General features: G+C 34.7%; 3 protein-coding genes, 1 non-coding gene and 4 pseudogenes across 4 annotated transcripts; 6 read left to right on the forward strand and 2 right to left on the reverse strand.

The window, feature by feature from the left end:
- The window catches only part of LOC120604840 (olfactory receptor 6C2-like), an 18,668-nt pseudogene extending 15,788 nt beyond the window's left edge, over window positions 1-2,880 (forward strand).
- A 944-nt stretch (window positions 2,881-3,824) lies between these two features.
- LOC120604809 (olfactory receptor 6C2-like) lies at window positions 3,825-4,760 on the forward strand. The gene has a single exon (XM_039865567.1). It carries the CDS (start codon window positions 3,825-3,827, stop codon window positions 4,758-4,760), a length of 936 nt encoding a protein of 311 aa, XP_039721501.1.
- Window positions 4,761-9,358: 4,598 nt separating this feature from the next.
- LOC120604810 (olfactory receptor 6C2-like) lies at window positions 9,359-10,267 on the forward strand (annotated as a pseudogene).
- A 1,317-nt stretch (window positions 10,268-11,584) lies between these two features.
- On the forward strand, window positions 11,585-11,691 carry LOC120605156 (U6 spliceosomal RNA). The gene has a single exon (XR_005653531.1). It is a non-coding gene; the product is annotated as a U6 spliceosomal RNA (small nuclear RNA).
- Window positions 11,692-14,020: 2,329 nt separating this feature from the next.
- Window positions 14,021-14,139, forward strand: LOC120605198 (uncharacterized; annotated as a pseudogene).
- Window positions 14,140-18,320: 4,181 nt separating this feature from the next.
- On the reverse strand, window positions 18,321-19,259 carry LOC120604841 (olfactory receptor 6C2-like). The gene has a single exon (XM_039865580.1). The coding sequence runs from the start codon at window positions 19,257-19,259 to the stop codon at window positions 18,321-18,323; it is 939 nt and encodes a 312-aa protein (XP_039721514.1).
- Window positions 19,260-39,054: 19,795 nt separating this feature from the next.
- LOC120605171 (uncharacterized) lies at window positions 39,055-39,172 on the reverse strand (annotated as a pseudogene).
- Window positions 39,173-43,418: 4,246 nt separating this feature from the next.
- Window positions 43,419-44,357, forward strand: LOC120604811 (olfactory receptor 6C2-like). Its single transcript, XM_039865568.1, has one exon. It carries the CDS (start codon window positions 43,419-43,421, stop codon window positions 44,355-44,357), a length of 939 nt encoding a protein of 312 aa, XP_039721502.1.
- The last annotated feature ends 7,257 nt before the right edge of the window (window positions 44,358-51,614 follow it).

Here is a 51,614-nt window from a genome sequence, read left to right on the forward strand (position 1 = left end):
CTTAGTTTAAAAATCTTCTCAGGGTGTTGGAGATGAAAAAACTCAGAGTTCTAGGCCTTCCCAGATCAGCAGTCAGGGTAAGTGGAGTCATAAGCTGAGAGCAAAGTAAATTCCACACGATGTTTTCTAAGAGATCCTCTTTCTCAGATGAGCCCATAGGTTGTTAAAGAACCAGCTGAAGCTATCATTAACTCTCAGAAGAGTAAGTACAATAGTCATTTCATCCACTTTCATCTTGGATAAATCTATAGGTTGATTTTCTCTGAGAAGCTGATTGCATGTGATCTACCAAAATCATATGTAATTAATATCTGAATTATTGTTTAAAGATCTACAAGTTTTTCTGAGTTGTAATTTTGAATGCTACTTTTTACAATTTACATGAAGATAATGTGAATTTATATACAGTGAGAAGTTATCTCTGCCACACCCTCACTTTCCTCTTTAAGAGAAAAAAAAAGTATATCTACATTAAAATCACCCAATTTTGTCAATATCATAATGCTGTTATGATATTGTTATGATATATAACATAATATAAATTATCATTATACTTTTTAAAATATAAAAATCTTTGAAAGATGCAAACTATTTTCTTAAACGTTGCCTCTTGAAAACTAGCATTAATGAATGGAATAAATAGAGAATATTTGGAATAAGTGCTACCACCCTGAGGGTCCAGGAAAGAGCATGTTACCATGTAAAGCTCTAGGAGCCACTGGGTTGAGTAATAATGGATTAAGGAAGTTAGGAAGGCTGAACAGAGTATCCTTCCCTTAAGTTAAAATGATCTATTGGAGGTATTATGCTGTGTTCCCACAGTTCTTAGGAATGTTAGTGTCTTCGAAAAATCACTGTCATCTCTCTTTTCCAATAATGTGACAGTAAACGTTGAGGTTTAACTATAGTAACTAATCATACAGTGAGAGATGATCCTACTCTAATCTCTGAAGGAAGTGAATATTTTAAAGGAACAATGACAGCCATTCATATACCAAGTTAAGTGAGTTTTGCTACAGTATTGAAAAGCAAATTGCTTTCTATTCATTTACACAATAGACTCAAATCTTGGAACGCCTTTTTAAGGTTTTTAATTAAAATAGAACAACAAGAATAGCAACCAATAAATTAATAAATAATAAAATATGCACTAAAGACACAAATGAAAAAAAATTGGGAGGGAGGGTGGGGAGTCTTTATTTGCATAAGACAAAGAAATGAAAGCCTTACATATAGACTGAACACATGGCTATTTCATGGTGTAAAGTGTGAGCTGGAGCTCAAGGGCACCAAAACCTACAGCAAATAAAAGTGTCAATATTCTTTATAAAAAGGCATATGATTCATTGTAGTCATTTCATTGTGGATACAATTATACAGTCTTACAGTGAGTTGAAGGAAAACATGATACAAAGTTTATAAATTATATCTTGGTGAATGTATACAAAAGTTTTAAATTATTACCTCCTTTTTCCTTAAGATTTCATTGTCAGGAATTATGAAATCATGCAATGTTTATGAAAAGATGCTTTTTGCAGACATTGTAACAATTGTAGAAAACAGAGATATATAAACATGTGTGGAAAGTTGATTTAAAACTTATGGTACATTCATAAAGCTATTTCAATATAGGAGAAATTTTGAAATAATAAGAACTTACAAAAATAAAGAGGGATTTAGAAACTGGGGTTACACAAATAAAGTGGATTGAAATTAAATATAATTAAAATAAATGCATTTATCTTATAGAGGTCTAAAAAATTTATATATGTTTTAAGATGAATAGCATGTGAAAAAATTATAATTCAGATATGCAAATTTATTGATCTCCAGTTTAAATGTCTTACTGACAGATTCCCTGAAGAAAGCAAAAATTAACCACCAAGAAAGATATAACTATTTGTCTACTTGACAGCTAAAGCAAGGAAGAGATGCCAGTTAACAGTTTGGCCAGCATGAAAGGTAATAACATAAGCAAAGAGGTGATTGTTACATGGTATGCATGACTTTATTCATTAGCAAAACTGTAGTTTCAAATGCAAAAATAAATAAATCCCTAATGTTAAATACAGGTACGTATAAAATTTAAATAAATAAAATTAGTACAAAGCAGTTTCAAGATGAAATCCAATAGGACAGAATATAAGTTTGAATGTGTAGGCAAATAAATAAGAAATATATGTATTTAAATAACAATATGTCTTACCATGGACAATAAGTCTAGGATTGTTACTTTTGTAACTATCCCAGAAAGTGAGTTTCAACAAATGTCAACAAAACCACTTTCTCAGAGGAAGTGCTAAAATAGAAGTACTAATTATTTGTTATGAGAACACAAATGAGGACCAATCAATATAGACAAGCGTTTCAAGACTTTCCAGTAGAAATGATGCTGAAAGTTAAAATCACAAATACATAGTTGTGTGTAGGTGGTTTGACTGGTAAGTAAAGACGGAATGTGGGAGGAGAGGAGAGGATTGTTTTTCAGGCAGGTATTCAATGTGTAGTGCTTACTACAAGAACTATCACATAGTAAATTCTCAACAAATAGAATCCATTTTTTTTATTATGAGGAAAATGGAGTAGAATGCAGAAAATGTGGGTTAGACAGAGCATAAGGCTTACTTGGGATTTTGTGTTTTTGAGTTCATGTCACATGAATCACCTGTAAGAATCCAGAAAATAACAGCTGCCATATATGAAGTACATACCATGTGTCAGATTTTATTATAAAAATACTATCTTTTCAAATCAGTTTAGCTGCCTATGATAGATATTATTATCTCCTTTTTATAGATTAAAGAACTGAAGGCTCGAGAGGATGGGAAACTTACCAAAGTTCATACAGACATTGGCGGAAAGACAGGTAGTGAACAATAGTGATCTCGCTACAAAAGATCTGCTCTTAATCACAATGGTGCTGCCACTAAGGCTAAGACTGAGGGAGACAACAAAGACATGTGCATGGAGAGTATATTTAGTATTCTAAATTTGACTTTGAACTTAGTAATACTGATAGAAAGTTTTAAGAGCTTCCATACTTACAACTAAACAGAATAAAAGCATAAAAGACATGTTTTTTTTTCCAGCTATACATCATTGGACCAAACATTTCTTCACCTGTAGCAACAAAACTGTGAATTAAAATACACTCAGTACTGTACATCTAGCAGATATTGAGCACAAATTACAACTAGCATAAAAATGTAAATAAAGTCAGAGGAGTCATCCAAGAACGTTTTAAGTTACATGTTAAAAAATAAAACAAAACAACATAGACACATTTGATCATAGTAGCAAAATATAAAATTCAACTTACAGATAGATCAACAGAGCCTGTGCATGGATCCCAGATTAGGTGTTACATATTTACATTTTATCATGACCAAATCTTCATGGAAAGACATGAAACAAATTATTAAATTTAACTATTCACTTTTGAAATAAGAAATGTTAGATATAAGAAGAAATCATAATTTTCTATTGAATCACAGCACCTCATGGGTGTAATCTACCCACATAAGAAATTTGAGTCTTAGGTATAGATTAAAACTATGAAATAAAAAAAGAAAATGGGAGGGCAGAACAATTTTTTTAAATATGTTTTAAAATCTATCATAAAACTGTCAAAACAATAAAATAAACCATGGATAGCAAAGTCCAACAGAGTGTTGACAATATCAATTACTAATTTGTAAAGCAAACTCCATGTGAATTAATTTGCTGTCTTTAGTACTCACTGTTTATTACCACCTGGTTTTGATGCCACTCTATTCAAATGAAACATCTCTAAAATTTTACGCGAAATTGAATAAAATTCAGAGATGAAAAACCATACAATAACAACTTTCATTCTGTTGGGACTAACCAATGACCCTCAACTTCAAATTCCAATTTTTATGTTTCTATTTTTCACTTACATATTGAGTATCACTGGGAATCTGACCATCATAACCCTCACTTTAGTGGACTCCCACCTTAAAACACCCATGTACTTTTTCCTACAGAATTTTGCCTTATTAGAAATTTCATTTACATCTGCTTGTATCCCTAGATATTTATACAACATAGCAACAGGTGACAGGTCAATTACATATAACATTTGTGTCATTCAAGTGTTTTTTACAGATGTCTTTGGAGTAACAGAATTTTTTCTCTTGGCTGTCATGTCCTATGACCGCTATGTGGCCATCTGCAAACCCCTGCATTATGTGACCATTATGAGCAGCAGAGTCTGCAAGAGGCTTGTCCTCTGTTGTTGGACGGCTGGCTTATTGATCATATTCCCACCACTTACTTTGTTTCTAAATTTAAAATTCTGTGACTCAAATGTCATTGATTATTTTTTCTGTGATGCATCTCCTATCTTGAATATTTCATGTTCAGACACGTGGCTCATAGAGCAGCTGGTTATTGTCTGTGCTGTGCTGACCTTCATTCTGACACTTGTGTGTGTTATTCTGTCCTACATACACATCATCAAGACCATTCTAAAATTCCCCTCTGCCCAACAAAGGAAAAGGGCCTTTTCTACCTGTTCTTCTCACATGATTGTGGTTTCCATCACCTACGGAAGCTGCATCTTTGTCTACATCAAGCCTTCAGCAAAGGAATCAGTGGCTATTAATAAAGGTGTGACAGTGCTAATGACATCCATTGCTCCTATGTTGAACCCATTCATTTACACTCTGAGAAACAAACAAGTGAGACAAGCCTTCAGTGATTCCTTCAAAAAAATTGCATTGGCCTCAAAGAAATAAGAGAACATTCAAGGATAGAAATCAAATATCAAGCTAAGCATAAACCATGAAGCTATAAATCTCTTTGTCTCTTTTTGATCTGATCTCTATGCAAGTTAATTTTCTCAAACATTTATTTATTCTCAAACATTTCTCAAACAGCATGAGCTCACTTTTTTAATCCCCCTACCAGCAAACCTCTTTGAGGGTAAGTTCCCAATCAGAAGAGATGATAATATTTTTCTAGTAAATGTAAGCCTGGTTTTACTTCTAATCTACAAAGTTGAAATGAAGAAAAATAAAACAAAAGCAACTTAAACAAGGAAATAAATAACTTATTTTTTATTTTCTTGGACTTAAAAGAAAATAATTGATTTAAGGTGTTCTTCCAACCTTCCAAACTAAATATTGCTTTAAATTTTAATTGATTAAAGTTTATTGAGAGTTCCTGGAAGATCAAGTTCCAGACAGAGATTTATTTTTTCCAGAGATTTTTTTTTTTAATTGGTAGTATCCTTGAACTCATTCAGGTCACTAATCCTACATTACAAAAAACTTTTTATAGTGCCATTAACAAGAATTAACATGATATAATTGAAAAGTAAAGAAAATAAAAATTAACACATGCTCAAACAAATGTGTTTTAAATGGAAGTAGAATTTATAACTAGGATCCTGGAGTTTATTCATAAATACACAAATGCACACAAAATGCTGAAAATTAAAAGATTAACAGATTATACAGAATAAATATTATCTAAATAAATGTGAGAGAAAACTCTTTTTTAAAAGGATATGAAATGATAAGTACAATAGCAAAATGTAGTTTCAGTTGAGGAATTAAAGAAATTAATAAGATTGTCAAAAATATTCAAATGCTAAAATAAAATGTGACTATTGAAACCCAAAGTGAAGTTAAATTTACTAAAATTTTGATTTTATTTTGTGTCTAAAATCACAACCCCTAAAAAATAGAAAATAATAATTGAAGAAAAATGCTCATTTCTGATGTGAAAAAATAATTTAAATATTAAATGATTAAAATATGCTATATATTTTAAAGGATTTTAAGTCAATATTTAACTATTCTATATTTTATTTACATTTTAAGAAATGGCCACAATTAACACAAGGTGTTGTTTATTGAGAGATCAATTTAGATTACCTTTATCAATAGTTATAATATTATTATTTCTATATATTTACTTTTATATATGTATGTATACATGTACATATGTGTATAAATCATATATTTTTTTAAAGAGGTAATTCTCTAAAGAGCACTGTAGCTGGTTTTTACTGTTTGTTTCATAAACTGTAAGTTGAGATGTGGAACAATTAAGTACTGGCAATATGTGTTGAAGCCAGGGTTCAGTCCTGTTTCATGGAGTCCAGGTCAATAATTTCCATTGCACATGCATTGTTTCTTCAGGATTACACACATAATCATCAAAATTACCTCAAGAAAACTTGTTTTATTTAAAACCCCAGTGTTTAGATCAAGAAATGGCAAAAGAGTCTTTAATAAATATAGGTTGATAATTTTATGATAAGACAAATTTACTTACTCAAAATAAAACCATAATTATTTGATATGGTAATTTATGATGCTAGAAATTGCAATTCCTTACAGAAATGACATATTGTATTCACTATCTTGCAAAAATATCTAATTTATAAAATACATAATTGAGTAAAGAAAAGCTAATACTTTAATATATAGTAATAAAGAAGAGGCAAGTCAGAGTAGAAAGAATTTTAAAAAATTGAAATGAAGAAACAAGAACAATGGGTATCGACATTTTGTCTGTTGCGAGGGCAAGGCCCACTAAAAATTAATCTATGAAGAATGAAGGAGAATAATGCTGTGGAGTAAAAAAAAAATGCAGCCTCTTTATAGAAGATAAAAATTGAGGACTAGTAGCTAGGCTATTCCTTGGCCTTAGACTTCTAACTTTTCTATCTTCTCACCTCCCAACATGAGGTACTCAATCCTACTAAAAAAAAACCATGGTAAAATTCTCAAATTCATGCCTATTTGAAAACTGGATATTCATCAGCTACCAAAACAAATTTGCCTGCACATTGAGCCAGCTATCAACAATCTACCAAGCAGTGAAGGAACATCATGAAGGTTTTGCATTTCAAAATCCACCAAATTGTATATACAAAAGAAAGAATACCACTGTAGCTTGGTCCAGAAAACTCTTCTTTTCACCCTCATCCAAAGATTTGGCAACCATCATTCCACTCTGCTTCTGTGAGTTTGATTATTTTAAATACTGCAAAAAAGAGGAATCGTGTAGCACTTGTGACTGTCTTGTTCTACCTGGTATTGTATATTTTCAACACACACACAAAAAAATACTTTTTAGCATTCTTGTAAGTGCAGCTGTGAGGTTAATTCAGAACATAGCCCCTCCACATATTCAGAAGACAGATAAGTGCTTGGTCAGCGGTCATAAGGAAGGCAGTATACAAACGACTCTTGGCAATGCCTGCTCCCAAGGACATCATCTGCTACTCTTTTGGACCTTATCTGCTCCTATAACCAGCTTCTGTAACCAAGCAGCACATCTTGCTCTATTCCACCTGAGAAGGCCACTGTTCTGCTGTTCCCATGGACATTATCTGCTCCTGTAACCCAGGAGCACATCTCACTCCCATCCACAGGTGAATAGAAAGGCGGCTGCTCCCCCAGTAAGATAATCCTTCCCTCTACCTGTGTGTATAATATGTTGCTTGCTCTTGGCCAGCATCAGTTTCTTCTTGCTGCTCCTACTGGCTACCATTGGAGTTCTCCTCCCTCGTGAGTAATAGATGGAGTGTCCCACTCCTTTGGTCCTCCTGGTGGTTTTTTCGGAATATCCCAGGTGCAGGTTCCTCGCCTAGAGCTCCTGTGTTACAGCAGCTCTACTGGAAATAATTTACCTGTTTCTTCTGTATAAAAATATCTTATTTTGCCTTCATAATTGATGGATATTTTTGCTAAATAAAGAATTTAGATTGAAGGTTTTGCATTATTATCCCTTTCAGCATTATAAGGATGTCATTCCCTTTTATTCACACTGGTGAGTTTTTTTGCTTTTCAGTCCACTTCAGCTTTCTGGATCCTAGGAGATTTTTCTGTCTTCCTAGACTGTCTCGATTTTTGGAGATATGCATCGTGTGTAGATTTGAAATAGTTTGAAAGTTTCTCTCAATTCTCTGCCCCATTCCTCATCCTTCCATAATTGAAAGTTTGAAATGTATTCAGAGGACATTTGACTTATATTAGGGCCAATATCTGTTCCTTCTCCAAAGCTTTGATATACTACCCCAAGTTCCTGGTCTGAACTTGTTGGAAGGAGTGCTAGTGAAAATTTACTTTGACTGAAAAAATGGAATTTCAATCTGTCACAAAAGCCCTTATGCAGCCTCTACAAGTTCATTAACATTTTGACTGGGTTTTTTTTTCAGCTATTTATTTTTATTTTTTATTAAAAATTATAGGGTGACATTGATTAACAAAATCAAATAAGTTTAAAGTGTATTATTCAATAGAAAGTCGTATATATATTGCATTGTGTGTTAACACCCAGAGTTAGATTTTTCTTCTGTCACCAAATATTTGACCGCTTTTATTCTATCTACCTCCCCCACCTCTCTTCCCTCTGGTAATCACTAATTTACTATCCCTATCCATGAGTCTCTGTTTGTTTGTCGTTTTCAGTTTTATATCCCATGTATGAGTGATAGCATGTGATTTTCAACTTTTTCTGTCTGGATTATTTCACTTAGCATGATTATCTCAAGATTCATTCTTGTCGCAAATGGCAGTACTTTATCTTTTCTTATGGCTGAGTAGTATTCCGTTGCATATGTGTACCACATCTTCTTTATCCAATCATCTATCATAGGACATTTTGGTGCTTCCACATCCTGGCCATTGTGATTAATGCTGAAATGAACATCGAAGTGCATATATCTGCACATAAATGTTCTCAGGTTTTGGGGGTAAATAACCAGAAGAGGGATTGTTGGATCATATGATAATTCAATTTTTAGTTTTTTGAAGAAACTTCATACTGTTTTCCATAGTGGATGTATCAATTTGCATTCCAACCAGCAGTGTATAAGGGTTCCTTTTTCCCTACAACCTCTCCAACACTAGCTATTATTTCTCCTGTTAATGATAGCCATTCTAACAGGTGTGAGATGGTATTTTACTGTAGCTTTGATTTGCATACGTCTTTTCGTATGTCTGTTGGTCATTTGTGTGTCTTCTTGGGAGAAGTGTCTGTTCAGGTCCTCTACTGCTTTTTTTTTTACTCCACCTTCATCTCCTCAGCCATAAATGAGAGTAGTTGAGAGTCATTTCTCTCCTATGAAGAGTGTATTACTTTATGTAGTTTATTTTATTTAGGTTTATTTGGATCCCCAGATCTCTGAGAGGAATTTTTAAAACTGTGGTTTTGTCACTAATCTGGTTTCTTTGGTTGTAGTAGAAGGAGGAACAGAATGTGACTCTCTATACCCTAACAGGAAAGGACATTGTACTACTTGTCTTTGATACTACTCTATTCATTTGAAATCTCTCTGAATTTTTCTTGAAAATCATAAAGAAACTGGAGGTCAGTGATGAAAAACAAGACAATAACAGCCTTCATTCTCCTCAGACTGGCAGATGACCCTCGACTTCAAGTTCTAATTTTTATGCTTCTTATTTCTCACTTACATGTTGAGTATAACTGGGAATCAGACCATCATATTTCTCACTTTAGTGGACTCCCACCTTAAAACACCCATGTACATTTTCCTACAGAATTTTGCCTTATTAGAATTTTCATTTACACCTTTTTGTATTCCTAGATATTTGTACAACATAGCAACAGATGGCAGGTTATTTATGTATAATATTTATGTCATTCAAATGTATTTTATTGATGTATTTGGAGTAACAGAATTTTTTCTCTTGGCCATTATGTCTTATGATCACTACATGGCCATCTGCAAACCCCTGCATTATGTAACCATCATGAACAACAGAGTCTATGGAAGGCTTGTCCACTGCTGCCAGACAGATAGTGCATTGATCATACTCCTATCACTTGTGACAGTAAATCTAGAATCCTGTGACTCTAATGAAATTGTCTATTTTTTTCTGTGATTCATCTCCTAGCTTGAAATTTTCATGCTCAGACATATGGCTTTTAGAACAAATGATGATAGCCTTCATCATCACCTTTCTGTGTGTTGTTCCGTCCTACATATATATTATCAAGAACATTCCTTGGCCCAGCAAAGGAAAAGGGCCTTTTCTACCTTTTCTTGCCACATGATTGTACTTTTTATCACTTAAGGAAGCTGTATATTTGTGTACATCAAGTCTTCAGCAAAGGAATCAGTGGCTATTAATAAGGGTGTGACAGGCCTAACGACATCCATCCTTTCTATGTTGAACCCATTCATTTACATCTGAGACACAAACAAGTGAAGCAAGGTTTCAGTGACTCATTCAAAAGAATTGCATTACCCTCAAAGAAATGAAAGAATGCTGAAACCTAGGATTCAAGTTTTTAAAATAGCAGGCATTCCTAAATATAAATTTTTACATTATAAAATTATTCTATCTTCCTCATCTGTGCTCTAATTCAGGTTAACTTCCTCAATACATCTTAAAGCCCAAATATCATTGCATTTTTTACTCTTCTTATAAATGAACCTCTATCAAGATAACATCCCTTATCAGATGACATGACTCTATGTTATAGTAAATATCTTAAATATTTTATCTTCTCCAGCTTAACCAGTACTATAGAATTTTAAGTGATGTAAAACAAGTATAACTCAAAACAAAAATTAGTGCCTAATTTATGAATGATGTGTTTAAAACAAACTGACACTACTCCACCATAAAAAGTTGTATTCTAAAATGAATATAAAAAGAAAACTTTTAAAAGTAACCTAGTGTACACACATACTTGATACTTTAGGGCCTGGACTGTTGGGTGGAACTAAGCTCTCTCATAAACCTGACAGTAAGTCTTAATGATTGAGATTGACCAAACATTCAATAGATTGACCAAACATTCAATAGCACTAAAATGGACAGACAACATTCTGGAATATTTTGGGTATCTTCTGTATACCTATCCAGATTTACTTTTGATCCTTTTCCATTGTTTTCTGTGCCCATGAGACTTATCCTATGAATTTCATAAGTAGGTTCCCTTGACCTCTGGCTTCAAGGATGTTTAACTAAAGATCTGATAAGAGATAAGAGTTAAAGAGGAGACCGAAATTGAGTACCTGTTTTCACTATTTATTCCTGATGGAGTTGACAGTGGTTGGTGGCATCCTTTTACCAAGAGCCAGAATTCCTGCAATACAGCTACCTTAGAACTACACTCACTTTCTCCACATTCCAGTAACTGTTCCCCTCATTTTTTGCCTTCAGGCGAGGGGGTATTAATGGCTCCCTGTGTTGCTATACTTGCACTACTACATCATATCTTTTTGGTTCCGTTAATACCAGGTACAATTTTCTGGTCTTTTAAAAAATATGCTATACATAAATGTCTTATCTCTTTTCTGCTATTATATTATCTAACACACCATAGAACTGACAAGACTTTCACAGTTCTTCTTAATGTTTGAGTACTTGTTATCAAATAATTTACACCTAGGTTTTAGATGAATAAATAATTTAATTATCTGGAAAACTAATGTACTTAATCTTAGATAGTCTCTTTGATCATGAAGAATGTTGAACATTCATTCAAACTTCTTCAGTCATCCCTGGAATCTCCTTTTAAAATATTATTTCATATCAGAAAAATATAACAATTTAAATTACCCAATCTTGTGCTCACTTTGGCAGCACATATATTAAAATAGGAAAAATACAGAGAAGATTTGCATGGCCCCTGTGCAAGGATGACAGAAAAATTCGTGAAGTGTTCCATATTTTTTAGAATAAGTTCTTTAGCAAAGAGATTGAAACCATCGAAAAGAACAGAATAGATCTTCTGGAGATAAACACACACACACACACACACACACACACACACACACACACACACTGCAAAAGTTGAAAAATGAAATAACAAGCTTAGGAAATAGAGTCGATCGAAGACAGAAATCTAGAAATAAAACAGAAGGAAGAGGAGAGAAATCGAAGAATAAAAAATAATGAAAGAGAAAATCAATTACTAGCTAATACCATCAAGAGAGGAAACATAAGAATAAAGAGTATTATTGAAGGCAAGGAAAAGGAGCAGGGACTAGAAAGCATTTTCAGACAAACAGTGGATGAGAATTTCCCAAATATAAGGAATGAGCTGGAGCTTAGAATTCGAGAAGTCAACAGAACACCCAATTATCTCACCTAAAAAGGCCTTCACCAAGACACATTTTATTAAAATTATCAAAAATCAGTGACAAAGACAATTCACAAAGCAGCCAGGGAGAAGAAAACAGTAACTTATAAAGGAAAATTCATTAGATTATCGTCAGATTTCTCAGCATAAACCTTACAAGCCAGAAAAGAATGGAATAAAATCTTCAAAATATTAAGTGAACAAAACTACCAGCCTAGAATAATGTATCCAGCTAAGCTCTTCTTTATATATGAAGGAGAAATTAAGACCTTTCCAGGCATACAAAATGGAGGGAATTCTCCACTACAAGGTCTGAACCACAGGAAATACTGAAAGGGGTCAGCACACCTAAAACAAAATGACAAAAAAAAAAAAAAAAACCATAATTAGGAGTAAAGGCAAATAGAAGCACAGGGGTGCAACTCTTACTAAGTACAGGGAATTATAAGCTTAAACAATAAGAGAATTGCTATAGCAAGATAGTAATGAACATTCAGCATACATCAGGACAAACTGAAACAAAAATGACTGAAAAGAGGAGGATTCAAAGATCCTAATTCACAAAAGGGAATTGAGATAAGGCACATGCAGAAGAAAAAGGAGGACTGTATATACATAACTACCTTTACATATACGTAATGGTAACCACACACCAGAGATTCAGAACTGAAGTATATAACATAAAACAAGAAGAACCAGAGGCAAAACCCACAAAAACCAACAAAAATAAAGAAAACATAAACACAAGGACAAGGAAGCAATGGAAACACAGAGCTACCAGAAAGCAAAAGATAAAATGGCTATAAGAAGACTTCATATTTCAATAATCACCCTAAATGTAAATGGACTGAACTCACCAATAAAAAGGAACAGAGTAGCAGAATGGATCAAAAAACAAAACTCAACCATATGCTGCCTCCGGGAGACACATCTCAGCTCCAAAGACAAATATAGACTCAAAGTGAAAAGGTGGAAAATAATATTTCAAGCAAATGGCATTTGGAAGAAAGCAGAAATAGCGGTACTAATATCAGATGAAATAGATTTCAAAATAAAAAAGGTAAAGAAAGATACTGAGAGACACCTCATAATGATAAAGTGATTCATGCACCAAGAAGACATAACACTTCTTAATATCTATGCTACCAATCAGGGAGCCTCAAAACATACAAAGCAATTACTAACAGAAATAAAGGGAGAAACACACCAAAACACTATTGTACTAGGGGAACTAAAAACCCCACTGTCAGATATGGACAGATCATCCAAACAGAAAACCAATAAGGAAATAACACCCTTAAATGACACATTAGACCAACTGGACATAATGGACATTTACAGGGCCTTCCATCCCAAAACAGCTGCTTATACTTTCTTCTCTAGTGCACATGGAACATTCTCAAGAATCGACCATATACTAGGACACAGAGAGAGCCTCAACAAATATAAGAGGGTTGAAATCATACCAACCATATTCTCTGATCATAATGCTTTGAAATTAGAGATCAACTGCAGAAAGAAATCAGGAAGAACCACAAATACATGGAAATTAAACCACATGCTACGGAAGAATAACTGGGTCAGAGAAGAAATAAAAAGAGAGATCAAGAGATACATAGAAATGAATGATAATGATAGTATAACCTATCAAAACTTTTGGGACACAGCTAATGCAGTCATAAAAAGAAAGTTCATATCATTACATGCCTACCTCTAAAAACAAGAATGAGCTCAAATAAACAACCTAATGCTTCATCTTAAAAAACTAGGAAAGGAAGAACAAATGAAGCCTAAAGTCAGCAAAAGGAAAGAAATCATCAAAATTGGATCTGAGAACGTGGTTCCATAGTGTAGCAGTTAGCACATCTGCTTTACATGCAGAAGTTCCTGAGTTTATGCCTCAGTGGAGCCACAGTCCATGGTCTATGGCCATGCCACCCCGAACAAGCCCGATCTCATTTGATCTCGGAAGCTAAGCAGGGTAGAGCCTGGTTAGTACTTGGATGGGAGACCACCTATGAAGACCAGATGCTATATGCATAAATAATAATAAATAATTTTTAAAAAGTTAGAGCAGAAATAAATAAAATTGAAAATAAAAAACAATAGAAAAAATAAATGTAACAAAGAACTGGTTCTTTGAGAAGCTTAATAAAATTAACAAATCTCTGGCTAGATTCACTAAAGAAAAAAGAGAAAGGACACAAATAAACAAAATCAAGATAAAAGAGGGGAAATATAGACTGACATCACAGAAATACAAAGGATCATACAAGAATACTATGAAAAAGTATATAACACAAAATTTAATAACCTAGAAGAAATGGACCAGTATTTAGAAAAATACAACCTTCCTAGACTGAATCAAGAAGAACTGGAAATTGAAACAATCATCAAAAAACTATCAAATAGTAAAAGTCCAAGACCAGATGGCTTCACCAGTGAATTCTATCAAACATTCAAAGAAGATTTAATATTTATTCTCCTTAAACTCCTTCAAAAAATCGAAGAGGAGGCAATATTTCCCAACTCATTTTATGAGGCCCATGTAACCCTGATACTAAAACCTGGTAAAGATAACACAAAAAAAGAAAACTGCAAACCAATATGTCTCATGAACACAGATGCAAAAATCCTAAATAAGATACTACCGAACTGAAAACAGAAACATATTAAAAAGATTATACACCACGATCAAGTAGGCTTCATCTCAGAGGCACAGGAATGGTTCAACATATGCAAATCGATTAATGCGATACATTACATAAACAAATTAAAAAATAAGAATCATATGATCATATCAATAGATGCAGAAAAAGCCTTCGACAAGATACAGCACTCATTTATGATCCAAACACTTAACAAATCGGTATAGAAGGAAAGTATCTTAACATAATATATGACAAACCCTCAGCCAACATTATAGTTAATGGTGAAAAACTAAAAACCTTCCCTCTAGATCAGGAACAAGGCAAAGCTGTCCATTATTGCCACTGTTATTCAATATAACATTGGAGGTCCTAGCAAGTGCTATCAGACAAGAGAAAGATATAAAAGGCATCCAAATAGGAAATGAAGAAGTCGAACTGTCACTATTTGTGGATGACTTGATTCTCTATTTTGAAAACCCTAAAGACGCCACAAGAACACTACTAAAACAATAAGCAAATACAGTAAAGTCTCAGGATACAAAATCAATGTTCAAAAATCCATAGCGTTCCTATACTCCAATAATAAAGTCTCAGGGAAAAAAAAGTGGAAAAAATCATTCCTTTTTCAATTGCAACAAAAGGAATAAATTACCTGGTAATAAATTTAATGAAACATGTGAAGGACCTATATAATGAAAACTCCAAGATCCTATTAACAGAAATTGAAAAAGATACAAAGAAATGGAAAGATATTCTGTATTCTTGGACTGAAAGAATCAACACAGTTAAAATGACCATATTATCTAAAGCATTATACAGATTTAATGCAATCTCCATCAAAATTCCATTGGCATTTTTTAAAGAAATAGAACAAAATATCATCAAATTTGTATGGAAGCACAAAAGACCCCAAATTACCAAAGCTATTCTGAGAAAAAAAGAACAAGGCTGGAGGCATCACTCTGCTCGACTTCAAATTATACTTCAAGCAACAGTAATCAAAATGGCATCGTATTGGCAGCCAAACAGACACATGGACCAGTGGAACAGAATCGAGAGTCCAGAAGTAAACCCTTGTTTATACAGGCAAATAAAGAGTGGAAATGAAAGGGGGGAAATTACGACTGACATCACAGAAATACTAAATTGCAAAATACAATTGCAAAAGGAATTATTTTTTCCACTTTTTTTTTTTTTTGACAAAAAAGCCAAAAACATACCTTGGAGCAAGGAAAGCCTCTTCAATAAATGATGTTGGGAAAACTGGAAAGCCACTTGCAAAAGAATGAAATTAGACTGTTGTCTATTACCACATACTAAAATTAACTCAGAATGGATTAAGGACCTGAATATAAGACCTGAAACAATAAAAGACATAGAAGAAAACATAGGAACTAATCTCAAGGACCTTGGACTTAAAGAGGATTTTATGAATTTGACCTCAAAAGCAAGGGAAGTAAAAGCAAAAATAAATGAATGGGACTAAGTCAAGCTAAAAAGCATCTGCTCTGCAAAAGATATTGTCAACAAGGTAAAGAGACAACCATCTGAATGGGAAAATATATTTGTAAGCAACGCCTCCGATAAGGGCCTAATATCCAAAATATAGAAAGAACTCATACAACTCAATGACAACAGAAAAACAAACGATCCAATCAAAAACTGGGCAGAGGACTTGAACAGACATTTCTCCATAGAGGACCTATAAATGGCCAACAAATATTTGAAAACATGCTCAACGTCACTATCTATTAGGGAAATGCAAATCAAAACCACAATGAGATACCATCTCACATCTGTTAGAATAGCTATAATCAACAAGACAAGTAACAACAATTTTGGAGAGGATGCAGAGAAAAAGGAACCCTCAGACACTGCTGGTGGGACTGTAAATTGGTACAGCCACTATGGAAAACAGTATGAAGGTTCCTCAAAAACTAAGAATTGATCTACCATATGATCCAGCAATCCCTCTCCTGGATATTTACCCCAAAGACTTGAAAACCCTTATCTGAAAAGATATTTGCACACCGATGTTCATAGCAGCATTATTTACAGTGGCCAGGACATGGAAGCAACCAAAGTCCTCCGATACATGATTGGCTAAAGAAGTTGTGGTACACATATACAGTGGAATATTAGTCATAAGAAGAGATGAAATACAGCCATTTGCGACAACATGGATGGACCTCGAGATAATCATGCTAAGCGAAATAAGCCAGACAGAAAAAATTGAAAATCACATGGTATCACTTATATGTGAGATATAAACCTAAAAGCAACAAATGAGCAGGACAAACAGAGACTCATGGACATGGACTATAGACTAGTGGTTAGCAGAGAGTGGGGTGGGAGGGGGGAGGTAGATGGGGTAAAAGAGGTTAAATATGTGGTGATAGAAAGAAATCTAACTATGGACAGTGAACACAAAATGCAAAATATATATGCCTTACCGTTGAATTGTACACCTGAAACATGCTGGATTTCGTTAACCAATGTCAACATAATAAAAAAAGAATGAAAAATAAAATAAAATATAAAAAAAGAAGGAAATCCTGTCATTTTTACAACGTGGATGGACCTTGAGGACATTATGCTAAGTGAAATAAGTAAGAGAAAGGTAAATAATCTATGATATCACTTATATGTGAGATCTGAAAAAACCAAACGCACAAGAACAGAATAGATTGGTAGTCGCCAGAGGTGAGAGGTGGAGGCTGAGGGAAATATGTGAAGGTAGTCAAAAGGTACACTTCCAGCTATAAGCTAAATTGGTTCTGAGGATTTAATGTACAACATTGTAACTATCGTTAATAATATTGTATTGTTTATTTGAAAGTTGCTAGAAAGCAGATCTTAAAATATTCTCATCACAAGGAAAAATATTATAACTATGTGAGGTGATCGATGTTAACTAAACTTACTATAATAATTTCAGAATATATATATATAAAATCATTTAGTGTACACTTTGAACTGATGCAATGCTATATTATATCTCAATAAAACTAGAAAAAATGAAGAGCTGTAATAATAAAAAATAAAAGATGTAAATTCAAAAAAAAAATGTTCCACTTTAACAACAAATTAGTGTAATGAAATAGTTCCATCTCACTCAATACCAGGATGGTTTGCATTACCAAAAGATTAGAAACAAATTACAACTACCCATTCTTCTTGAGACAGTGAACACTAGACCAGAACAGAATCCACAGATAAATAAATTTTGTCTGAAAATCTATTCATTTAAAGAAATTAATGGACAAATGTAAAACTCAAATTTTGTTACTGCCTTCTTTGTTACATCCTTCAGACAGGATCGTGAACTATTGTTACAAGTTTCTGAAAATCAATATTCATGGTCCTTTATGAAAGTGAACCACTATGAAAGATCTCTTTGAATTAAGGCCAGAAGGATTGCATAAATCTGTGGTTGTTAAGAGTAATAGAAAAGAAATTTCTGCGGCTACTCAGATTGTAACTGCAGTTCTGTACTGTAGATTTGAATTAGAACACATAGTAAAAGATGAAATACTTAATGTATCTGCTTTTGAATAAATACAATTTTAGTTATCTAGTTCTTTGAAAATATGCCATCTTTTTTACAGAGTCGACGAAAGCTTGTTTGACTTGTTTATTCCGTAGAGTGTAAATGAAAAGATTCATTAAAGGGACAAATGAGGTATTGAGCAATGCCATCGCCTTATTAAGGGCCACTTCTTCCTTTGCTGGCTTGATATAGATAAAGATACAACCTCCATAGGTAATGAAAACTACAATCATGTGTGCAGAACAGGTAGAGAAAGCCTTTTTTCTTTGCTGAGCTGAAGGGAGCCTTAAAATAGTCTTGAGGATGTACATGTAGGACACGATTACACAAACTAGGGTGACTATGAGAGTCATCACAGCCATGATTAAAAGTAGCTGCTCTATTGATTGAGTGTCCGAGCATGCAATCTTCAGAAGAGGAGATGCATCACAGCCAAAATGGTCAATGAGGTTGGAGCTACAGAAATCTAGCTGAACTCCCAGGCTAAGCAGTGGAAGTATAACAATTAACCCAATCAGCCAACAGCAAAGGACAAGAATGGTGCATACTCTTTCGTTCATGATGCTGGTGTACTGCAAGGGCTTGCAGATGGCCACATAGCGGTCATAGGACATGGCAGTTAGAAGAAAAAAATCTGTTGCCCCGATGAAGATGAGAAAAAATAATTGGCTGACACAAGCTGTATAGGTAACAAGTTTGTCTCCAGTTGTCATGCTGTACAGGAATCGAGGAACATAGACAGTTGTAAACATTATTTCTATCATGGAGAAATTCCGAAGGAAAAAGTACATGGGTGTTTTAAGGTGAGAGTCCACCAGAGTGAGGAGAATAATGATTAGATTTCCAGCAACAGTAAAAATGTAGGTGAGAAACAGAAATACTAAAAGAAAAACCTGCAGGTGTGGGTCATCTGTTAATCCTAGCAGGATGAATGTTGTTATTGCAGAATGGTTTTTCATCACTGTCTTCAGATATATAATGAGTCTGTATTACTAAATCATAGACTTTGAATCTGAGGAATAGAATGCAAAAATGATATTTCAATATGCTGTACAGAGAAAAGTAGCTAAGCAAACCAGGAGAAGCACATGTTTTAGCTTTTATTTGATTGTCAACAATCTGATATAGAAGCGATTGCATCGTGCTTCATTTCCCTGCACTGTGCTTTACCTTCAGAATGGTCTTCAGAATGTGGCTTATGGAAAATATCCATCTGAAGTTTCTTTTCCACTTCGGTCACAGAACCAATTTTCAAGGAGATAGAAAGTGCCTTGAGAACCTCACGGTCCCCCGAGAACATGGCAGCCATTGTGGTATCCCCAGTCCTTGGCGTAGAGTAGGAGATCCATTAATGTTGGTAAAGAGGAAAAATCTGTACACAAATTGATTTCCCCATCTGTCACTGCAGCGTATCGGCAAAGCATTCTCATACTCTATGGTATTTTAATACTACCAGTGGCTCAGTTGTATTATTTCCATGCTTTGCAACACTTGTTCCCTTCAAACAATTCCTCGATCTCCCCCACATCCTAGAGAAGCCTTTACTGTTTGGGCAACCTGGGAGGAGTATATCAGAGTTCCCATGAATTCTCCTGAGTTCCATACTCCTCCAAAATTTCTTCTTTGCTCCCCTTTTATGATAATTTGCTGAAATCCTCTAGTCTGGGTACCTCTCGTGTATCAGCATGAACAGCCTCTCTTTTGTTATCTTTCCCGAATTCTTGTTTCAACATCCATCTGTTGTCTACTGTCCCGCCCATCCCAAGTCTTCCCAGAATACTGACAGGTGAGATGTTCTGATGGTCTTTCTCAGAACACTATCCTGTCCCTAGGCTTCTTTTACCCTTAGTGGGGTTCTGTAGTTTATGCATAGATATTTCAGCTCCCAAATGAGTTCTGAGGCTAGTTGCCTGCTCCCTTAATATCAGAAAGTCTATATCTTGCGAGATGGGTAGATAAAGGAGAATACCACTTGGAGAAAACTCTTACGTCTTTGCCATATTATTTTCTCTGAAGATTCACTTTACCCTTGGATCTGTCACTAATCATTGCTGCCCCTACCATTTCTTTGGACAGATTTTTGCTTTTCAGCACTCTGGCCCAAGGGTAGGTAGACTTTGTGCTTATTCCTTTAAAAAGCAGTTATTATCAGGTGTTAATATTTAATAAAAATTAAATACTACACAGAGAATAAATACATTTTGGCTATTAGGAATAATATTTTTAAAAGCTAGAAAAGCACAATACATCCTCATGAGCTTCCCTACAAAACTGTCTTCGAGTGTTGCTTATTTGAAGATCAAGTCAAAGAATTCCTTTCACCTTGTTCCAATAAGACCTATGATACTTTTTCATTTCTCACATTTCCTACCTATTCACTCACCCTTCCCAGTGATGACACTTTAAGAAGTGTCAGAGCTGGCATTTGACCAGGTCAAATGAAATCCAAAATGAAATCCAAAACTTAATCATTTCCAGGAAAGCTGTAATGTTAGGATTTGGGGCAATTGCTCATACTTAGTCAGTTCTAATAATCACTAATTAATTAAAATGTTAGTTTTTCAAATGTTTTCTCAATGTAAACAGTATCTTCGGGGCATTTGGGTTTCTTCAATAAATGACTCAAATGAAATCACCCCATGAGACACCAATCATTTTGTAATATGAATGATTTGTATGTGATGCATTAACATATTTCCCACCAAATGCCTTAAGCGCTGTTTCCCTCTGTTCTTAGGGAAGGCTTCATTTCTTATCTATTGAGGAGAATTGGCACAGTGTACAGGGTTCATAAACACCTTCATATGGGAGGCTGCACACCAAGGCTTATGGGATAAAATGTTTGCCTAATGTCAGCAACCTTTAAATAATGCAAGCCCATGCAGAGATAGTTCTTCTAGATTAAAATGCGAGGGTTTCCAGAGAGCCACACAGCTTTCCATTTAGCACCTCTAATGTTCTTTTCTTCAGCAACTTTTATCTGCATAACCTATGTCTCCATGCTGGCCAACACACTGAGCACCAGTTAATATCCCTGGATGGTGTACCATCACATACCATAAAAACATATAATTTTGTGTCCTCAGTTCAGAGGAAGTGACTGGGTTGAGATTTATAAGTAAATCATATCAATGTTTGAATGATTACTTTACAAGTCAAATATTTAACACAAAAAATTAATACTGGAGTTTTAGACCATGACTATTCACTTACTGTGCTCAAAGATAATTTTTATTATCTTTATCTTTATCTTTATTATTATTTTTATCTTTAAAGATAATATTACTTTAATCCTCTTGATCAAATGTGTTCATATTCATTTATTACATTCATTCTTTAAAGATAATATTACTTTAATCCTCTTGATCAAATGTGTTCATATTCATTTATTACATTCATTGAGAACCAATAGAAAAGCATAAGAAAAATCTCCCATGATCACATTACACTCAGCCCATGCTTATTAATATCTTATTATAGTTATTTCTACCTGTTTGTACCTATATAATTATGTAATGCAGTTATTTATATTTTATAAACTATATGTTATATTGTAAATAACATTTGATGTTTTCCTCATTTAACCTCACTTTATTCATTCAATTCTTTTTAAAGCACTTATGATGTATTTTCCCCATGTCATTAAATATTCTTCAAACACACAATTTGAGTTGCTCATCATATCCTATAATGTAAGAAAGAAAATTATAAAGTTAATAGTTCTAATAATAAACATTGAGTTTGTTTCCATTTATTATATAATAATCTCTTAATAGATATTCTTGTATGTAAATCTTTTTGTCTTCACTAGATTAATCTCATATTTAAGAACTAATCAAACAAGAAATATTGAATAAAGCGTTTCCCATACTTATTGCTAAACTAGTCTTTTAAAAATGCGTCCCACTGTGTACTCACACCATTTGAAAGCGAGAATCTCTGATTCCCAAAGCTTTGAGGATTTGGGTGTTATTATTTTAGGTGTGGTTTTTAATATTTTTTACGGATAAGATAATCCTGATTATCGTTTCATTGATATTTTTCTTATAAATGAGGTACATCACTTTATTCTAGTGGTCATTTCAGTACAAATTCATCATCATTATATTTTGCTGGTCTTATAATGTTTCAAATGAATAATAAACATGTACATATTTCACATTTTTTCTGAGTTATTTGAATGTATCAGTAAAAGAACAATTAACATCAGAAGCTCCAAATCTTTGTAGTCTATCCTAATTAACATAACTTAAGTTGTTATGGATTCTTTCAGGACTGAGACAGTCCAAGGGATGGACTGCAAATGTTCAAAATGAGATAAATAACCATTTAACAGGGTTTTCAATGGGTGTTTGCCTCCCTTGAAGTTATTTTTAATCATCATGTTTTAAGAGTCAATGGAGAAGTGAGAAATACTTTTTAATTCCTTTTTTAGCCCCCCTCATTATACCATGGCATTGACTACACTCTGCAGGTGAGAACATAGCTAGTGTAATCCTTCATTCTGATCACTTCCAAGAGCACTGCTCAAGAGTCGCATTCGGATTCATTATCATTATCATTATTATTATGAAGAACAAAGTAGCAGCTCACAGGTTACTTTTTTCAAATTTTCTCTGAACATGAAGGTACTTCATGGACTCAGATTTTCTAGCAGAAAGATGTGAACTCACTGCCTTTATCCTTTATCTGGGAATGATAGCTTTTACACAACTTCCACAGTTCCAGTTCCTAAACTTTTAAGCCCATGATTGACAAACATTTCATACTTACTTTCTGGTAGATCCTCATCATGTTTTGGGAAATGTAACCTAAAGTTTCTTTTTGTGTCTGAGAACACAGAGTGCTAGTGGCTATAACTTTGTGTTAACTTTGCCCTATTGTTAAGCCTTACATGCTCTTCCAGGTAAGAGTGCCTGCAAATGCAAGGTACTATGCAGTGGCATAGAAAATAGCATCTTCTGCTCTTGCCATCGCAAAGTCTAAAATAAAATCTGATGAGTTGCTTTCTCTCAATAAACTATTAAATAATATTTCCTTGAATTCTGTGACTGAAAGAATGAACAAAGAATGACAAATAAATGCTAGCAGCACTCTCTGGCTGTGGAAGTAAATAAGGTCTGATCCCTCTGTTCAAAGAAATGAGTTGCTGTGTAAATTTTCATGAATAGAAATGGCATGTGCTTTGTTGTTTTATCTGCTTAAATGGTCAGAGAACAGCTGAATAAACAAACAAAAATGTCTTTGGGGATCCTATTCAAACCACTAATGAACCTACGGTGAAATTAACTTTGACCAAAAAAAATGAAAACATGAAAAAAACTAGCCATCACTTGTGGAACAGTGCCCACAGAGAAATGAATTGCAATCATAATAGCATCAGTTGCAGAAAAAATAAAATTGTGAAAACAATAAACTCATGTTTTCCTTACATTTTCAAAATGCTAGGGTGTCGTCCAATATTTTTTTTCTTTCTTTTTTTATTCTTATTTTTTATTACATTTATTGGGATAATATTTGTTAATAAAATTACATAGATTTCAAGTATACAATTCAATAATACATCATGTGCGCATTGCATTGCCTGTTCACCACCCAAAGTTAAATTTCCTTTCGTCACCATATAATTGACTCCTTTTATCCTTACCTACCTCCCTTTCCTTCTGGTAACCACTAAACCGTTGTCCGTGTCCATGAGTCTCTGTTTGTCTTGTTTATTTGTTGCTTTCAGTTTTATATCCCAAATATGAGTGAAATCATATAGTTCTCAACTTTTTCTGTCTGACTTATTTTGCTTAGCATGGTAATCTCAAGATCCATCCTTGTTGTCACAAATGGCAGTATTTCATCTTTTCTGATGGCTAAGTAATATTTTATTGTACATCTGTATCATATCTTCTTTATCTGATCATCTATTGAAGCACACTCTGGTTATTTCCATGTCTTGGCCACTGTGAGTAATGATACGGTGAACAAAATATCAGGATACATATATTTTTATGAATACATATTCTTAATTTTGTAGGATAGATACCCAAAAGAGGGATTGCTGGGTCAAGTGCTAATTTACTTCTTAATTTTTTGAGGAACATTCATACTGTTTTTCATATTGGCTGTACCAATTTACATTTCCACCAGCAGTGTATGAGAGTTCCTTTATCCCCATAAACCCTCCAACACTTGTTGTTACTTGTCTTGTTGATAATAGCCATTCTTACAGATCTGAATTTTATTAACCAATAACACCACAATAAATTTAATTTTTAAAAAGGGAAATGTTTCTTTGGTCAATTAAAAAGAGAAAGCATCAGAATCATTTAAAAGAGACTGGTTTGTCTTGATGTATACTTTACCACAATAAAAAAGTACATGTTAAAATATAGGATGAAGAGGTGACATCAGAAGCATAGCAGCTTGTGGGGTTCCCTTGATCTCTCCCCTTGAAATTAGAACTAACTAAACAGCCTAGCACACAAATATGTCTAAGAGATCTGCACATGGAGAATCTAAAGGTGGGCAAATTGGGCAACCAAGGGAGGAGAAAAAGGAGAGGAGCAGAGACCGGTGCTGGGAAAGAGCCTGGAGCTCCCTACTGGACTTAGGAAGAGGGGATAAATCAAGTTGCAGTATGCACTCTCTGTAGCCCTGAGCATTCCTGTCCGAGTGATCAGCATATACTAGAGTGGAACCCAGTGATCAAGGGAGAGACCAGGGCAGAGACGGAATATAAAACTGCAACAACTGTGTCCTAGGAAACAAAGTCACGGATCCTGGCCACCCTCCCTACCCTCACAGTGCTAGCAGTGGGCTCCAAGGCAAACTGCAGCAGCAAGTGTCAGTTTACAGAGCAGGAAGTCTCCAACCTCAGGAACTGAGAAGACACACACCGTGGCTGGTTCCAGTGACAGGAGTGAAAATATAGAAGTGAGCTGAGGCCTGGTTTCTGCTATTACTGGGAGAGAACAAAGCCACAGGCACAACAGTGGCCTCTCCCAACCCACCTGACCCCACCCATTCAGGATGATCCTAGATGAGGCACCTGGGGTACTACAGGCAGCACAACACTGCATCTGGCTGCTAGGGCAGCACAGGGATTTTAGGGGATCCTCAGGATTTGAGGACCCCATCACCCACCACATTATTTTCGAGAGTGAAGCCCTGAGATCAAGGCAATCTGGTCACAGAGGAAACACACACATACCTAGGGAATAAAGGGCATTATTTTGCCACACAGCAGTGATCCAGGAGGCCTGGGCTGTGCAGGAGGCTTATGTGCCACCTACTTAAAAGCAAAAGAAAAACCTCTTCTTATCAACCTGCTAAAGAAGGATTACCCTAAATAATAATAATTTTTTTAAAAAAGCAAAGATTATTCCCATCAATGCCTAGGCAGAACAATGATCCATCAAATACTGTGAACAACCAAAATGATAAGGCAGCTCAGAAAGAAAATTAAAAACCTACAAAAAATTAACTTAGGGATACAGAAATATGCAATTTAAATGACAGAGAATTCAAAATTGCACTTCTTTAAAAACTCAATGAGATGCAAGAAAACTCAGATAGGAAAATCAATGAACTCAGTAATAAAATCAATGAACAACTGGAATACTTTACCAAAGAGACTGAAACTCTGAAAAAGAACCACGTGGAACTTCTGGAGCTGAAGAACTCAATTAAAAGGATGAAGAATGAACCGGTGAACTTAGAGACTAGAGCTGACCAGATGAAGGAAAGAATTAATGATATTGAAGATAGAAATCTGGAATGAGCCATATGGAAGAAGAAAGAGACTTGAGAGTGAAAAAAAAAAATCAAAAAGCTCCTCACAAAATATCTGACTCCAACAGAAAGAACAATATAAAAATAATGGGTATACCTGAAGGAGAGGAGAAGGAGAAGGGAACAGAGAACCTACTGAAACAAATAGTAGATGAGAACCTCCCAAACCTATGGAAAGAATTTAATCTCAAATCCAAGAAGCAAACAGAACACCTAATTATCTGAACCCGAAAGACCTTCCCCAAGATACATTATATTAAAACTGACAAATTAATAAAGAAAGAATTATCAAGGCAGCCAGGAGAATGAAGACAGCAATGTAAAAAGGAAAACCTTTAGATTATCATCGCACTTTTCAGCAGAAAAATCTACAAGCTAGGAGAAAGTGATATCAAACATTCTAACTATTGAAAGAAAAAAATTACCAGACAAAAATATGTATATATATCTAGATCTTCGGAAACATGGCAAAGTGAGAGATGTCCCCAGATCTCTCACCTTGAAACAACAACAAGCTGAACATCTAAAACTCAACAAAAAGCACTCAAACGGCACACCAGCACATCCAAACATGGGATCTGTGCGTAAGAGCTACCATAGGTCAGAAACCCGGGTATCAGGCTGCGGACTGGGAGAAATAAAGACGCTTCCTCTCGCAGCCACCGGAGCTCCCTGTAGGAGGAGGCGGAAAGGAGAAGGAGTGACGAGTTGCCTAAATAGCCCTGCCTGGGAAAGCTGTGAGCTCCCCACGGCCAGGGGAAGGACTCAGTCATAAGGGCAGAAGGCAGGGAAGCAGAAAGGCAGAAAAAAAACAGTTCATTTTTACCAGCCACAGTTGCAAAAGAGAGGCTCAGCCGCAGCCCCCAACTCCCAACACAGAGGGCCCCTCCCCCCATGCCCTCCGAGACTGAACACTGCGGAGCACCAGGGGAATCTGAGCAAACGTTACCAAAATTGTTGCTAACACTGACAGGGACTGAAACTGAGGGTAGTGAGCCTGATTAATATCTATCAGAAAATAAAAAGGCATTTTTAAGGCTTTATATAAAGCAGGGATCCAAGAGCCTTAGACGTCATCTATTGGAAACCAAAAGAAAATGCCTTCTTTGTAGTAGGCAAAATAGAGAAGATTTACATAATAAATCTTCTTTCTGGAAAAAAAGCAGAATACATTTCCATTAATGCCCAGGTGGAGAAATAGTCCTTTAAACACCATGAACAACCATAGTGACAAGGCATCTCAGAAAGAAAGAGAAAAATCTCCAGAAAATTAGCTTACAGACATAAAACAGGCAATTTAAATGACAGAGAATTCAGGAAGATACTTCTGAAAAAACTCAGTGAATTCCAAAATGAGTCATATCAACAATTTTAAGAACTGAAAAAACATCTAGATGACAGGGCAAAGAGATCGAAACCATCAAAAAGAACAGAATAGATCTGGAGATTAAAAAAACATACCACAAGAGTTGAAAAATGAAATAGCAAGCTTGGGAAATAGAGTCGACCAAATGGAGGAAAGAATCAGTGATATTGAAGACAGAAATCTAGAAATAAATCAGAAGGAAGAGGAGAGAAAGCGAAAAATGAAAAATAATGAAAGAGAAATTCAAGAACTAGCAGAGGAAACACAAGAATAATGGGTATTATCAAAGAAAGGAAAAGAAAGAGGGACTAGAAAGCATTTTCAGAGAAATAATGGATGAGAATTTCCCAAATCTAAGGAATGAGCTGGAGCTTGGAATTCAAGAAGTCAACAGAACACCCAACGATCTCAACCCAAAAAGGCCTTCACCAAGACATATTGTATTAAAATTACCAAAAATCAATGACAAAAACAGAATTCTTAGGGCAGGCTGGGAGAAGAAAATGTTAACTTATAAAAGAAATCCCATTAGATTATCATCGGTCTTCTCAGCACAAACCTTACAAGCCAGAAAGGAATGGAATCAAATGTTTAAACTATTAAGTGAAAGGAACTTCCAGCCTAGAATAATGTATCCAACTAAGCTCTCCTTTAGATATGAAGAAGAAATTAAGACCTTTCCAGACATACAAAAAATGGAGGGACTTCTCCACTACGAGTCCTGCACTATAGGAAGTACTGAAAGGGGTCAGCTCACCTAAAACAAAATGACAAAAATGTATATATAATTAGGAGTAAAGTGACTACCAGACAAATAGAAGTAGAAGAGTGTAACTCTTACTAAGAACAGGGCATTATAAACCTAAATAATAAGAGAATTGTTATAACAAGATAGTATTGAATGTTCAGCATACATAGGGAAAAATTGAGATAACAATGACTGAAAAGGAGGGGATTCAAAGATCCAAATTCGCAAAAGGAAATGAAGATAAGGCACGCTCAGGAGAAAATGGACGACTGTATATACATATAACTGTCATTTTCATATTCATAATGGTAACCACACACCAGAGATTCAGAACTGAAGTATATAACATAAAACAAAAAGAACCAGAGCAAAGCACACAAAAGCTAACAAAAACAAAGAAAACAGAAACACAAAGACGAAGAAGCAATGAAAACACAGAGCTACTAGAAAGCAAAAGATAAAATGGCTATAAGAAAACCTCATATTTCAATAATCACCCTAAATGTAAATGGACTGAACTCACTAATAAAAAGGCACAGAGTTGCAGAATGGATCAAGAAACAAAACCCAACCATATGCTGCCTCCAGAAGACACATCTCAGCTCCAAAAACAATTATAGTCTCAAAAAGAAAGGGTGGAAAATGATATTTCAAGCAAATGGCATTCAGAAAAAAGAGGGAGTAGCGGTGCTAATATCAGATGAAATAGATTTCAAAATAAAAAAGGTAGAGAAAGATATTGAGGGACACTTTATAATGATAATGGAATCATGCACCAAGAAGACATAACACTTATTAGTATCTATGCTACCAATCAGGGAACCCCAAAATATGCAAAGCAATTACTAACGAAACTGAAGCAAAAACAGACCAAAACACTATCATAGTAGGGAACCTAAATACCCCACTGTTGGATATGGACAGATCATCCAAACAGATCAATAAGGAAATAACATCTTTAAATGACATATTAGACCAATTGGATATAATTGACATTTACAGAGCCTTCCATCCCAAAACAACTGTTTATACATTCTTCTCTAGTGCACATGGAACATTCTTAAAAATCGACCACATACTGGGACACAGAGATAGCCTCAACAAATATAGGAGGGTTGAAATCATACCAACCATATTCTCTGATTATAATGTTTTGAGACTAGAGATCAACTGCAAAGAGAAAGCAGGAAGAACCACAAATACATGGAGATTAAACCACATGCTACGGAAGAATAACTGGGTCAGAGAAGAAATAAAAAGAGATACAGAGATACATAGAAACGAATGATAATGATAGCACAACATATCAAAACTTTTGGGACACAGAAAAAGTGGTCATGAGAGGAAAGTTCATATCATTACAGGCCTACCTCTGAAAATAAGAACGAGCCCAAATAAACAACCTAATGCTTCATCTTAAAAAACTAGGAAAGGAAGAACAAATGAAGCCTAAAGTCAGCAGAAGGAAAGAAATCATCAAAATTAGAGCACAAATAAATGAAATTGAAAACAAAAACAAAAACAAAAAAAACAATAGAAAAAATATGCAACAAAGAGATAGTTCTTTGAGAAGGTTAATAAAATTGACAAACTCCTGGCTAGACTCACTAAAGAAAAAAGAGAAAAGAAACAAACAAACAAAATCAGGGATGAAAGAGGGGAAATTACGACTGACATTGCAGAAATACAAAGGATACTATGAAAAAGGATATAACACCAAATTTAATAACCTAGAAGAAATGGACCAGTACTTAGAAAAATACAGCCTTCCTAGACTGAATCGAGAAGAACTGGAAAATCTAAATAGACCTATCAGCAGAATGGAAATTGAAACAATCATCAAAAATCTACCAAAAAATAAAAGTCCGGGGCCAGATGGCTTCACCAGTGAATTCTACCAAACATTCAAAGAAGATTTAATACCTATTTTCCTGAAACTCTTCCAAAAAATCAAAGAGAAGGCAATACTTCCCAACACATTTTATGAGGCCCATATTATTCTGATACCAAAATCTGGTAAAGATAACACAAAAAAGAAAACTACAAACCAATATGTCTCATGAACATAACTGCAAAAATCCTAAATAAGATACTATCAAACTGAATACAGCAACATATTAAAAAGATTATACACCATGGTCAGGTGGGCTTCATCCCAGAGTCACAGAGATGATTCAACATATGCAAATCGATTAATGTGATACACCATATAAATAAGTTAAAAAATAAGAATCATATGATCATATCAATAGATGCGGAAAAAGCCTTCGACAAGATACAGCACTCATTTATGATCAAAACACTTAACAAAATCAGTATAGAAGGAAAGTACCTTAACATAATAAGGGCCATATATGACAAACCCTCAGCCAACATTATACTTAATGGTGAAAAACTAAAAACCTTCCCTCTAAGATCAGGAACAAGGCAAAGCTGTCCACTATCGCCACTGTTATTCAATATAACATTGGAGGTCCCAGCAAGTGCAATCAGACAAGAGGAAGATATAAAAGGCATCTAAATAGGAAATGAAGAAGTCAAAATGTCATTATTTGTGGATGACTTGATTCTCTATATAAAAAACCCTAAAGACTCCACAGAACACTACTGGAAACAGTAAGCAAATACAGTAAGGTCTCTGGATACAAAATCAATGTTCAAAAATCCATAGTGTTCTTATATTCTAATAATGAAGTGTCAGGAAAAAAAGTGGGAAAAATATTTCCTTTTGCAATTACAACAAAAAGAATAAAATTCCTAGGAATAAATCTAATGAAACACAGAAGGACCTATACGATGAAAACTATAAGACCCTATTAAAAGAAATTGAAGAAGATACAAAGTAATGGAAAGATATTCCGTGTTCTTGAGTTAGAAAAATCAGCATAGTTAAAATGACCATATTACCTAAAGCATTATACAGATTTAATGCAATCACCATCAAAATTCCATCATCATTTTTTAAAGAAATAGAACAAAAAAATCATCAAATTTGTATGGAAGCACAAAAGACCCTGATTTGCCAAATCCATCCTGAGAAAAAAGAACAAGGCTGAGGCATCACTCTGCCTGACTTCAGATTATACTACAAATTGACAGTAATCAAAACAGCATGATATTGACAGAAAAACAGACACACAGACCATGGAAGAGAATTGAGACTCCAGAAGTAAATCCATGTTTATATGGGCAAATAATTTGGAACAAAAATGCCAAAAACATACAGCAGAGCAAGGAAAGCCTCTTCAATAAATGGTGCTGGGAAAACTGGAAAGCCACATGCAAAAGAAACTAGACTCTTGTCTATCACCACACACCAAAATTAACTCAAAATGAATGAAGGACCTGAATACAAGACCTAAAACAATAAAATGCATAGACTTAAAGAAGATTTTATGAATTTGACCTCAAAGGCAAGGGAAGTAAAAGTAAAAATAAATGAATGGGACTACATCAACCTAAATAGCTTCTGCTCAGCAAAAGAAACCATCAACAAGGTAAAAGACTAGTTTAGCAGTAAGTATGGGAAAACCTTTATTTGATATTTGACCAGCTCTTAAATCTGAGATTAATCCAATGAGGACAAAAAGATTTATATATGAGAATGCCTACCAAGATATTATTATATAACAAATGGAAGCAACCTTAATGTTTACTATTGGAACTATAACTATTGTTTTCTTCCTTACATGATGGCATATGATGAGCAACTAAAACTGTTTTTTTGAAGAATATTTAATGACATAAGGAAAATACATCATGTGCTTAAAAACAATTGAATGAAGTGAGGTTAAGTGAGGAAAACATCAAATGTTATTTACAATATTAATTTTATAAAATATAAATAAATGCATTATATAATTATATGGATAAAAACTAAAAGATATTAATAAGGATGGGCTGAGTGTAAAGTGATCATGGGAGACTTTCCTTTCTTATGCTTTTCCATTGGTTTTCAATGAACGCAATAAATAAATATGTACACATTTTACTATGGAGGATTAAAGTAATGTTATTTTTAAAGATAAAAATAATGAGCAGCAACTATCCATAATTTTAAATTATCCATGAGTGCAGGATTGAAATAGGCATGGTCAAAAAATTCCAGTATTAAATATAATTTCTTTGTGCTAATGATTTTACTTTTGAAATGATCATTCAAAGAATAATATAAAGTTATTTACAAATCTCATTCGTCACTTCCTCTGAATTGAGAACATAGATTATATATTTTTATGCTTTGTGATGTTGTACCACCCAGTGATATTAACTGGTGCTCAGTGTGTTGGCCAGTGTGGAGACATAGGTTATGCAGATAAAAGTTGCTGAAAAGAACATTAGAGGCACTAAATGGAGAGATGTGTGGCTCTCTGGAAACCCTCACATCTTAGCCTAGAAGAGTTATCTGCATCGGCTTGCATTTTTTAAAAGTTGCTGACATTCAGGCAACATTTTATCCCATAAGCCTTGGTGTGCAGCCTTTCCATACGAAGGTGTTTATGAACCCTGTACACTGTGGCAACTCTCCTCGATAGAAAAGAAATGATGCATTCCCTAAGCTCAGAGGATAACAGCACTTAAGATATTTGGTGGGAAATATCCTAATGCATCACACACAAAACATTCATATTACAAAATAATTGAATCTGAACATGACTCTTGAGCAGTGCTCTTGGAAGAGATCAGAATGAAGGATTACACTAGCTATGTTCTCACCTGCAGAGTGTAGTCACTGCCATGGTATAATGAGGGGGGCCAAAAAAGGAATCAAAAAGTATTTCTCACTTTTCCATTGACTCTTAAAACATGTTGATTAAAAATAACTTCAAAGGGGGCAAACACCCATTTAAAACACCCTGTTAAAGTAGAATATTTTTTGTTTGGTGTTTTAAATTTTTTATTTTTAGCTTTACAGCTCTTTGTTTTTTCTAGTTTTCTTGAGAAGTAATTGACATTGATATATAACATTGCATAAGTTTAAGGTGTATGCTGTAATGATTTGACATATGTATATATTATTATATTATTACAACAATAAGTTTAATTAACATCGATCACATCATATAGTTATAATTTTTTTCCTTGTGATGAGAACTTTTTAAGATCTTCTCTCTTAGCAACTTTCAAATAAACAATACAGTATTATTTACGATAGTCTCTATGCTGTACTTTACATCCTCAGAACCAATTTAGCTCATAACTGGAAGTTTGTACCTTTTGACTACCTTCACCCATTGCCCCCAGCCCCCATCTCCCACCTCTGGTAACCGCCAGTATGTTCTCTGTTCCTATGAGTTTGGTTTTTTAGATTCCATGTGTAAGTGCTATCATAGAGTTTTTGTCTTTCTCTGACTTAATTCACTTAGCATGAGGCCCTCAAGGTCAATCCAGGTTGTCAAAAATGGCAGGATTTCCTTCTTGGGTTAAATTATATATATATCACATATATCACATTTCCTTTATTCATTTATTCAACAATGGACACTTAGGTTGTTTCCATATCTTAGTAATTATAAATAATTCTACAATAAACATGGGGGGCACAAATATCTCTTTGAGACTGAGATAGCGATTTTATTTATTTTCAGTATATACCCAGAAGAGAGATTACCAGATCATATAATTGATCTATTTTAAATTGTTGAGGACTTCCATACTGTTTTCCATGTTTGTATCAATTTACCCATTTCCCACTGAGTATCAAGGTTGCCTTTTCTCCATCCTCAACAATATTTGTTATCTCATTTATTTTTTTTATTATATACACCCTAACATGTGTAAGGTGTATTTTATTGAGGTTTTGATTGCACTTCCCTGATGCTTAGTGATATTGAGCAACTTTTCAAGTACCTGTTGGCCATTTGTATGTCTTTTTGAGAAAATATTCTATTCAGGTCCTTTGCCCATTTATAACTGGGTTTTTGAAATTTTTTTCCTATTGACTTGTAAGAGTTGCTTATATATTTTGGACATTAACCCCTTTTCAAATATATGATTTGCAAATACTTTTTCCCATCCATAGGTTGCCTTTTCATTTTGTTCATTGTTTCCTTTGATGTACAGAAGCTTTTTAGTTTGATTTAATCTCACTTGTTTAATTTTAGTTTTGCTTCTGATGTTATATTTAAAAAATTATTGCTAAGGCCAATGTCAAGGAGTTTTTCTCCTATATTTTTTTGTAAAAATTTTACACATTCAGGTCTTAGTTTATGTCTTAAATTCATTTTGAGATCCTTTTACGTATGATATAAGATAAAGGTCCAGTTTCATTCTTTGCATGAGGATATTCAGTTTTCCCGATACAATTATTGAAGAGACTATCCTTTCCCTATTGTGGCTGCCCATCTATTTAAGTCCTAGAAATATGGTTTTTTAGCCAACCCCTAAGATCTCTGAAGATCAAATCTTTCAGTTCCTCTGGCCACCATTGTAACCACACTTACATTATCTCTTGGGTTTAAGTGCTGCCACCTGACACCTACATTCCAGGGCCCCCTCATCCCATTTAATTCAGGGATCTCTTTTCAATAGCACCATTTCCTATTGTCTTTCCTGAACTTCGGAGAATATTTACTACAGAGCACTTCAGAAAGCCAAGACTCCCTGTCAACTATGTATTTCTCAAAGGCTAATGAATGGAATGTCCTCTGAAATATTCTGTGCTATTGTTAAACAATAGATGAGGAAGTCTTACATAAGAAATCTACTTCAGTATCCCAATCTTCTTACAACTTTGGATGCCCCTCTCAACAGCATAACGAGGAAGTCCTGGAATCTCAATTTCACTCAGTGTAGAACACATTGGACCAAGTAGAGCCATGCCCAGCCACTTGAGATACCAGCATTCATATCAGCATTCATATCAACCCAATCAATTGTTACTTCTGGCCTTACCCTGACTCCAAAACTCTTACAATCTATTCCCTTAGCTATTCCTCAGGTTTCTGTTGATATAATTGTCTTGAAATTCCTTTGATGTATATGGTACTTCCTTTCAGGTCATGCTTAGTACCCAATGCCTGGAGTCTGTTTGAACTTGAGTCTGGTAGTTAGATTACCAGCAATGAGATAATGTGGAGGAGGGCCTTCTACTATAAGAAAACTACCTCAGATGAGGTCATTACTGGTTCTTACAGGCAAGAAGAGCTCAAATCCTTCAGACAAGGTGTAAACATCTGCTTCCCTGGCAAAGGCAGCTAGGCAGAGTATGGAGCTTCAGTGGAATCTACCCATATGTGCCCTTTAGTAACCCCTGGAAGTTGTGAGTTCAATTTGCATTAAAATTAAAATTAGATATGGGTTGGTTTTCAGAAGTTTCAATCCTGTAGCTACAGGAGATTCCAGTTTCTTTTAAGAAAATTGTAGTTTTCTGCCCTTTTTATTTATACTTTGAGCTAGGAATTTAAAATCCTGAAATAATCACTTTTCCTTCTCCAAGTTCTCCAGATATTTAGAAGTATCTGTCAGGGCCCAGGGCAGGTCACCAAGGATATCCCTCAGTGGCATATCAAAGATTTTGAATTAAAATCACCTGAGAAGCAGCAGGAGTGGGAAGAGTTCTCCGAAGCTCTGTCCATCTAAATGCAGAAAATAAATCTCCATGTGATAGATGCCCTTCTTTTTCCAGGGGGCTGAGAGGCAACCTCATCACAAGAGTTAAAAAAATATCTAGAGTCAAAAACGACTGTATAAACAGACTTTGTAATGCCTTTACTACTTTACCTGAGTCCAAACCTTGTTTAGATTTCTTTCCAAAGAGCACTAAGTTTCTTTACCCTGTCAGTTTCTCACAAATTTATTGTTTTTTTGTTTAAAAAGTATAAAAAGATGCCTAAGTCAATCGTCTCTTTGAGTCTCATTTTGTAATGTGAGCATCATATTGTGATTCTCTCGTGCACACACATTAAATTGATTTTCCTCCTGTTAATCTAGTCTTTTATTATTTTATAATTAGTCCAGCCAGAGAAAATAAGAATCGTAGAGGGGGGGAATTCTCCCCCTCCTCGACATAACCAAATTTAAAGTTGTTATATTCCTTTTTTTCCACTAAAATATTTCACAACATCAGCTACTTGGTAAAAGCAAGTCATAAAGGCAGGACATATTCAGGAGGTGACAAGACTCACCTCTTATAGGATGTGGCTGCAAAATATTATGAGTATTCCTGCAAATTAACATTTAATGGGTGCATGACTCATGTCTAAGCTAGATTACAAGATTTTAGAGCACATTTCCCACCACCAACACCCACCCCAAATAATAATAAACTAATAGTTAGCAAAGAGTGTTATTCATTTCATAAGATGAGGGACCAAAATTTGGTCATAACCAAAGAAAGTAAATATTTACAAGAATATATAGAATAAACAAAGCAGCAAGTATGATTATTAGTCACTCTAGATTTTCAAAAATCTAGAACCTTAGAAAATGTTTTCAAATGAGAAAAAGAGCACAGAAAGATAATAGGCTCAAACTGAAATGGAATAACAGGGAGCATGTATGCCCTCCCAGCTTAAACCACTAAAAATTCAAGGAAAATATTTAAACCACAGTTCTCCAGATAATTGACATCCGCCAATGAACTGTGATACCTGAGAGATGATTACTTCAGCTTACCTCCTTGAGACAGTTAGAGCCCATCAGTCTGCCAGAGTTGAGAAGTAGGCAGTAGACCAAGAAGGCTCAAGTTCACAATGAAATGTATGGAAAGATGGGAGAGACATACAGACAGATGTTAGTGATCTATAGATTGCCCCTCATGAGCATTCAACTGAGTACTGATCAGCATATATGTGTAAGAAAATTATCTGACGGAGGTAAGAATCACCCAAAGAGATTGCAAAGAACAATATTATGAGCTCACACAAGAATGGAAATGGTTCCTTTCTACACCAAACAGAATTTCAAATCTCCTAATATACTGGATATTATTCAGAAAGATTTGCTTCAGTATTGGGGAAAGAAATCATAGAGCTAAACACTGCTCTGGTCCCATCTAACATAGATAAACACAGAACCTGAAAGAACAAAGTGTTTCCAAGTGATTTAAATAACACCCAAACAAACCTAAAAAAAAAGAAATCTTTATAGGGATACAAATACATCCAGCCTTCAAGAAGATAAATAAATGCAGAAAAAGAAAAAAGTTTAAAAATGAAAAAAATATGCAATGATAACACTAATCAAAAATGTTGGAGTGGCCACATTAACATCATACAAAGTAGATTAGAGCAAACAATATTAATTGAGATAAAAAGTGTCATTTTTCAATGACAAACACGTCTTACTCTTCAAGAAGCTATAACTAACTTAATTGCTTGTAAATATAATAAAGAACTTCATACATGAACCCAAAACTGATAAAACTGCAAAGAGAAAAAAAAACACAATTACAGTCAGAAATTTCAACATGCATATATTAATAATTGATTGACTCATTCCCCAGGAATACATAAAGTATACAAAAGACAACACTATCTATCAACATGAACAACAACAAAAAAAAAAGAACAAGAAAAAAGAGCAGAATTATTCTAAGGTTTACAAATAATATTTACCAAGTAAGACAATATTCAGGGCTCTAAAAACAGTCTTGTTTAATTTTAAATTATTCAAATTATACAAAATATATTACCTGGCCAAATGGAATTAAATTAGAAATTAGTAACAAATTTTCCTGGGGAACACCCATAATTGCAAGGCAAAATCAAAATTTGTGGGATACTGCCAAAGCAGTATTCTTAGAGAAATGTAAGGCTCTATAGCAATAATAGTGACTAAAATAATTGTCACGTGTGTCATTGGCTATCATCTTAGTCACAGAGCCATACCAGCTGTAAGGGAAGCTGGGTAGTATTTTATCTTGGCACTTTGCTCTCTGTATAAAATTGGGGTTCAGTTGTTAGGGATAAGAGAAGAAAAATACCAGACAGCATATTATCAGTCTCTGTCACAGCCGTCAAGATGTTCTTCAAAGCTTTGCTGGAAATATAGATAGGTACTTTCTTCCAACCTAACTCACTGCCAGGGAAAATTTTTAATCACTCTCTGCCAATAGTGGGATAACAGAGAGGTGTGATGTGACATAGCTAGTCAGTGTGAGAAACTTCAATAGAGCAGTAGTGAGTGGACAGAGTAGAGGGACAATAGAGACACTTGCTTCAGTAGAGGCAGCAGGAACACAGCTCTGCTCCATCATTTGACATAAGGAGCAACATAAGCAGCAGAGCAAGAATGTCCAGAAATGACAGCAGAGATAATCAAAGAAAAAACTTTATTCAGGTGTACTGGTCAGTAATAAGCCACGACAAAACTAGAAACATAACTTGAAACCAGGCGATTTTCCAATGCTTGGGGTACAAAACTCTCCATTGCTTCAAATACCAAGAGTAGTTTCATGGCCTACCTGAAAAGTCATAAGCAGAAGGAAAAAGGATTGAAAACACTAGCCCTGGAAGGACATTGAGCTGAATTTTAAATGCTGGAAAGCCTCTTAAATATTGAAACACATAGCCAGAGTAGTGTAGAGAAAGAAGCTGGATCTTCGTGTTCAGGTATATTTTTGTTCAAAACCTGCACTACCACTGTGGGACATTCTAACCAGTCGTTCCTCTGCTCCTAAGTTTCCTCATCTGTAAAATGAGGATAGTTTGGGGATTTTTTTTACCTTCTCTAAGATTTATGTCAAAGATAAATAATATATGACATATATTAAGTGCCAAAAACAGAGTATCTAATTCTGGGAGAAATATTAAAAAAAATTTTTTTGTTTTAATTTTTTAGGCAAGGCAACCCTTGGTTGACCTCATAGATTGCAAGGACCTTGTCAGCTTACAATCCCTTATTTTTCTATTTTTTATGCCTACAACACCTGGTCTTCCTAGGTGGTCTCCCATCCAAGTACTAACCAGGCCTGACCCTCTTAGCTTCCAAGATCGGATGGGATCGGGCTTGTTCAGGGTAGCATGGCCATAGACTAGAAATATAAAAATTTAACAAAGAAATCAAAACAAATTCAGATGGCATCAGACCACCCTCTATGTCTCTGAGGGCATTGTTCCCACTGCTACATGTGTTTTTACATTGTTGATTAGACTTCTACCAATTCATTAGTAACTTTTGAACCTGGGTCACCAAGGACTATCTTGTTGTTCACTCAAATGTTCCCTGCACACTGTTAGCAGACTAAACGTATAAAAGAAATGTTGCTGTCATAGATTTTGCAGGGAAGCCTGCCTCCCTGCCTGGGAAGATCAGAGATGCCCCTCCACCAAAACTAGAGTGAAATCTGCCTTAGTTCTCCACCTCTCTTTTCTTCTATTGCACTAGCAGAGTAACTTGAAAATTTAGTAACTTGAAAATTTAGTATCAGACGCCACTTTAGGCTTGGTGAAGGAGGAGGAGACTGAGACGGAGCTCATTAGTATATCATGAGCCATGAAGATCTAGGAGAGTTTGTCCCTTGTCAGACTTGCCTGTAAAAGGGTGTGCGTGTGTGCATGTGTGCATGTGTGTGTCAGTAGCATGTGTATGTCATGGCTGTGTGTGTGTGTGTGGCCAGCTAATGTGTCTTATGTGAGTGTGTGTAGGGTGAGATGGGGGGTTGAGATAGGTAGAATGTAAGAGTAAAACAGAAGCACACACAAAACTCCTCATCAATTTAATGCTCCTCAATCGGGCTTCCCTCAAGGGCCTCTGGTAAAGAACTATCAGAAAAGTAAGTATATAATTGTCATGAGGTCTTTTCCCTAATTCTCTAAACACAGGCAAAGGATGAATGCTGCCAGTTTTTAAAACTGGAATTCAGTTCATTATAATTGATACTGAAGAAAACTATTTAACAATTATTTCTGATATGTTGTTTTTCTGAAGGAACATGAAATTAGAATTTGCTACCACAGTCACCTTAACCTTTGCAAGTGCCAGTCATAACTATGAGTTGAAGAGGCTGTTACTACTTAAGAGACAGAAAAATAAAAAGCAATGGAAAAGACATCGCTACCCAATAATATCTACTAGTCATAGAAATAAAATAATAGCATTATAAATTACCTTACAGGGAACCTCACCTGATTCTCCAAGTATTACCTCAGTCCTTTTTGCCATTTTTTGGCAGGGAGTAGGGAAGTGGGGCTCAGTGTTCACTCTTCTCAAATCTCAACTATCCAGTTCATGGGCAGCCTCTGTCCCAAATGAAGACAGGATGAGATTTCATTCAAACATGAGTAAGGTCAAAGTGTCTCAAATATATTTTTTCAATTCACTAAATGAGAAGTCAATGAAAGAAAAAACTGAATCTCAATCACCCACCTAGCTTCCAAAGTGGCAGTGAGAATAGGTAGTTTTGCACAGGTTAAGTCATCAAGGCCTACCTGTGAATGTTAATTGAAAACACTACCTGTAGGAAGGAGGTGGTAAAACTTATTTTTTATTTAATGAAATTGTTCCAAACTGTAATTGATCCAAATTCAAAATAAGTAAATAATTCAGTCCCCAGGGAAATGTTCCCAATATAACAGAGAACATTGGTATGATTGCTGATAAAGGCCGGCAATTCATTTAAAAATCATTTGAATTCGTTTGAAGCAGTCTTATGTACAAAGGATCTGCCACCACGGGTTTAACTGCGTTATTAGAAGTAGTGTTGATTTAACAAGCTTAATGAATTAAAACACAATATCACTTAAGATTAACACATATTATATTAGGCATTTAAAACATTAAATGAACATTAAATGAACCTGAACTGTCATCTAGTTTGGCCTATCAGAGTCTTCCCCTGGCAAGTATGTGGCAAGACACTATCTCTCCAGTAAGCTATTTCCCCGCCAAAATCATGTCTGTGAACTCTGAGCAATGCACCTTGCTCTCTCAGCTTACAGTGACAGATGATACTAACAACTTAAGTAGAAAAAAAGAACCTAAAGAACCTGAGCGGACATAGGAAAATATAAATAGCTACAAATATAACTAAGAGAGATTGCCAAGAAACAAGCATGGAGTAGTTGTCCAAATCCAAACTTGCATTTTCACTATTATTTTATGCCACCACGTCACGGAATATGCACTAAAATGAAATATCATCTCCCATTGGTAAACTGAAAGCTCCTTGAGAGAACTACGTGTTCATGGTTGGATCTCCAGTCTCTGATATTGTGCACTTTAAATAATAGATGCTTATTAAATATTTATTTGAATGACTAAATGTAGATTATTTACTTTAGCAATAAGAAAAAAAGTGTACCCTAATGTATTTGTAATTCTCTATTCAAAACACGCACATTGGGTACAATTGGGGCATTTGTTTAAACACATAAGAGATTAGTTTTTCCGATCATGCAGAAGTGTGTAGTTTTTTCCTACAAACCCTTGAGTTACACCTAAATTTGCTTATTTAACAATCAATCCTCCCTAATAAATTAAAGACATATCATAAACCAATAGATTAAGTCATTAACTACTGATATCCCCAGTGAGAATTCATTTACCAGGCTTCTTTTACAGATGGATACCTGAAAGTAATTGCTTAAAATATGAATCTCAATGAGGGTAAGTTTTGACATGATGGAGAAGGGAATTTCCTGAGCCTCTATCTAATGGGATCCCTGAGTAAATGCAAATTCCAGTACAAGGAAGCATAAAACTTCTGGAAGGCGCTGAAATGGACAACGATGAATGTCAATGAGAAAGGTAGGGTACTTTATAATTTGTTTACAAAAATTGGCTTATTTGTGTTCATTTGTTTCTAGATGTTGCTTGGGCAAGTTACATATACCAAAAGTCAGAGAACATAAGCTGATTGGTAAATTAGTGGGGTAAGGTGATTTGAGTAGGGAAGCAGCAGAAATTGTTCAAAGAAGTGGGCACTAAGATATGACCTGAGACAGATTCTGAAGGCTGAATGTTGTGAAGGGCACAGGGTTGACCAGACTGGCAAAGAAAGCAGACATCACAGGTCAGTCCCTCTGGGCTCTGTCCAGACAATTTTTCTTTGTACCACTTCAGGAAACCCTCTGCCTAAAAGTCCCAAAGCTGGCTTAGAAATACTTTCATTTGTCTAAACATAGGGTGAAAAATCAAAGGTACATCTTAGTTTTCTAAGCCTTTTACATCCCTATTGAGAGATAAATTGAAGAACAAAGAGCAGAACTAACACCTTTAAATGAATGTGCTGCTGTTAAAATTCAGCAGAACAACATAACGAGATCAACATAAAACACTAATTGAACATTCATTCAGACCCACAAAATGTACAACACAAAGAGTAAACCAAATGTACACTATGGATTTTGATGTGTCAATGTAGGTTTATCAGTTGTAACAAATGTACCACTCTGGCGGGGCCTATTGATAATGAAGGAGGCTGTGCCTGTGTGGAGGCAGGAAGTATATGAAAAATCTTTATATCTTCCCTCTAATTTTGCTGTGATCCTAAAATTGTTCTAAAAATTGTTTTAATTTGAAAGCACAAAAATACTAATTAACAGATCCTTCTTGGTTTTGAAAATAGAGGATTTCAGCATGGTATGGAAAAACAAAGAAAAATGAAGGTGGGAAAGGAAAAACTTCAAAAATGACAAAATTTCCTCCAGAATAAGGACAAATAAAATCTGTACCACAAGGCAATATTGTTGAGAAACTGCAAAACAGACATATGATTCGTTTTGTTTTTATTTGACATCTTTGAAAATGTGTTTTCTAATTAGAGAATTTTTTATTAGCAAATTTATTGGAGTGACATTGGTTAATAAAAACATATAGGTTTCAGGTGTACAATTCTATAATACATCATCTGTATATTGCATTGTGTGTTCATCACTCAAAGTTAAATTTCTTTCCATTACCACATATTTGACCCCCTTTGCCCTTATCTGCCTCCCCCGCCCTTCCCTCTGATAACCTCTAAACTGTTGTCCATGTCCGTGAGTCTTTGTTTGTCTTGTTCTTTTGTTGCTTTCCGATTTATATCTCACATATGAGTGCAATCATATGGTCTCAACTTTTTCTATCTTAATCAGAGAATTATAAGCATAAAGTCTATATTAGATATTTCCTATAAATGTCTCCTAGTAAGAGGTCAAGGCACTACGTTAACAAATTTATTATTAAACAAAAGAAGAAAGTGTGTGTGAGCTGGCTTGTTCTCATTCAAGTTCTGATTCTAGCTTCCTATGACACTTCTCTCTTCAGGTGGAATCACACTTGACTTGGCTCAAGGCAGCGATGAGAAATCGTACAGCAATAACAACATTCGTCCTGCTAGGATTGACAGATGACCCAAAACTACAAGTTTTGCTTTTTGTATTTTTATTTCTCACTTACATGTTGAGTGTGACTGGGAACCTCATCATTATCACCCTCACACTTTTGGATTCTCATCTTAAAACTCCCATGTATTTTTTCCTCCGAAATTTCTCATTCTTAGAAGTTTCATTCACCACTGTCTGTATTCCCCGATTTCTGTATACTATGACAACTGGAGATAATACTGTTACCTATAATGCTTGTGCCACCCAATTATTTTTTGTTGTCCTCTTTGGAGCAACAGAATTTTTCCTCCTTGCCGCCATGTCTTATGACCGTTATATGGCCATTTGCAAGCCCCTGCATTACACGACCGTCATGAACAACAGAGTCTGCACTACACTTGTTCTCTGCTGCTGGTTTGCTGGGCTGTTGATTATTCTCCCACCTCTTAGCATGGGACTCCAGCTGGAATTCTGTGATTCGAATGTGATTGATCATTTTGGCTGTGATGCATCTCCTATCTTACAGATAACCTGTTCAGACACAATGTTAATAGAGAAAATTGTTTTGAGTTTTGCCGTGCTGACACTTATTATTACTTTACTGTGTGTAGTCCTCTCCTACACATACATCATCAAGACCATTCTAAGATTACCTTCAGCCCAACAAAGGAAAAAGGCCTTTTCCACCTGCTCTTCCCATATGATTGTGGTTTCCATCACCTATGGAAGCTGCATCTTCATCTATATCAAACCTTCAGCAAAGGAAGGAGTGGCCATGAATAAAGTGGTGTCTGTTCTCACTACTTCAGTTGCCCCTTTGCTTAATCCATTCATATATACACTTCGAAACAAACAAGTGAAAAATGCCTTCAAGGACATAGTAAAACGAATTGTATTTCTAATAAAGAAGTAAGAGATGATTGATGTTTTTGAGGCTATTAAATTAAATTTAAATCTGACTAACCCATGAGCGACATTCATGAATTTGCCAAATAAATGGTTTCTTCCTATTCTGTGGTTTCATCAAGCCAATCTGCCTCCAGAAACATTTATCTCTTATAATCCAAAAGCCAAAATCAAGCTATTTATTTCTCCTTTTTTTAAGTTTATTTTATTCAGAATGGTTTCTTTAGTAAACGCATGTTCCAGAGACTAGATTCCCAAAATGCTCAATGTCATTTTAAAAAAAGTAAATAAATAAAATTGTATTTCTGGCCATACAGCTTCTCATGATGTAGAATATAAATACCCATTTCTCACTTGTTGGAAATAGCACAAATTGTACAAAAGTAATTAAAGCTCCTTTACCAAAACTTAAAAAGTGATCTAAAAGAAAAGTGTGCATTCCAGAGTTCTTCTCCTCATTTTAAAATATTTATTTTTCAGGAATAAGTAGAACGTGCTAATAAGGCAACTTCAAAATCAGTGAAAATAATTATATTCTTGCTTTTAAACCAATTTACCCACACACAAAAAAATGTTTTTACTGGCCTTTCTGGATGTGCACTGCATCCTGAAGTATGATATGACTAGAGAAGAGAAAGAGCGAGACTTCTAAATGCTGGATAGCCTCTACTGGCATGGCCTTTGATGGTGCTGAGACAGAGACTCAAGGAGAATCAGCCTGAATTTAGGGATAAAATAACTAAATCTTGTTTCGATAAATTGTCCAATATTCAGACTTACTTTATCCCTTGATTGAAGAAGAATGTTAGAGATTCAGAGGATTGATCAAAATATCAAAAAAGTTCATAATTTGGGAAGGACATTTTAAGGGATATTTGCTTAGCATAGACTGACTACTGAAGATAAAATCAAGGTATGTTGTGAAAAAAAACATGAAAGGCTTAGAAAAGAGGGAAGGAGTGGAAAAATGGGTAATAATCGTGTAGGGACCTTGGACCAAATAATTGAAATTCTTTCTATTAAATGATAAAAGGAGTCATTGTGTTGTTTTCAGGTTCTATAATTTTTTTAATTTGTTGGAGTGACATTGGTTTATAAAATTATATCAGTTTCAAGTGTACAGTTTAATAATACGTGATCTGTATATTGCATTGTATGTTCTGTCTGACTTACTTTGCTTAGCATGATTATCTCAAGATCCATCCATGTTGTCACAAATGGCAGGATTTGTGAAAGTAAAGTTTTGTGCTTTCACAGTACATATATAACTATTACTTCTTAATATAGTAAACACACATAGCTCCTCAATGTACCTTTGGTTTTGGTCATATTTTTCAATTGTTCATACAAGGCAATGGCCATAGTATGGGCATAAACTTTTTTTATGTTTCAAAAATACTCAAGGAAAATAGGACTTTATTCTCCAAGCCCATTCTTCTTTTTTCATATAAATTTTCTAAAACCCTCAGAGCCCCTACTAAGATAAATAAGTGGCTGAAGAAATTAATAAATGAGGGAGAAGACACAAATCTCCAGTGTAGAAATATTGCAAATAATTTATGTAGATATTCTATCCTAAATGAAGGGAAACTTTACAAAGAAATTGACAAACGCTATCCCAGTCAGGTGATCCAGGTTACCATCAACAGTCACAAGTCATGTCGATAGTATGTATCCCTGACATGATGTGATAAAAATGCCACTTTACGTCTATGGTCTTCTTTCCAATAGCATCAGACAACTTTCAGTTGTGGAACATCCTATAAAATCAGTACTCCTCAAAACTGTCAAGGTCTTCAAATTTAAGGAGTGTCTGAGAAACCATCACAATCAAGAGGAGCCTAAGAATATATGGCAACTAAATGCAATGTGCTATCCCAGATGAGATCATGGAATAGAAAAAAAGATACTAGGTGAAAACTAAGGAAATCTAAATAAACTGTGAGCTTCATTTAATAATAATGTATCAATTTTGGTTCATTAATTATAAGAAATGCACCATACTAATGTAAGATATTAATAGGGGGAACTATTAATATCTTACACCGGTACACAGGAACCATCTATACTATCGTCTCAATTTTTCTGTAAGTCTAAAAGTGTTCTAAAAAAAATAAGTTCTATTAAAAAATAAATGTAATCCTCAAGTTAATTGACAACTATTTTCTCCATGCTGAGAAAAACTTATGGCTACCTAAATGATGGATTTGACAAAAAAATTTAAAGATCTCTTTCACAGGCTACTCAATGCAAGGATGACATTAGACTCCATTGTTCCATCTCTTATTCTTCTTAACCTGCTGATGACCTTTTGATTCTAACTTTGGCATATGTTTAATGCTCCCATTGCAATTTCCTCAACAGTCTCTCTGAGCTGACTTCTCCTAAACATCTATTTAACTTTTATTCTTGAAAGCAACAAAGAGTCTTTATTAGTCCCTCAGAACCAGGGCCCCTAGGGAATGTATTGTTTGTCAGCACAATTGATCCCAAAGTGGTAAGCTCTGAAGAGAGAGAAAAAATGGTTACTTTGGATATTTAAAAACCTCCAAAATGCTAATGTGTCTCTTGCTGAGGTAATCGTTTCTCCCAGTAATAAAATTGCCAAAGAAATTCTCTGGCCTTTGACACATGTTTTGTTCATAATTTAACAAGTGTTTGATTACGTATTTATCATTTTGCTGTGCAGTATAGAAAATACAACAAAGTTAATCTACTTGAGGGCAACAATACAATATATAAAATATACAACTATGAAAAGTTAACAATACAAGAAACTGGCCAAGGCAACAAGTATTTAAGTGCCATGTGAATGGCACAAATCATGTGTCCTTTCAACACAGAAGAGAGATCCCTGTGGTGAAGTGAAATAATAATAGCACTTACACTATTTCCTTTGTGACATTATTCTATGTAATATGCATGGTAATAACATCTATTAAAAACCCTATATATTGTATATTATTATTATCATCAATATATTATTATTAATTAATAATAATGTGCTATCATTACAATTCTTGTATTGCATATAAGTGAACTGAAGCATGGAGCCTAAGACACACAACCAGTAGATAGAAAAGCTGAGACTTGAACCCAGGTAATCTGGATCCAGAGTTCATGTATATGAACAGGACACAGTACTACTTTTATCTGGCAGGCCCTGTGAGGAGATAGGACTCTCCTCAGTCCCAGAAATGATTGAGAACAGTGAAAAAGTAAACAGAAATCATTGTTTTTAATTAAATTTATTGAGGTGACATTGGTTAATAAAATTAACCAATAAAATAATAAAATTTGTGTGTTACCACCCAAATTTAAATTTCCTTCTGCCACCTTATATTTGACTCCCTATACTCTTTGTAGGGAGATAAAGCTCCCCAAATTCAAAAGAGTGCATGGTTTATCTCGGGAGGCCTGCTTGCATAAAAAGGAAAAGGCTGGTTCTGTGGAATTCCAGGAAGAAGAAGATTAAGTATAGATAAAGGGAGTGTCAAAGGGAGTGTCAAAGGGAGTGTCAAAGGAAGTGTCGATTGTACCTTGATCTTCAGGATGTTACTTTAATTATGTTATCTTGGGATACACAAAAGGAACAGATTATGTATAAAAAGAAGGATAAGAAATAAACTCGGAGAGACAGTTGTGAGATCTGTGCTCCCTCCTGCACCCTGTCTGTCTTCTCTTTTTTCTCAGTCCCCGCTCCCCCATTCAGGTACCCGGTTTGACTTGGTCGGCTGGCTTCCGACAACTCTTATCTACCTCTCCCCAGCACCCTTTTCCCTCTGGTAACCACTAAACTGTGGTCCATGTCCATGAGTCTCTGTTTGTTTATCTTGTTTGCTTGCTGCTTTTGGTTTCATATCCCATGTATAAGTGAAATCATATGGTTCTTAACTTGCAGAAAGCATTTCCTACAAGAAAACTGGATCAAACAGATGAATACGACAGTGCTTCAAAATCCTTTGAGTAAATCTTTCTACCTGAGTAAAATGTTTAGGGCAGATATAAAAGAAATAATGATGATATTTACTGACTAATATGAAAGGAAAGTGATGCAGGACAGGGTGTATTTCCCCCGAGTGCGCCTGCACTGAGAGAGGGTTTTTCGACTAAATGCAATAAAGAATTCAAATGCGTGCCAAAGTTAGAATCAAAAGGAATGTTTATGTGAGAGGGGAAAAAAGCAAAGACAAGAGAAAGCAAAGACAAAAATCCAAGACAAGAAAATAGCCCTTTCTGAAAGCTTGAAGATATTTAAATGAAAATAATTATCTTTAAAATTGACTTTCAGATTCTCTATAAAGCCCTTTAGTACAATTATTTGGGTTTTATTTCTCACATGAAAAAGATGGCTCATGCATTGTAAATTAAATAAATGAATTGCAATAAATGAATGAATGAATGAATGAATGAATGAATGAGAAAGAAAAATAGCCCTCAGTGTCGAGGAATCCAGTTTAATATCATTCTTAGTTTCCATGATTTACAGTTTAAAGACTTTGTTTACCCATTTTCCTTTGATGGTATAGACACGCAGTGTAAAAGGATAAGGGTATGTAGCATGAAAGGCCTGCTGGCAATTCTCAGTCTTTGATACATAGATTCCCCATGGTTTTAGCTATAAGGAATGAATGAATTTGATAGGAAAAGAAAGCAAAGCTAAGGCACTTGTGGAGTTTAAATCTGGATAACTGAAAAATACACTGCTCTTGACACAAACAAATAATTAACATGGAAAATCAGAATTGTATAAGCCCTTCAGTTTTGTTCTTATTCAAAATTGTTGTGTCTATCTAGGTCCTTTGCTTTTACATATAAATTTTAAAATACAGTTTGTCTAATTCTCCTTAAAAAGAGAGCCTGTTGAAATTTTGATTAGGTTTGTGATGACTATATATCAATTTGAGGAGAACTGCAGTCTTAATACTATTAAGTCTTCTGATCTATGAACATGGTCCATCTCCATTTATTTAAGTCTTCTGTAATCCTCCCAACAATGATTTTTGGTTTTAAACATTCAAAAATTGTACAAGTTTTGTCAGATTTATCCCTAAATTATTCACTAATTCATGTTTTTATGTAAACTGTACTTTCAATTTCCAAATTCTGATTGTCTATTGTTAGTATATAGAAATGTTGTTAATATTTATATATTGAGCTTTTTTCTTGTTACTGCCCTAAGCTCACTTATTAGTTTTAATAGCTATTTTACATTTCCCTTTATTTTCTATATTGATAATCATATCATCTGAAAATAAAAACTATTTTAATGCTTTATTTCCAATCAGTACGGCCTTTATGTTCTCCTTCCTTGTCACACTGATTAGGTCCATTAATACAGTGTCAAATAGAAACGGTGAGAGCAGACAATCGTGTCTTGTTCCTAATCATAAGGGAGAAGGCATTCAGTCTGTCATCATTGAGTATGATGTCATGGATGTTTTTCAAATGCCTTTAACAGCTTGGTGGTATTACTGCTATTGTTATTTGTTATTGTAATTTCAGTTTGCCTCTACTGGAAAAGCTCAACAGGAGCTGGCTGCCTATCTCCCTCTCTTCACTCTACCTATCTTCACTCTGCCTATCTCCCTCTCTTCACTCTCATCAGACTCTACCTCTGATGGTGCTGAGAACCTCTTAATGCCTGTCAGGAACTTCTCACTGTTTAAATATTTATTTATTTATTTGACAACTGGAGTTCATTTCCTAGATATGAAGTATTCAATCCCTGTTTTCCTGTATCAGTGTGTTAAATTCTTGTAAAATAAAAATAAAACCCAAATATGAAAAAAATCTATTTCTAGTTTGCTGAGAGTTTGAAAATGAATGTATGTTGTATATTGTCAGATGCTGTTTCTACATATATATTATGAAAATCTTTTCTTTCTTAGTGTGTTACTATGGTGGCATTTATTGGTTGATTTTTGTATGTTTAATCTACTTTGCATAATAGGATACACCTCATTTAGCTATTATGTATTTTATTTACATATATTACTAGATTTGGTTGTTTTATTTTATAAAAGATTTTTTCATCTGTATTTATAAAGGATGTTGGTCTATAATATCATCTTCTTATGTCTATTTGATTTGATATAACAGTAATGCTTCCTGGCCTGACTGCAGGGCTGATTGGTATATTGCAGTCTCTGGATATGGCTTAATTAACATTTTAATTCTCTTGCCTCCTTCCTACATTGATTTTAGCCCTGCAGCTAGGCCAGGAGGACACCTTCAGAACAAAGGAAGATTTCTGCTGGGATTGCTAACAACACATTCCCCACACCTGTGAAGGGGAAACAGAAATGAAGAGTCATTCCCAATGGCTAAAACCATAGAGAACCTATAGATTAAAGGTTAGGAACTGTCAGCAGAACTTTTACTCTAAATATTCTCACCTTCTCTACTACATACTCTTCCCCTTTCTCACTGTATGTTCATATCAAAGGAAATGAGTTAACAAAGTCTTTTAAACAATAACTCATAGGAACTAAAGAATGACATATAGGAGTTTGGAGAAACATGGTGGAGTGAGAGTTGTCTCCTGATCTCTCTCCTTGAAACTACAATAAGCTGAACATCTAAAACTCAACAAAAAACACCTAAACTGCACACCCGCATGTCTGAGCATGGGATCTGTGCATAAGAGTTACCACAAGAATGAACTGGAGATGAAATTCAAGAAGTCAACAGAACACCAAATTATCTCAACCCAAAAAGGCCTTCACCAAGACACATTGTATTAAATTTATCAAAAAATCAATGACAAAGAATTCTCAGGGCAACCAGGGAAAAAAAGACGGTAATCTATAAAGAAAACCCATTAATTATCATCAGACTACTCAGTAAAAACGTTACAAGCCAGAAAGGAGTGGAATCAAATATTCAAACTATAAAGTGAAAGGAACTATCAGCCTAAAATAATATATCCAGCTAAGCTCTCCTTAAATATGAAGGAGAAATTAAGATCTTTCCAGACATATAAAGTTGAGAGAATTCCCCACTACGAGGCCTGCACTACGAGAAATACTGAAAGGGGTCAGCTCACCTAAAACAAAATGACAAAAAAAAAAAAAAGATAATTAAGAGTAAGATGAATATTAGGCAAATAGAAGCAGGAGTATAACCCTTACTAAGAACAGGGCATTATAAGCTTAAACAATAAGAAGAGAATTGCTATAGCAAGATAGTAATGAACGTTCAGCATACATAGGGACAAATTGAGACAATGACTGAAAAGGGGAGGATTCAAAGATCCAAATTT

This window comes from Pteropus medius, unplaced genomic scaffold (assembly GCF_902729225.1).
Source record: "Pteropus medius unplaced genomic scaffold, Ma_sr-lr_union100, whole genome shotgun sequence".
Classification (NCBI taxonomy): Eukaryota; Metazoa; Chordata; class Mammalia; order Chiroptera; family Pteropodidae; genus Pteropus; species Pteropus medius.

Excerpts from the sequence above, each read along its gene's own strand:
- LOC120604809 (XM_039865567.1), top strand. The coding sequence starts at position 3,825 with ATGAAAAACCATACAATAACAACTTTCATTCTGTTGGGACTAACCAAT.
- LOC120604841 (XM_039865580.1), bottom strand. The coding sequence starts at position 19,259 with ATGAAAAACCATTCTGCAATAACAACATTCATCCTGCTAGGATTAACA.
- LOC120604811 (XM_039865568.1), top strand. The coding sequence starts at position 43,419 with ATGAGAAATCGTACAGCAATAACAACATTCGTCCTGCTAGGATTGACA.